The sequence below is a fragment of the Mastacembelus armatus genome, unplaced genomic scaffold (genome assembly GCF_900324485.2).
Source record: "Mastacembelus armatus unplaced genomic scaffold, fMasArm1.2, whole genome shotgun sequence".
Classification (NCBI taxonomy): Eukaryota; Metazoa; Chordata; class Actinopteri; order Synbranchiformes; family Mastacembelidae; genus Mastacembelus; species Mastacembelus armatus.
The window spans coordinates 335,548-407,636 of record NW_022872938.1 but is presented as its reverse complement, the minus strand read 5'-3'; the positions used below and the strand labels follow the sequence as shown (position 1 = coordinate 407,636).

General features: G+C 43.1%; 1 protein-coding gene across 2 annotated transcripts; it reads right to left on the bottom strand.

The window, feature by feature from the left end:
• Positions 1–27,301: 27,301 nt before the first annotated feature.
• On the bottom strand, positions 27,302–38,254 carry rnpc3 (RNA-binding region (RNP1, RRM) containing 3). Of its 2 annotated transcripts, none has more exons than XM_026305736.1 (16): positions 38,116–38,254; positions 37,646–37,802; positions 37,503–37,550; positions 37,293–37,402; positions 37,032–37,118; positions 35,520–35,631; positions 34,907–34,975; positions 33,478–33,623; positions 33,181–33,306; positions 32,726–32,874; positions 32,089–32,268; positions 31,222–31,316; positions 31,000–31,058; positions 28,981–29,113; positions 28,005–28,082; positions 27,302–27,624 (listed from the first exon to the last, which is right to left on the bottom strand). In XM_026305736.1, exons 2-15 carry the CDS (start codon positions 37,796–37,798, stop codon positions 28,014–28,016), a joined length of 1,536 nt encoding a protein of 511 aa, XP_026161521.1. In that variant the 5' UTR covers positions 37,799–37,802; positions 38,116–38,254; the 3' UTR covers positions 27,302–27,624; positions 28,005–28,013. The 2 variants fall into 2 exon arrangements, with proteins under 2 accessions (XP_026161521.1, XP_026161522.1); XM_026305737.2 differs by having other exon boundaries at positions 27,305–27,624; positions 33,478–33,614.
• Positions 38,255–72,089: the final 33,835 nt, after the last annotated feature.

The following is a 72,089-nucleotide window of genomic DNA, read 5'->3' as shown; positions in this document are numbered from 1 at the left end:
AGAAGTGATAATATTTTAAACCACCACTAGGTTCACTGTGGAAAATTTGTATAAAGGTATCCCCTTCCCTGCAACTTGGTGTGTTCTTGTGTTCAGTGGCGGACCGACAAACTACACGCATCACAATGTTAATAAATGAACAGAAAATTGAAAGAAAATTAAACATTAACTTACTGCAAATTAATCATCAGAGTTGACAGATTGAGGATCCAGACATTCTTGGACTTCAGTGTAAAGCTGTCAACCAATTTCAAGCAATTATAGATTGCTGGGTAAGCAATAAGTCCTTTGAGAAATCCGAGTGAAGTTAAACTTGAGTGAGTGCCGGCCCAAGGTACATTCTGATATGCAAAGCCCCCATGGTGATTGCACTCTCTGCACCTTGTCTCCATACCACTTTTTCTGTGCGTCATTCAAAAGAAAACATCAATCAAGAATCTAATCATCTAATAAAAAGGAAAATCTATTGTACAATACATAGATATATTGCTCTAATAGGTGAATACTGTTTAGTCTAGTTGCAATCAGGTAGTGTCATTTTGACCTCACTTCGCACCTGAACCTAGTGTTTCTTTGAAAAAAAATCTATCTTTATGTAAACAGAAAACTGATTTCTTTATCTGTTAATGACAAATGATATTCCAATCCCTCCGGTATGTTATCTCACACAACCAAAATAATAAGGTGCATATAGTCTAAATTTGGTCCCTACAGCAATCGCTAGCTCTCTCGCTCTCGGGCAGGAAGCAAGTGCTGCAAGCTAGCGCTGGCAATACGGGATGAGATTAAAGGAAATATAACGTTTCTTAATCGCCTAATGAAAATTCACAATACGCCAGTCAATGTGCTCCGATGTTCACGTCAAGTATCTGTGAACACACACACACACACACACACACACACACACACACACAATGTCTCACGAACCAGACAGCTGCTACGGAGCTTTGTTTTGAGCCGTTACTATGGTGATCAAAGCCCAGAGTGGGAGGGGGACTGACGCAGCTGTTAGCACACGCTGAGTGAAGGAAAAGCTAACAAAACTTCACCTCACAAAACGGAGGACTACAGAAAAACTATAAGACCTATCGAAATAATTCTTTCACTAACAGAACCAGGAGGCTTCAACGAAGAGACTGGTCCGCTTTTTGTGAAGATATTCCAAAAAATGAAGGATTCGTAGCGAGTTAGAAACAGCCTTCATTTGCGTTTTCCCCCAAAACTCTAGACATGATTTACAATGGGAGTGAATGAGACATTGAGCCGTCACTCTCTGCCTGTTTGGCCACGTTGCGGAAAAACCGTAGGTCCTATGAAAAAAAGAAAAGCATTGCCTGAAAGAGGACAAAAATCTCTACTACTTTTGAGAAAATGGTGTATGAAGAGTCAAAATTGTGGCCGTGACGGCGAGTTAGAGAGAAAAATTTTCAATAAACTTAACAGCTTCTCCCGCTCTAGCGTGACGTCACGCGCTCTAGCTCTCTCCCATACACACCAATGTAAAATTCAGAAATTTCCTAAAAAAACCATAAAACTTAAACTGCCATTAAATAAAAACCATAACAGATATCAAAAAGCTGAATAGAAGACTAATAGATTAATGCCTTCTGACCCGTTTAAAAGTCGAATGGTGTTTCTAGCTGAAAGTATGCTGAAGTAGTTAAAGCTGAAAGAGGACAAAGTTTTAGAGGATTTGAACATTCTCTCCATTCATTTCTATGGGACAAAAAATTTGAAAAAAGCTGAATATCTTTAAAAATATGAAAGATATCAAAAAGCTGAATACAAGCTGGAATGTCCTTAAAAAGCTGAACATTTTGATACCTGAACGGTCTTTCTAGCACAAAGTATGCTGAAGAAGATAGCGACCGAAAAACATACGGAATAATAATAATAATAATAATAATAATAAAGACACAGGATAACATAAGTGTGAATGCTGAATCAGCATTCACACTAACTAGACGATGCAATTTCTGAAGAAATTGCGTTGGGATTGCCGATCGCCGCGAAAAGCTCGAGGCAGACCGCGTCGCCGAAGCACGTTTTGAATCGACCGATTGCGATAATCGAGAAATACCGACTGTAGTGAGGGTGATTTTATTTTGAGAAAATGCTATAAAAAGGCTTTTATTTTGAAAGGACAAAGAGCTGCAGGAGACTCTTGGGAACTCACAAAAGAATCTGGACTTTATTTTTTAATATTGCTCATACTTTACAAACATGTGATATCTTCCTATAAATAATTGTAGACTTTTATTGTGAAAGTCTGACCATGTCAAAAACCATGGCTGACAAAGAAAATGGCCTCACCGGGTGCCCGAAGCTGTATGCCAATAACCAACGTCCGTTTTAATATTTAGTTGCTGTTTCAGGGCTGTTTTATTGAGAAAATGCTATTTCGGGGCTTTTATTTTGAAAGGGCAAAGTGCTGCAGGACACTCTTGGGACCTTATACAAGAATCTGGACTTTATTTTGAATATTCCTTACAATTTACAAAAATGTAATATCTTCCTATAAATAACTGTAGACTTTTATTGTGAAAGTCTCATCATGTCAGAAACCATGGCTGACGTGGAAAATGGCCTCACTTGGTACTTGAAGCTGTATGCCAATAGGTAACGTCCGTTTTAATAGTCAGTCGCTGTTTCAGGGCTTTTTTATTGAGAAAATGCTATTTCGGGGCTTTTATTTTGAAAGGACATAGTGCTGCAGGAGACTCTTTGGACCTTGTTCAAGAATCTGGACTTTATTTTGAATATTCCTTACTATTTACGAAATTGTAATATCTTACTATAAATAACTGTAGACTTTTATTGTGAAAGTCTCACCATGTCAGAAACCATGGCTGACATGGAAAATGGCCTCACTTGGTACCTGAAGCTGTGTGCCAATAGGTAACGTCCATTTTAATATTGAGTTGCTGTTTCAGGGCTTTTCTATTGAGAAAATGCTATTTCGGGGCTTTTATTTTGAAAGGACAAGGTGCTGGAGGAGACTCTTGGGACCTTGTACAAGAATCTGGACTTTATTTTGGATATTCCTTACAATTCACAAAATTGTAATGTCTTACTATATATGACTAGACTTTTCTTCTGAAAGTCCAAACATGGCCTGCTGGGTAATAACACCATGGCTGACATGTAAAACAGCCACAGAGTAAAATGCTCTAAATAACTGAGAATGGTGCCCTTGTGTAACAGCATTACGCAGCCAGTCATTCTTAATTACCAACCACAGACAGCTGCTATTGTTTTGTGTTGAGCTGTGGCTATGGTGACCTATGCCCAGAGTGGGGGTGAGGGTGGGGGGTGGGGAGGGTGGTACAGAGTGGTCACCATGTGAAACAGCAGTGGACATTTGGCAGCCAGTCATTCTTAATTACCAACCACAGACAGCTGCTATTGTTTTGTGTTGAGCTGTTACTATGGTGACCTATGCCCAGAGTGGGGGTGATGGTGGGGGGTGGGGAGGGTGGTACAGAGTGGTCACCATGTGAAACAGCAGTGGACATTAGGCATTCTTAATTACCAACCACAGACAGCTGATATGTTGCTATTGCTTTGTCAGCTGTGGCTATGGTCACCTATGCCTAGAGTGGGGGTGAGGGTGGGGAGTTGGGGGGGTGGTACTGAGTGGTCACCAAGTGAAACAGCAGTTGACATTTGGCAGCCAGTCATTCTTAATTACTAACCACAGACAGATGCTATGCTGCTAATGCATTGTATGTATTTGCTATGGTCAACTATGCCCAGAGTGGGGGTGAGGGTGAGGGTGGGGGGGGGGGGGGTGGTATTGAGTTATCCCCATGTGTAAAAGCAGTGGACATTATACAGCCAGTCATTCTTAATTACCAACCACAGACAGATGCTATGCTGCTATTGCTTTGTTTTGAGCTGTTGCTCTGGTGATCTATGCCCAGAGTGGGGGTGAGGGTGGGGGGGGTGGTACTGAGTGGTCACCAAGTGTAACAGCAGTAGACATTTGGCAGCCAGTCATTCTTAATTACCAAACATAGACAGCTGCTATGCTGCTATTGCCTTGTATGCTGTTGCTATGGTGACCTATGCCCAGAGTGGGGGTGAGGGTGAGGGTGGGGGGGGGGGGGGGGTGGTACTCAGTGGTCACCATGTGTAACAGCATGTGACATTTGGCAGCCAGTCATTCTTAATTACCAAACATAGACAGCTGCTATGCTGCTATTGCGCAATAGCTGCTTTGTGTTGAGTAGTTGCTATGGTGATCAAAGGCCAGAGTGAGAGGGGGAGTGACAGCACTTTACACACGCTGAGTGGAGAAACTGAGAAAACTTCACCTTACAAAATGGAGGATTACAGAAAAACTATAAGTGCTATCAATATAATTCTTTCACTAACAGTGCCAGGAGGCTTCAACAAAGAGACCGATCCACTTTTTGTGAAGATATTCCAAAAAATGAAGGATTGGTGGCGAGTTAGAAACAGCCTTCATTTGTGTTTCTCTCCAAAAATTGTAGAGATCTTTAGAATGGGAGTGAATGAGAGATTGAGCAGTCACTCTCTGTCTGTTAGGCCACCTTGTGGAAAAACCGTAGGTCCTATAAAAATATGAACAGCATTGCCTGAAAGAAGACAAAAATCTCTACTACTTTTGAGAAAATGGTGTATGAAGAGTCAAAATTGTGGCCGTGACGGCGAGTTAGAGAGAAAAATTTTCCCTAATCTTAACAGCTTCTCCCACTCTAGCGATGACATCACGCACTCTAGCTCTCTCCCATACACACCAATGTAAAATTCAGAAATTTCCTAAAAAAAACATAAAACTTAAACTGCGATTAAAGAAAAACCATAATAGATATCAAAAAGCTGTATACAAGACTTATAGATTAATGCCTTCTGACCCGTTTAAAGGTCGAATGGTGTTTCTAGCTGAAAGTATGCTGACACAGTTAAAGCTCAAAGAGGACAAAGTTGAAAGGAGATTTTAACGTACTCTCCATTCATTCCTATGAGAAAAAATTCCGACAAAACCTGGAATATTTCGGAAATTATGAAAGATATCGCTGAAAAAAGTAGAAGCACCCATCTCCTCATCGAGCTGAACGCGACGGTGTTTGAATGATGTTTCTACGTCGAACGGTGTAGGACTAGATAGCGACCGAAAAAACGGCGGAATAAAAAGAAAAAAAAAAATAATAAAGAGAAAAAACGAAGAACATATCTTGGGATTGCTGCTTTGCACAGCAATCCCAACAATAATAAAGAGAAAAAACGAAGAACATATCTTGGGATTGCTGCTTTGCACAGCAATCCCAACAATAATAAAGAGAAAAAACGAAGAACATATCTTGGGATTGCTGCTTTGCACAGCAATCCCAACAATAAAGAGAAAAAACGAAGAACATATCTTGGGATTGCTGCTTTGCACAGCAATCCCAACAATAAAGAGAAAAAACGAAGAACATATCTTGGGATTGCTGCTTTACACAGCAATCCCAACAATAATAAAGATTAGGATAACAATAGTGTGAATGCTGAAGCAGCATTCACACTAATAAAGAGAAAAAACGAAGAACATATCTTGGGATTGCTGCTTTGCACAGCAATCCCAACAATAATAAAGAGAAAAAACGAAGAACATATCTTGGGATTGCTGCTTTGCACAGCAATCCCAACAATTACCACTGCTTTGCAGATGACACTCGGTTGTATCTATCTATTAAACCTGTTGACACAAACCAGTCAGTGTGTCTAACTGACATAAAGGCCTGGATGACCAGTAACTTTCTACTTTGAAATTCAGAGAAAACGGAAGTTATTGTATTTGGGCCTAAAAACATCAGAAATAACTTTTCTAAAATTATAGCTACTTTAGATGGCATAGCCTTGGCCTCCAGCACTACTGTGAAAAACCTTGGCATTATTTTTGACCAGGACATGTCCATTAACTGACACATAAAACAAATCTCTAAAACTGCCTTCTTTCACCTGTGCAACATTGCAAAAATTAGGAACATCCTGTCTCAAAATGATGCAGAAAAACTAGTCCATGCGTTTGTTACCTCAAGGCTGTCCCAGTATCTCCATAAAAAGCCTCCAGTTAATCCAGAATGCTGCAGCCAGAGTCCTGACAGGAACTAGCAAGAGAGATCACTATATTAGCTTCTCTTCATTGGCTCCCTGTAAAATCCAGAATAGAATTTAAAATCCTTCTCCTCACATACAAATCCCTTCATGATCAAGCTCCTTCATACCTTAAAGACCTCATAGTACCATATTATCCCAATAGACCACTTCGCTCTCAGAGTGCAGGTCTATTTGTGGTTCCTAGAATTTCTAAAAGCAGAATGGGAGGCAGAGCCTTTAGCTATCAAGCTCCTCTCCTGTGGAACCAGCTCCCAGACTGGATTCAGGAGGCAGACACTCTCTCTATACTTTTAAGGCTAGACTTAAAACCTTCCTTTTTGACAAAGCTTATAGTTAGGGCTGGCTTCAGAAAACCCTGAACCATCCCTTAGTTATGCTGCTATAGGCCTAGACCATCGGTGCACTGATCCTAAAGGAAGCATGTACAGGGTGAACAGAATCGGTCCTAGCACAGAGCCTTGTGGAACTCCATAACTAACTTTTGTTCATGTGGACGGTTCATCATGGACATGAACAAACTGGAATCTGTCCAATAAATAGGATTGGAACCATTTTAACGCTGTTCCTCTGATACCAGTCACATGCTCCAGTCTCTGTAATAAGATGTTGTGGTCAATGGTGTCGAATGCTGCACTAAGGTCTAGGAGGACAAGTATAGAAACAAGTGCATTATCTGAGGCTAAGAGAAGATCATTGGTAACTTTTAACAGTGCTGTTTCTGTACTATGATGTGCTCTAAATCCTGATTGAAAATATTCAAATAGTTCATTCCTGTGTAAGTGGTCTGATAGCTGCTTAGCAACAGCTTTTTCTAGGATTTTAGAAATAAATGGCAGGTTGGATATTGGTCTATAATTAGCCAAGACTCCTGGATCAAGACTAGGCTTTTTGAGTAAAGGTTTGATTACTGCAGTCTTAAAGGCCTGTGGTACGTAGCCTGATACTAGAGATAAATTTACCAAGTCTAATAAAGATGAGTTGATTAATGGCAGGGTGTCTTTAAGCAGTCTAGTCGGGATGGGGTCTAAGAGACACGTTGATGATTTCGATGAAGCAACTACTGATGTAAATTCAGAGAGATCTATGGGAGAGAAGCAGTCTAAACATAACTGAGGTCCTACAGATGATTCAAGAGCTACTGTAGTAGAAGATTCATTTATTGCAGGTATAGGAAGCATCTGCTGAATTTTATCTCTAATAGTTGTGATTTTATTTGTAAAGAAACTCATAAATTCATCACTGCTGAGAGCTAAGGGAACACTGGGCTCAACAGAGCTGTGACTTTTTGTCAGCCTGGCTACAGTGCTGAAAAGAAACCTGGGATTGTTCTTATTTTCCTCTATTAGTGATGAATAGTATGCAGTTCTGGCTTTATGGAGAGCTTTTTTATATGTTAGTAGACTGTTTTTCCAGGCTAGAAAAATTTCCTCTAAGTTTGTGGAACGCCACTTCCTTTCCAGCCTTCGCGATGCTTGCTTTAAGGTACGAATATGTAAATTATACCATGGGGCTAGTCTTCTCTGATTCACTAACTTCTTTTTCAGAGCGGCCACAGAATCAAGCGTTTCACGCAGTGAGGTTACAGCACTGTCAACAATATGATCAATTTGGTAGGGAGTGGGATTGAAGCAGCTGCCCTCCACTATGTTTATACTTGGCATAGATGTAAATAAAGATGGAATCATTTTCTTAAATTTATTAACAGCGTTGTCGGATAAACATCTGCTGTAGTGGAATTTTCTTCCAAACGCTGCATGATCCATCATTTTAAATTCAAAAGTTATTAAAGAATGATCTGACAAAACAGGATTTGGGGGAAAACTATTAGATGTTCAATTTCGACACCATAGGTCAGAACAAGATCAAGGGTGTGATTGAAACAGTGGGTGGGTTTATTAACATTTTGAATGAAACCAATTGAATCTAATATAGAATTAAATGCAATGCTGAGGCTGTTATTTTCAACATCTACATGAATGTTAAAATCTCCCACTATAATGACTTTATCTGATCTAAGCACTAAATCAGACAGGAAGTCAGGGAATTCAGTTAAAAACTCTGAGTAAGGGACAGGCGGACGGTACACAATGACAAGTAGAACTGGTTTTTGTGTTTTCCAGTTTGGATGCGAGAGACTAAGAGTGAGGCTCTCAAATGAGTTATAACTGTTCTGAGGATGAAAGTTTAATAATAAGTTTGAGTGGAAGAGTGCAGCTACCCCTCCACCTCGACCTGTGCTTCGAGGAACATGATAATTTTTGTGACTGAGGGGGGTTGATTTATTCAGACTGACATATTCATCCTGCTGTAACCAGGTTTCAGTAAGATAAAGTAGGTCAATTTGGTGATCAGTTATCAAATCATTTACTAACAGAGATTTAGATGAAAGAGACCTGATATTTAATAATCCACATTTGACAGTTCTGTTTTTCTGTTCAATAAGAGGAGTGGTCTTAATTTTTATTAAGTTTTTATGAATAACTCCTCTTCTGTTAACTTCTGATTTATTTGATTTATATGTTCGAGGGGCAGACACAGTCTCTATGTGGTTTGAAGGTGGCGGCGGCTCTAAGGAAACTGCAGAGAGGCGTTTTAGACTGAGTCTCTGCATCCCGGTCCCCACCCTGGATTGTCAGGCTTTAGGTCGGCTAATAAACTCGGCCAAATTTCTAGACATGAGAGCTGCACCATTCAAAGCGGGATGGATGCCGTCTCTCGCTACCAGACCGGGTTTTCCCAAGAAAGTGGCCCAATTGTCTACGAAGCCCACATCGTTTGCTGGACACCACCTACACAGCCAGCGATGGAACGACGACATGCGGCTAAACATGTCATCGCTGGTCATATTGGGGAGGGGTCCAGAGAAAACTACGGAGTTCGACATTAATTTAGCAAAGTTACACACAGACTCAACATTAATTTTAGTGACCTCCAATTGGCGTAATCGGGTGTCATTGCTGCCGACGTGAAACACTTTTCCCATATTTACGATTAGCCTTAGCCAGCAGCTTCAGATTTGACTCGATGTCACCTGCTCTGGCCCCAGGAATACATTTGACTATGGTCGCTGGCGTCTCTAATTTCACGTTCCTGACTATGGAATCGCCAATTATCAGAGTTGGTTTCTCAGCGGGTGTGTCGCTGAGCAGGGAAAATCTATTAGAAACGTGAACAGGCTAAGCCGTGGGCTTCTGATTAGGAGTACGTTTCCGTCAGACTGTCGCCCAGGCTAATTCTCCGGGCTGCTCCGGAGCTGCCCTTGGACCGCTAACAGACCCTGAGTTCGGTGGCTCCACACCAGCTAACGGGGCTAGGCTAGCTGGCTTTTGTTCGAAGGTGCGGAGCCGCGCTTCCAAATCAGTGATCCTCGCCTCCAAGGCTAACAGAACCTTACACTTATTACAGGTATCATTATCACTAAAGGAGGCAGAGGAATAACTGCTGGCACACCGAGCAAGAAAGAGAGAGAGAGGGAGAGGCCATGTTAGCTAAGCTAACTAGCTAGTTAAGCTAACCGGTAGGCTAACGAGCGCTAAGTCAGGAAATAGCAATAAATACCGGTCAAAATAGAAAGGTACTTGTCTTGTACCGGAATGTAGCAGTTGTTGAAAAGTCAGACCTTGTGACTTTCACCCTAGTCCATTGATGGAGGGTTAAAAGAAGACGGAGCAAACTAGAGGGAGCCAAATAGTGGGAGGAGCAGCCTCTGAATTACTTTACCTCTACTTCCTTCTTGTCTGCTCAGTCTATCAGGGTCCCTCTCAGAGACACTTCCCTTTCGTACTTACCTCTTCTTTCTCCACGTGCCTCTCATAAATATCTTTACTTACCTCTTCACATATTCCTATGTTATAACAAATATTATACTTATGCACCGTATGACAATTTATACACCTTAGACCTTTTGTCTAATAACAATAACTACATCGAAAAATGCAATATTAATTGCCAGTCACACAATCTCACATGCATACGAGTATCTGCCACGGCTCAGATATACACTCACACTGCGTCTGCCGATCGAACACGGCTCAGACACACATTCACAGTTTACCTGCCGATCGCACACGGCTCAGGTATTATTCAACTGTGGCCTGCCGATCGCACACGGCTCAGGTCTTCACTTACACTGTGTCTGCCGATCCCACACGGCTCAGGTATTATTCAACTGTGGCCTGCCGATAGCACACGGCTCAGATCTTTTTATTAATCAATCCGCCGATCGCACACGGCACGGATAGTTTCTTTCTCTTTAATTGTATTTTCTTTGTATATACTTTACTTCCGTTTTATAACTTTCAATCCGTCACAATTTGTAACCAATCCGAAATACACATCGACAGTATCAATTTTAGTGGTAGTCAATTCAGCAGAATTTAATATAATAGGTTTCTGCCCTACCTTTTATTTGACACCTCAGAGACTGTCAATGTGGTCTTTCGGACGGTTCTTCAGTCCAATTCCCCCTCCAAGACCGGACGAGCTCCCAAATTGTTGAAAAGTCAGACCTTGTGACTTTCACCCGAGTCCATTGATGGAGGGTTAAAAGAAGATATGGAGCGAAAGTTAGGAATCGGCACACCGGTTTATTGTAAAAATACAGAGACGTCTCCGGAGATCAACTCACACACGCAGGCAGAGAGATCTGAACTATAGGTGGAAACTATACCATGTATATAGCTGGTGACCACCATACCAGTACTTTTCCACCAAAAGGAATTTAGTCTATTACCATATATGGAGTTGTTATTCCCTTGTTGTCTTTTATGTGTTCTGGGCTGTGGTCGCTGAGCAAGCTAAGGCCAGTTACTTCCTTTATCTTATATGAAGTCCCCATAGGTGCGTCTGCATTTCCACACAGTTAATGACTTGTTTATAGTTTAGCTAGTTGGTTTTTAGGTGTGTTAAACTATAGCTAGTCTGTTGCTAGTCTGTAGACGAACTATACAACACACAACACGACACGCTTGCAAGACAAAAGTGATTCGCTTACCCGGAGAGCAACACCAACAGGGGGCACCACCTATTCCACCATTAAATGTCACTAACCTTGTGCTCTCTTTCTCCCCTAGTTTGTTCCCTCTCTCTCTGTACCTTCTGCAGGTGTCCCTGGTCCTGGAGCCGTATATTGCTGATTGTGCAGTTACTGGCCCCACCAACCTGCAGTGTCTATTTCTTGTTTATTGTTGCTGTTCTTTTCTCTCTCCTCTATCCACTCATACCAACCGTTGAGGCAGATGGCCGCTGTGGGATTTCACAACAGAGCAATAGGTCACTGACTTAAACCAATGTGGGGGTTGAATGTTTGCTTGACCCTTTCATGGTATGTGGTTCTGTCTGTTTATTGGTTTAATGTTTTAGGGTAGAGGGTTGTAAATAACTGTCAACAATTTGTTTTCTTTGATGGTAAGAAGACTGAAGAAAATACCGGAACAAACAATGTGGGGGTCTGTTCAGGATTAGTCCAAAGTACGGTATATAACCTGGTCTTGTAACACAGACGGCAGTGGACATATGGTGGTGGTAGTGTGATGGTCTGGGGTTGTTATGCTGCTTCAGGACCTGGAAGACTTGCTGTGATAAATGGAACCATGAATTCTGCTGTCTACCAAAAAATCCTGAAGGAGAATGTCCGGCCATCTGTTCGTGACCTCAAGCTGAATGACTGAAGAAAAACAAAATGACGATGTTGGAGTTGCCTAGTCAAAGTCCTGACCTGAATCCGATTGAGAGGCTGTGGCATGACCTAAAAAAGGTGGTTCATGCTCGAAATCCCTCCAATGTGGCTGAATAACAACAATTCTGCAAAGACGAGTGGGCCAAAATTCCTCCACAGCGCCATAACAGGCTCATTGCAACACTTGATTGCAGTTGTTGCTGCTAAGGGTGGCCCAACCAGTTATTAGGTTTAGGGGGCAAACACTTTTTCACACAGGGCCATGTAGTTTTGGATTTTGTTTTCCCTTAATAATAAAAACCTTCATTTAAAAACTGCATGATGTATTTACTTGTGTTATCTCTGATTAATGTTTAAATTTGTTTGATGATCTGAAACATTACAGTGTGACAAACATAAAGAAACAAAAAATAAGAAATTTGGATGGGGGCCAACACTGTTTCACACCACTATATATATAAATGTATATGTATATATATGTGCTGTGAGTATGTGTGTGGTTTGTCTAGTTTACAGTAGGTATCCTGCAGTGAGTCCCTCTTATCTTGTTTAGTTCTGATCCTAGTAAAGAGTCCTATATCACTTAAACGTTGTATTAGAGCAGAGTTACAGTCGTTTTTATATTTGTCTTAATTAATTAATGTAGCATTTTGTGAACTCAATCTAAATGTCTTGCTTTTAATGTGCTGGTCTACATTTACTACTAATATTTATTATTCATCTTTCTGTCTAAACCATGTTACTCACCTTCTTTTACCATCTTACTTTTCTTTTTAAGTAAAGAGTTTCTCGCATTCTGGTTTCTGCACGATTATAAATCTTCACTGAAGTCTGAAGATTTGGCAAGATTCTCTTGCAGCTTTGGGATGTTCAACTGAAAAATTGGTGCATTGCACAAAATGCAGTCAAGCAAAAGGTAGTTTAGCCCATCAGTTCTTTCTTTCTGGATCAAAGCCCATTGTCTCAGATAAATTAAACAATATAAAAAATAAAATATAGAATTTTGTCATTTTAAAAAAATGCATCTTAACATTCAGTAATCTGTTTTTCATGGTGCAGCCTGATGTGTGTTTTCAGCATCAGCTCTTTGAGACGTCTTCAGACGTAAACAGCCCAGAATGAAAAATATTAGGTATGCAGAAAAATAGTTTGCTCTACAAAGGAAGCTCACATTTGGCAAAAACTGTTTATTTGAATATATAACATCCTTCCTTCAGGTAAGGCACTGATTAGAACGACTACGGCCTCATTGACACACATTGCAATCACCAATCATGGAAGTATTTTCTTTGGAAAATATGAACAGTTGCAGAGGAATAGATCGCAGCACAGTAAAGAGACCGAAACAAAACTCTGATGTGAACTATGGTGATGTGAAAAATGAAAAAACACTGGTGGAAAATCAATCACAGCCACTTCCACTCCAAAATGTCCTGCTGCTTGAATGCCAGGGACTATTGTGTCTTTTCTTCCCATGAGCATGCCCCCTCTCACACGGTAGAATAACCTGTCTGCATGGTAGAGGTCACTACCTACTAACATTTATTAGTGTCATGACTCGACTGGTCTCAGAAAACACTCTGTTCATCAGACAGAAACCAGTCGACACACACATAACAGGTTCCTGCTGATGCATTGTGCCCAGGGAAAATCTTTGGATCAGCTCAGAACCCAGCTGGTCTCATTCCCAGGGCATCAAATATTCATACTGGTGAAGTACCTTTGGCAGCATCTCTTTTGAGGTGATGTCAAATGGAGCCGTGCTGAGGTTCACTTGCCAAAAAGAAAAAAAACAAACAAAAAAAAAAAAAATTCAATGAACCAAACTGTTCCCAGTGGTTTCAAAAAGGTGCTTTTAATGGAGGCACTTAGATCGTTAACTTTGGAGTGTTAAACTTTAAGCAGCATATTAAAAGGGACATTTATATTTGACAAACAAAAACAAAATGCTCAAAATACAGTAATGAATGTAACATAACAGAAGAAGTACTTTATTAATTCCCAAAGGGAAATTAAATTGTTACAGCAGTTATTCTCATTTAAAGTTATTAAATTTAATATTATTTTAATTATATAAATTAATAGTAATTCATAAAGTAATGAATAAAGTAACAAACGTAACTGGAAATGACAAAGGTTCCTCAACGGTTACCTAGACTATGTGAGTTACTTAACACAAAATGTTACACAAAATAAAAGGAAAGTGACATTCACAATACAAATATGCACCGTGAATCATGCAGAATGTCTTTCATAATATGGTTACACTGATTACATTTTTCACTTGCTAAAATTTATAGCTCAGGTTTTGTACAAGGAAATACCAAAAAGCCCGAAAGATTGTGTTGATCTAATTTAGCCTTGTAATCTTGTAAATTTGTTATACTGTATATGATCTAAGGATTATTTTATTGCAATTTTATTTATATATAGCTGTTGCAATTCAAAACATCATACTTCTCCGACTGCAGTATGTGGTGGTGGTGCTGTTTCAGGAATCCAGTGGTTTTAACCCTGTTTAAGGCTAAACAAATCCAACATGCAGTCCTTCTTTCAGCCTGTTTGTGGATGCAGAAATATACAGGCAGTGTGCACAATGATTCTAATGTGTGAACCCAGGTTTGATGTGCCTAGTCAAAGATCTATGAACCACCATAAGTTAGTAAACAGGAAACACCATGTAGAGTTTGCTAGAATGAAAACATCTGTGTGAATATTTCAGATCTGATCTATCACACAGCTGCTGTCACAACCACATGTTGTCTTTCATTTAGCAGCAGCAATTCTGTCAGCTGGCATATTGCATATACAACAGACAATGTATCTGCTGTCTCTGAACAAAGACTGATGTACCTGAATCCCTAGCTCTTCGACTGCAGGTCCCATTAGCGGAGGGTAAATGTGCCTGGCCCAGAAACTGCCTTCACAATGAAAGCTTCATCTCTTTGGACATGTAGGATGACTGTTCGCCTCGTGCTCCATGTGATGAAGTCTGAATGAGTTGTTTTGCATACAAACATCTGCAGCTGTACCTGTGAACTAAAATCTCAGGAAATGGCCTTTTATTGTGGCCAGCCTAAGGCACACCTGAGCAATAATCATGCTGTCTAATCAGCATCTTGATATGCCACACCTGTGAGGTGGATGGATTATCTCGGCAAAGGACAAGTGCTCACTAACACAGATTTAGACAGCTTTGTGAACAATATTTGAGAGAAACAGGCCTTTTGTGTACACAGAAAAGGTCTAAGATCTTTAAGTTCAGCTCATGAAAAATGGGGGCAAAAACAAAAGTGTTGCATTTATAATTTTGGTCAGTGTATTTATATTTATAAAAAAAAAAAATTCCCATCTCACCCCTATGGGTGGTGTGTGTGCCTTCCTCAATCTCGGGTCCTCTACCAGAGGCCTGGGAGTTTGAGGGTTCTTCGCAGTATCTTAGCTAGCACTGCGCTCTTCTGGACTGAGATCTCTGATGTTGTTCCTGGGATCTGTTGGAGCCACTCTCCCAGTTTGGGGGTCACAGTCCCGAGGGTGCCGATTACCACGGGGACCACTGTTGCCTTCACCTTCCACATCTTTACTAGCTCTTCTTTCAGCCCTTGGTATTTCTCCAGCTTCTCATGTTCCTTCTTTCTGATGTTGCTGTCACTTGGGATCGCTACATCTACCACTACGGCCTTCTTCTGCTGTTTGTCCACCACTACTATGTCCGGTTGGTTAGCCATCACCTGTTTGTCGGTCTGTATCTGGAAGTCCCACAGGATCTTAGCTCGGTCATTCTCCCTCACCTTTGGAGGTGTGTCCCATTTTGACCTTGGGACCTCCAGCTCATACTCGGCACAGATGTTCCTGTACACTATGCTGGCCACTTGGTTATAGCGTTCCATGTACGCTCTGCCTGCTAGCACCTTACAACCTGCTGTTATGTGCTGGATTGTCTCAGGGGCATCTTTGCGCAGCCTGCACCTGGGGTCCTGCCTGGTGTGGTAGACCCCGGCCTCTATCGAGCTTGTGTTCAGGGCCTGTTCTTGTGCTGCTACGATTAGTGCCTCTGTGCTGTCTTTCAGTCCAGCTTTTCCCAGCCACCGGTAGGACTTTTCGATATCAGCCACTTCTTGTATCTGTCGGTGGTACATGCCGTGCAGGGGTTTGTCCTGCCATGATGGTTCTCGCTCCTCTTCCTCTGCATCGGGCTTCTGTTGCCTGACATATTCACTAAGTATTCCATCGCTTGGGGCCATCATCCTGATGTACTCATGGATCTTGGCTGTTTCATCTTGGATGGTGGCTCTGATGCTCACCAGTCCCCGGCCTCCTTCCTTCCTCTTAGAGTACAGTCTCAGGATGCTGGATTTGGGGTGAAGTCCCTCCATGCATTGTGAAGAGCTTCCTTGTCTTGACATCAGTGGCTTCTATGTCCTCTTTTGGCCAGCTTATTATGCCAGCGGGGTATCTGATGACCGGCAGGGCGTAGGTGTTGATGGCTTGGACCTTGTTCTTCCCATTTAGCTGAATTCTTAGGACTTGCCTTACTCTCTGTAGGTATTGTAGGTCCTGACAACCTTCCCTCTCTTTGTTATCATTCTACCACACTTGTCCAGTCCGAATGACATTCCAATGTCGTTGCTGTATATCCTGGTGGTGTGGACCAGTGAGTCGATGTCTCGCTCAGTCCTGGCATACAGCTTGATGTCATCCATGTACAGGAGGTGGCTGATGGTTGCCCCATTTCGCAGTCGGTATCCGAAGCCCGTCTTAGCGATGATCTGGCTGAGGGGGTTCAGGCCTATGCAGAACAGCAGCAGGGATAGAGCATCTCCTTGGTAGATGCCGCACTTGATGGAGACTTGTGCTATTGGCTTGAGGCTGGCTACTAGGGTTGTTTTCCACAGTCCCATTGAGTTCCTTATGAAGGTTCTTACGGTCCTATTGATGTTGTACAGCTCCAGGCATTCCAGGATCCATGTGTGAGGCATTGAGTCATAAGCTTTCTTGTAGTCAATCCAGGCGGTGCACAGATTGGTCTGCCTGGTCTTACAGTCTCGAGCGACCGCTTTATCCACCAGTGTTATGACCCTAGGGGTCATTGTGTGTGTGGTTGTGTGTTGTTGGCTCTCCCCTCCCCATTTCGAGTGTGTATGTTTGTGTGTGTGTGTGACGGATGCTGGAGTGGGCGTGGACTCGAGGACCGTGGATTGGACTTCCGGGATTGGTCCAACACTTCCGGAAGGACTATAAGAAGCCCACGGTCTGCTGCTCAGGAGAGCTATTCTCCCACCTTTGCCATTCCCAGCTATTTTGATAGAGATTTCGACTTCGAGTTAGTTAGTTAGTTAGAGATTAGGTTTTTGTTTCGATTAAAGGATTTAGTATTGCTAGGATTTTCGTTATTTAGTTTAGAAATACTTAGAGATTTAGGCTACGTTTGTGTTTTGTTTTCTCCTGTTTGTTTTAGGAGTTTCCAGGCTAGTGACCTGTGATTTTGTGTTATTTCTTTTGATTAGCTATTATAGGGCTGTTTAGCGTTTTTGTTATTTGATCTTTTGTTTGTTTGAGATCGTAGGGCTATTGTAGCGTTTCTGTTATTGATTTTCGTTTGTTTGATATCGTAGGGCTCAAGGAGCGTTTTGTTTTGAGTAGGGCTAAATTAGCGTTTTGTTTGTGTTGTACATTCTGTATTGTATTCTGTGTTTAAACAGAATAAATATTCGTGTTAATTGTAATTCGATTATTCGTTCGTGTTTGTTGAGAGTGGAAGAGGTTTGGAGGAAAACTCCACAATCGTGTTACGCTCCGGCAACCCCTAGGCTGGGGTGTAACATAGATTTGGGGGCTCATCCGTCATGTTTTGCGTACCGTCGTCTTTTTTTTGGTCATGCTTTTCCTAGCGTGTTCGGTAAGTGTAAACTCTTTTGTCTGTTTCGCAGTTTTTTCTTTTTGTGGTGGTGGCAGCATGAGTAAGGAGTTTAAATTGGAGGATTTCACTTTGAGTCCAACTGTAGATAAGTTGGATAGGTGCCGCAAGGCTGATTTGGTGTTAATCGCCAATTTTTTTGACGTGCATGTGCCGACAAATGCAAAGAAGGAGGAGATTAAACAACTCCTCATAGCAAAGCTGACGGAAAGAGGGTTGTTTGGTGGGCCAACTCCTACAAATGGAGTCGGGCTGGGTGATCTGGCTGGTATTCCTACCCCACCTAAAGACCTCCCAGTCCAAGCTGGACGTACAACAGAGGAGCTAGAACTCACTCTGAGGATTCGGGAGGTCAAACTGCAGAACAAAAGGTTGGAGGTGGAAGCCATGCACCTTAAGGTAAGGGTTCTGGAGTTGGAGCAGGGAGCTGCTTTAGCTGCCAGTCCCTCCTTTCAGTCACCTATTTCCAGACCCCACGAAGGCTTTGATGTTAGTAGGCACATTGCATTAGTACCACCTTTTAGAGAGTCTGAAGTAGACTCGTATTTCAGTGCATTCGAACGTATAGCTGCCACCTTAAATTGGCCACGGAATGTGTGGTCTCTATTGCTTCAGTGCAAATTTGTTGGGAAAGCCCAAGAAGTGTGTGCGTCACTGTCTATTGAAGACAGTTTAGATTATGATACAGTTAAAACCACAGTCCTCCGTGCGTATGAGTTAGTGCCAGAGGCTTACAGACAGAAATTTAGGAATTGTGAAAAAACTGCTACACAGACATATGTAGAGTTTGCACGAGAGAAAGGCATTCTTTTTGACAAATGGTGTCAGGCTAGTAAAATTACAACCTTAGACAATTTGCGTGAGTTAATTCTATTGGAAGAATTCAAAAATCGGTTGCCAGAGAAAATAGTACTTTATTTGAACGAACAGAAAGTTACATCTCTGGACAATGCTGCTGTTATGGCTGACGAGTTTGCGCTAACGCATAAAACCGTCTTCGTTCCACCCGTCAGGCATGACTTGAGTTTCGTTGAGAGGAAAAATCCCTCTCCAAAAAGCTTCCGACGTACAATCCCAGTCACCGCTGAAAAACGCGAGTGCTTCTACTGCCATGAGCAGGGTCACCTCATTGCTGTGTGTCCCATTCTGAAGAAAAAAGAGCAGAACAGAAATGTTAAATCTGCTAAGTCATCATCTCCAGTGGCTCTTATACAAACCCCGCCACCTACCCTGCCACCTGTGGGCATGGTTGGAAATAACAAAGTGGACAAGGCATTTAAGCCATTTGTTACAAAAGGGTTTGTTTCCTTAGAAAATGAGTCAATCCAAATTCCAATTACGATCCTGAGAGATACTGGTGCAAAGCAGTCTGTGTTACGTAAAGACGTACTACCTCTCTCGGCCCAGTCTTACTGCGGGTCCGACATTTTGATGTGGGGAGTTGAAATGAATGTTGTACGTGCCCCATTACACTTTGTGCAACTATCATCCCAATTTCTGTCAGGCAAATGTAAAGTTGCCATTCGAGAAAAACTGCCAATAGAAGGGATAGATCTTATTCTTGGGAATGAGTTAGCTGGCGGACAAGTGTTCCCGTCACCGGAAGTGATCGAATGTCCGATCGCTTCCGCATGTGTGTCAGATGACTCTGTGTTAAACTCACCTGTAATATTTCCCATGTGTGCTGTAACCCGTGCTCAAGCACGAAAGTTTGGAAACTTGGTGGATCTCAGTGATTCTTTTATGAGCACTTCTGATCCGCCAAGTCTACCTGCAAAATGTGAAGAAGAAAAATCTGTGTGTGTTGAACTACGACCTGATGACAAAACACTGTCTCTGTCGGTGGACAGAGAACAGCTAATTAAGGCACAACAAGCTGATGATACTTTGTCTTCCTGTATGTCATTGTTACAAAGTCAACAATGTAATCGAGGTGTGTCGTACCTTGTGAATGATGGTGTGTTGATGCGACGTTGGACTCCGAGCTCTGGTAATGTACATGACTCTGTTTGTCAGGTAGTAATACCCCAACACCTTCGTTTCCAAATTTTGACCCTAGCACATGATCACAGTATGGCAGGACATTTGGGAATACGAAAGACATACAATCGTATTCTTCGTTACTTCTTCTGGCCAGGACTCAAGTCCGATGTGGTAAAATTCTGTCGTTCCTGTCATACGTGTCAAGTCTCCGGTAAGCCCAACCAGGTAATTCCTGTTGCCCCATTGAAACCAATTCCTGTAACTGGGGAACCGTTTGAGCACGTCATTATTGACTGTGTTGGTCCGTTGCCAAAAACTAAATCCGGAAATCAATACATCCTCACGATAATGTGTGCTGCCACTCGTTACCCCGAGGCAGTGCCACTTCGATCCTTAAAAGCTCGTGCCATATTCAAGGCACTTGTGAAATTTTTTTCCACATTTGGCTTGCCCAAGAATATTCAGAGTGATCAAGGATCAAATTTCATGTCGAAAGTTTTCGCTCAGGTCATGGCAGAGCTCAAAGTCACACACCGCACGTCTAGTGCATATCACCCCGAGAGTCAGGGTGCACTGGAAAGGTTTCATCAAACTCTGAAAAGCATGTTACGAAAGTTTTGCTCCGAGTCAAGTCGAGATTGGGACGAAGGCTTACCATTGTTATTGTTCGCCGTGAGAGAAACTTGCCAGGAGTCGCTAGGATTTAGTCCAGCTGACTTAGTTTTTGGCCACACTGTGCGTGGACCGTTACGTTTGCTCCGTGAAACATGGCTCTCAGAGAAGCCAAGCCCTGAACAGAATATTTTGGACTATGTTAGTTCATTTAAAGAAAGACTACATCACGCATGTGATGTAGCGCGTGAGTCCTTAGTCAAGGCACAGTCCAAAATGAAGGACCGTTATGACAAAAAGTCGGTTACACGGACTTTTCAGCCAGGTGACCGTGTGTTAGTTCTGTTACCCGTTGTTGGTTCCGGCCTACAAACCAAATTTTCTGGCCCTTACGTAGTTGACCGAAAGCTTAGCGAGACTGACTACGTAATTCAGACTCCAGACCGAAAGAAAACCTCTCGTGTCTGTCACATCAACATGCTCAAACAGTATGTTGGTCGAAAGGAAGAACTTTCGTCTCCTAAACCAGTTCCTGTTACCCCCGTGTCTGTCACCCGCCCATCATACAAACCCAGTGATGACGGGTTAAGCGACAAACATGATTCTGTCCCCTGTGTATGTTTTCAGAACTCGGAAATTTTGAACCATTTAGACAGTCACATAGCGTATTTGCCAGAACCCGCCCGAGCTGACATTCATAACCTCATTAACAATAACCTAGCACTTTTCAATGACATTCCCACCCAAACTAATGTGTTAAGTCACGATATTGATGTTGAAACCCATAAGCCCATTAAGCAACATGCTTACCGTACTCACCCAGAAAAGCGTGCAATAATGCGTCAAGAAGTAAACTATCTTCTAGACCATGGTTTCGCTATTCCAAGCATTAGCCCTTGGAGTTCGCCATCTCTGTTAGTTCCCAAACCTGATCAGACTTTCAGGTTTTGTAACGACTACCGAAAGGTAAACGCCGTTACAAAACCAGACTCGTTCCCGTTGCCACGTATGGATGACTGTATCGACCGTGTGGGTGCCGCTAAATATGTCACAAAATTGGACCTGCTAAAAGGTTATTGGCAAGTTCCTTTGACACCTCGTGCTTCAGAGATTTCAGCGTTTGTGACTCCGGACCACTTTCTGCAATACACAGTCATGCCGTTTGGATTAAGAAATGCACCAGCCACTTTTCAGCGGCTAATGAGCATCGTACTGTCAGGTGTGGACAATTGTGAAGTGTACTTAGATGACATCGTGGCATATTCTGACACCTGGTCCACACATTTAGACACGCTGACAAAGATTTTTGACAGGTTAAAACAGGCTTCCCTTACACTCAACTTAGCTAAATGTGAGTTCGGCAAAGCAACAGTTTCCTACCTTGGAAAACAGGTTGGCCAAGGTCACGTTTCTCCTATTGCTACTAAAGTGCAAGCAATCCTTGATTTCCCAGCCCCTCTGACACGCCGTGAGCTCCGCCGATTCTTAGGAATGGCCGGATATTATCGAGCATTTTGTAGAAACTTTTCTGAAGTAGTAGCTCCTCTCACGAGCTTAGTAAGTCCAAAAACTCCGTTCCAGTGGTCAGAGAAATGTCAGTCTGTTTTTGAGGCCGCCAAGGCTTTACTTTGTAGTGCTCCTGTTCTTGCTGCCCCAAACTTCACCCGTCCATTTAAACTGGAGGTGGACGCTAGTGCTCTCGGAGCAGGTGCAGTACTCCTACAGGAGGATGATGCGGGCATAGACCATCCAATCAGTTATTTTTCGAGGAAATTCAAGAAACATCAGCTGCATTATAGCACCATTGAGAAGGAGGCATTAGCCTTACTGTTAGCGTTACAACACTTTGAAGTGTATGTTGGTTCAAATACACAGCAGACCCTCGTCTTCTCTGACCACAACCCTCTCATCTTTTTGACTCGAATGCAAAACAACAATCATCGTCTTATGCGCTGGTCCTTATTGTTGCAGGACTACAATATGGAGATCCACTATAAAAAAGGATTAGAAAATGTGATGGCTGATGCTCTATCCCGATGTTAAAAAAAAAAAAAAAAAAAAAAGAGAGACAAACATTTTCTTGGGAAAATGTTTGGTCTTGGGGGGGAGGTGTTATGACCCTAGGGGTCATTGTGTGTGTGGTTGTGTGTTGTTGGCTCTCCCCTCCCCATTTCGAGTGTGTATGTTTGTGTGTGTGTGTGACGGATGCTGGAGTGGGCGTGGACTCGAGGACCGTGGATTGGACTTCCGGGATTGGTCCAACACTTCCGGAAGGACTATAAGAAGCCCACGGTCTGCTGCTCAGGAGAGCTATTCTCCCACCTTTGCCATTCCCAGCTATTTTGATAGAGATTTCGACTTCGAGTTAGTTAGTTAGTTAGAGATTAGGTTTTTGTTTCGATTAAAGGATTTAGTATTGCTAGGATTTTCGTTATTTAGTTTAGAAATACTTAGAGATTTAGGCTACGTTTGTGTTTTGTTTTCTCCTGTTTGTTTTAGGAGTTTCCAGGCTAGTGACCTGTGATTTTGTGTTATTTCTTTTGATTAGCTATTATAGGGCTGTTTAGCGTTTTTGTTATTTGATCTTTTGTTTGTTTGAGATCGTAGGGCTATTGTAGCGTTTCTGTTATTGATTTTCGTTTGTTTGATATCGTAGGGCTCAAGGAGCGTTTTGTTTTGAGTAGGGCTAAATTAGCGTTTTGTTTGTGTTGTACATTCTGTATTGTATTCTGTGTTTAAACAGAATAAATATTCGTGTTAATTGTAATTCGATTATTCGTTCGTGTTTGTTGAGAGTGGAAGAGGTTTGGAGGAAAACTCCACAATCGTGTTACGCTCCGGCAACCCCTAGGCTGGGGCGTAACAACCAGTAGTTGATGTTTTGCCCCCCTGGTGTCCTTACCCATTCCTTTCTGGGTCCCACTCATGTATTGAGCCATGTGCCTACTCATCTTAGCCGGTGTGATGCCCGACAGGAGCTTCCATGTTGTGCAGAGGCAGGTTATCGGACGGTAGTTGGATGGGACTGCTCCCTTTTGGGGGTCCTTCAGGATCAGGACTGTCCTGCCCTCAGTTAGCTACTCTGGGTGAGTCCCATTCATTAGCAGCTGGTTCATTTGAGCTGCCAGGCGCTCATGGAGGGTAGTTAGCTTCTTTAGCCAGTAGGTGTGGATCATGTCAGGCCCCGGTGCTGTCCAGTTCTTCATGTTTGAGACCCTTTCTCGGATATCTGCCGTTGCGATGGTTACTGGTTCCTGTTCAGGGAGGTTGCTGTGGTCTGCTCTGTTGAGCCCAGTGTTCCCTTAGCTCTCAGCAGTGATGAATTCATGAGTTTCTTTACAAATAAAATCACAACTATTAGAGATAAAATTCAGCAGATGCTTCCTATACCTGCAATAAATGAATCTTCTACTACAGTAGCTCTTGAATCATCTGTAGGACCTCAGTTATGTTTAGACTGCTTCTCTCCCATAGATCTCTCTGAATTTACATCAGTAGTTGCTTCATCGAAATCATCAACGTGTCTCTTAGACCCCATCCCGACTAGACTGCTTAAAGACACCCTGCCATTAATGAACTCATCTTTATTAGACTTAGTAAATTTATCTCTAGTATCAGGCTACGTACCACAGGCCTTTAAGACTGCAGTAATCAAACCTTTACTCAAAAAGCCTAGTCTTGATCCAGGAGTCTTGGCTAATTATAGACCAATATCCAACCTGCCATTTATTTCTAAAATCCTAGAAAAAGCTGTTGCTAAGCAGCTATCAGACCACTTACACAGGAATGAACTATTTGAAGATTTCCAATCAGGATTTAGAGCACATCATAGTACAGAAACAGCACTGTTGAAAGTTACCAACGATCTTCTCTTAGCCTCAGATAATGGACTTGTTTCAATACTTGTCCTCCTAGACCTTAGTGCAGCATTCGACACCATTGACCACAACATCTTATTACAGAGACTGGAGCATGTGATTGGTATCAGAGGAACAGCATTAAAGTGGTTCCAATCCTATTTATCGGACTGACTCCAGTTTGTTCATGTCCATGATGAACCTTCCACACGAATAAAAGTTAGTTATGGAGTTCCACAAGGCTCTGTGCTAGGACCGATTCTGTTCACCCTGTACATGCTTCCTTTAGGGCAGTGATTCTCAAACTGTGGGGTGGGGCGTGACGCCGTGACAGGTGGGGCGCAGCGAACGGGAGTAGCCAGAGTCCTGACAGGAAGTAGCAAGAGAGATCATATTGGCTTCTCTTCATTGGCTCCCTGTAAAATATAGAATAGAATTTAAAATCCTTCTTCTCACATACAAATCCCTTCATAATCAAGCTCCTTCTTACCTCAAAGACCTCATAGAACCATATTATCCCAATAGACCACTTCGCTCTCAGAGTGCAGGTCTACTTGTGGTTCCCAGAGTTTCCAAAAGCACAATGGGAGGCAGAGCCTTTAGTTATCAAGCTCCTCTCCTATGGAACCAGCTCCCAGCCTGGGTTCAGGAGGCAGACACTCTCTATACTTTTAAGGCTAGACTTAAAGCCTTCCTTTTTGACAAAGCATATAGTTTGGGCTGGCTTCAGGCAACCCTGAACCATCCCTTAGTTATGCTGCTATAAGGCCTAGACTGCCCGAGGACCATTGGTGCACTGAGCCCCCCCCCCCCCCCCCTTCCCCTCCCCCCCTTCCCCTCCCCTCTCTTCTCTCCTCCCACCTCATGTATATTCCACCATTGAATGTTACTAACCTTGTGCTCTCTCTCTCCCCTAGTTTGTGCTCTCTCCCTCTCTCTCTGTTCTCTCTGTACCTTCTGCAGGTGTCCCAACCTGCAGTGTCTATTTGTTGTTTATTGTTGCTGTTCTTTTCTCTCTGCTCTATCCACTCACCCCAACCGGTCGAGGCAGATGGCCGCCCAAACTGAGCCCGGTTCTGCTGGAGGTTTTTTCTTCCGTTAAAGGGAGTTTTTCCTCTCCACTGTCGCCAAGTGCTTGCTCATAAGGGAATTGTTGGGTTTTTAGTTTTACTTTTTGTAAAGTGCCTTGAGATGATTTGTATTGTGATTTGGCGCTATACAAATAAAATTGAATTGAATTGAATTGAATTGCTCTCAGGTCTGCCAGCCACTGGGCATTGGTGTTATGTGATGCCTCCTTCTCCCATATGTTTTTCCAGTATTGTTCAGTCTCCAGCCTTGGTGGGTCTGCTCTCGTGTTACTGCCCCCCCACTGAGAGTACACTTTGGATGGTTCGGTGGAGAACACCCTGTTTATTCTCCGTGCTTCTATTTTTCTGGTGTACCTCTTCAGGCGTGTGGCCAAGGCTGTGAGTCCAAGGCTGTGAGTCATTGTTTGGCAGTCTCCAGGGCCTCTGGTATGGACAGCCTGCTGTATTTCTTACCCAACTTCATCCCCCTTCTCTGCAGTTCTGATAGTTGGCTAACTTCTCTCCGTGTTGCCCTTATTTTTGCCTCTAACCTCCTTCTCCATGCAGGGTACTGCTACTTGGTGGTGGAATGTATTTTGTGGCCAAGCATCTCAAGGATCACTGTTGCCGTGGTGTATATCAGCTTGTTGGTCTCGGTGATGGTCACAGTGGGGATTGTTTGTAATGCTGCATTCACATCTTCTAGTAGACTTTCAGAGAGTACTTCACTTAGTCTTGGTAACCGGCTGCAGAGGTTCCAGGTGTCCATCTTGCCTACGATCTTCATTCTCAGGTCAGCTGCTCTTGTGTTGAGCGTGTTAGGGCTTGTCATTGGGGCTTGGTACCCAATCTCGGGTGGGGGTGGTGTTGTTTCCCCCCCGACTTGGCGTCCTGGCTCCCCCTTGCCATAGCATTTGTGTTGTATTTCTTCAATCTCTAGTTGTGATAGCAGCTGCCGTTTGCGGAACACTGAGCTACTAGATGCTTTGGCCCTAGTGTGGATGGTGGGTTTCGAAGTTTCCATAGGTCCCTCATCCTCTTCATGTAACCCCTATCACTGGGGTTACTCATGTAGTAGGACTCCAACAGTTCTCTGTTATCAGCCCTCGTCCACGAGTGTATTGTTCCAGTAGCCCATTTCTCATCAGGTTGCCCTGGTCCCCTGGCACCGGACGCGGACCTTGTTGACCCAGGCAACGTCCAAGCCGGTATGACTCCAGTATTTCTATCGCTCATTGTAATGAGGTAGGCTAGTAGCATTAAGGACCTTGCCTAAGGGCCCACACTGGTGATGCCCTGGTTGGGATTCAAACCCCCCGACCATTTGGTCTACCCACACCGAAGTCAGTGGCCTTAACCACTGAGCTATCCAGTTGCTGTGTGTGTGTGTGTGTGTGTGTGTGTGTGTGTGTGTGTGTGTGTGTGTGTGTATAAAAATATAAAATAAATAAATAAATAAATATAATATATAAAACTACCTCACTTAATCTCCAGGTAAACTTCATGAGATGAATCTAACTATTGTATTGGAGTGTGGCTGGCTTGTGGATCACCTCACCAACCAGCCACAGTACATGAGGGCACAGGACTACGTGTCTGCCAAGGTAGCCTGCAGCACAGGGCCCCCCAGAGAACAGTTTGGGCACCTTTTCTCTTTTCTCACCCTTTAGAATGCAGACGTCAGGTACAGCTCACTGAACTGTTTCCTGCAAAAGTTCTCTGCAATTGTTGGTCTCATCTCACACGAGGATAGAAGGGAGCACAGAGGACTGATCCCTGATTTTGTGGAGTGGTGCCTGCAGAATCACCTCTAGATAAAAACAAGGAAAGACTAAGACCTGCTGAGGAGACTGAGGTCGTTTTGGAGCACAAGGGGACACTCCTGAACACCTTCTGTGACACTGTGGTGGTACCAGCCATTCCCTATGGAGGGCTCTGCTGGGGCAGGAGCATCTGGATTGCAAACAGGAATCAAAAGGGCTAGCTCTATACTGGGATGTCCCCCAAATTAACATCCGTGCAGGAGAATGACTCTCACCCTGTGTGTGTATAATTTATTATTATAAAAAAATTAGGATTTGCTTTTTACATCTTTCATCAAAAGGTTTCTCTTTTGTAGAAGGAAAAAAAAAAAAAAAAAAAATCACATCAGAAACTTAGTTGTGGTTGACATGCACCCAAGAGACATTCAACATCACACTTTAGACCCAAAAAGAACAAAAAGACTATTTACAAATCTCAGATGTGATGGCTGCTAAGGGGAAACTGACTCTGTGATCACACAGATGGGACCAGCCAGGGATATTTTCCAGTGGTTTCTTTGCTCTATTCTCTCTTCTGCCATCTGGTAGTGGAGCCACAAATGATGACATATGTTACAAGCTGTGACAGAGTGAAAAGCTTTAATTATTAATCAAATATTTTGTTTAATAATACTAGAAGCAGACATCTAATGATGGCACAGATGACTTGACACTAAACACAATGAACCTCTGAACAGACGTATGTGACCCATTGATTTTGATTTAAACACAAATACAGGCGGTGAAGTTGATTCACATTTACAAGTCAGACTAAATCCATAGAAATGGATCTACTGGGCCACAACACAAAGCCTCAGTATCTTTCATAAAATCTAAACAACATTATTACAATGACATCTTAGCATATTCTTTACATACAGTACATTATAAACATATAATGAATAACATTGAAAAAATTAATATTACAGAATATTCTCTTTAGGCTGATGTGTCACTCACCTCTTACGATCATCGCTGATCTGAACTTTTCTTGGTATTGGTGTCATCTTGTTTTGGTCTTGCAGATCTGGCAAATTGCTGTAAATTTGAAGTTAAGCTTGGTAGACTGCAAATATAATCATTCACCAGGTAAAGAGTTACGATTACTTTCCAAGTAAGGATTGACTATGAAAAACATGCACTGCTCAAACACCAATGCCCCTGAAGCACATTGCAGTTCCCTCCTCAGTGAACAAACTTTACATCATCATCATCAGTCCCTTGTTAGTCTCTGAGCTGATATGGGCATGTCCGGAACTTCATCATATGCTGCAGGTTTATGCTGCTCACCACCTCATGAATGTAATGTTTGCTCATAAATACCAGAGGACAACCAGCAAAAACTGGATGTTAGAGCAGCTCCTGTCATTCATACAAACTAATAAACTGGTCAGTCATGTAACAGACTGAAGAGCCTCTGTCACTATAGTATGAAATTAATCTGAATCAATTCAAGACAGTCAAACTTCCACTTTAAACTTTCTTATAGGTTTTTACTTCTTATTTCTGGATTCACTGATGAATCATAGTTTCAAGCTAGAACTTAAAAAATAAATTCAGGATAAATTGGGATTCAATGTCTGCATTTCCTAAAAACATTGTCTAAGTCTACTTTATCTGTGCTCTGGCCAGCTCTGGGCTTTAATCTAAAGCATTTTAAATGACCGTTGTCACTTTTACGCTCATTTTTCATACACAGATATTTAAGTTCTAAAAGCTTGGTGGGCATAGGACATAAATTCAGTGTTTCAAACCAATTACTATAACTACTATTACCATTACAGGTTACATTACTCCTGGTTAATTAAAATACTGCTGGAATAAATCTATGTTCCTAGCTTGCAGCACCAAGAAACCAAACATATAACTTGGATTTCCACAATTTTTCATGAAATCCTTGTCTTGTTTCATCTTCTGAGAGTGAATTAAAGGATACAACCACAAGAGGCTTGTCATAAACAACAAAGCCATTGGTTTCCCACAGGGCTTTCTCTGCAGCCTGCTCGTTGGGGAGTCCTATGAAGGCCTGTCCTTTCATTCTCCCCTCCTTCATTAATACAATGTCAAACCTGAAAACCAAACAAAACTAAAGCACTTCAGTCTACTGGCTGTTTTCTCATCATACAATCATAAAACATGAAAATGTTACCTATGTCTACAGTGGGTACGGAAAGTATTCAGACCCCTTTAAATTTTGCACTCTTTGTGTCATTGCAGCCATTTGCCAAAATCAAAAAAGTTCATTTTATTTCTCATGAATGTACACTCAGCACCCCATCTTGACAGAAAAAAACTGAAATGTAGAAATTTTTGCAAATTTATTAAAAAAGAAAAACTGAAATATCACATGGTCATAAGTATTCAGACCCTTTGCAGTGACACTCATATTTAACTCATGCTGTCCATTTCTTCTGATCCTCCTTGAGATGGTTCTGCTCCTTCATTGGAGTCCAGCTGTGTTTAATTAAACTGATTGGACTTGATTAGGAAAGGCACACACCTGTCTATATAAGACCTTACAGCTCACAGTGCATGTCAGAGCAAATGAGAATCATGAGGTCGAAGGAACTGCCCAAGGAGCTCAGAGACAGAATTGTGGCAAGGCACAGATCTGGCCAAGATTACAAAAGAATTTCTGCAGGACTCAATGTTCCTAAGAGCACAGTGGCCTCCATAATCCTCAAATGGAAAAAGTTTGGGACGACCAGAACTCTTCCTAGACCTGGCCGTCCAGCCAAACTGAGCAATCGTGGGAGAAGAGCCTTGGTGAGAGAGGTAAAGAAGAACTCAAAGATCACTGTGGCTGAGCTCCAGAGATGCAGTAGGGAGATGGGAGAAAGTTCCACAAAGTCAACTATCACTGCAGCCCTCCACCAGTCGGGGCTTTATGGCAGAGTGGCCTGACGGAAGCCTCTCCTCAGTGCAAGACACATGAAAGCCTGCATAGAGTTTGCCAAAAAACACATGAAGGACTCGCAGACTATGAGAAATAAGATTCTCAGGTCTGATGAGACCAAGATTGAACTTTTTGGCGTTAATTCTAAGCGGTATGTGTGGAGAAAACCAGGCACTGCTCATCACCTGCCCAATACAATCCCTACAGTGAAACATGGTGGTGGGAACATCATGTTGTGGGGGTGTTTTTCAGCTGCAGGGACAGGACGACTGGTTGCAATTGAAGGAAAGATGAATGCGGCCAAGTACAGAGATATCCTGGAAGGAAAACCTCTTCCAGAGTGCTCAGGACCTCAGACTGGGCCGAAGGTTCACCTTTCAACAGGACAATGACCCTAAGCACACAGCTAAAATAACAAAGGAGTGGCTTCGGAACAACTCTGTGACCGTTCTTGACTGGCCCAGCCAGAGCCCTGACCTAAACCCAATTGAGCATCTCTGGAGAGACCTGAAAATGGCTGTCCACCAATGTTCACCATCCAACCTGACAGAACTGGAGAGGATCTGCAAGGAAGAATGGCAGAGGATCCCCAAATCCAGGTGTGAAAAACTTGTTGCATCATTCCCAAGAAGACTCATGGCTGTACTAGCTCAAAAGGGTGCTTCTACTCAATACTGAGCACAGGGTCTGAATACTTATGACCATGTGATATTTCAGTTTTTCTTTTTTAATAAATTTGCAAAAATTTCTACATTTCTGTTTTTTTCTGTCAAGAGGGGGTGCTGAGTGTACATTAATGAGAAATAAAATGAACTTTTTTGATTTTGGCAAACGGCTGCAATGACACAAAGACTGAAAAATTTAAAGGGGTCTGAATACTTTCCGTACCCACTGTATAACAAACAAAAGAGAGACGAATAAAAATAGGTTTGTTTGTCGTCATTCTGACCTTGTACATTCAGCATGAATTACTAAAAACTCAAAAGAAGAGCAAAGGGGAAAGGAACAGGCAGTACATGACAACAGTCAAAGTAAAAACCATCTGAACTGATTCCATACATGTTTTTCTCTGCCTCTGACAAAAGGTTGATGTATCTCCCATAGATGTACTTCAGGTCCTGTCAACAGTTGGTATAAGAACATAAATGCATTGTTGATTAAACAGGAAAAAAGTCTCATTGGAAAACATTTAATGACATATAGTCCTGATCACATAACAACAATAGACTTTTTAAGAGTAAGAGTCACTTATCCCATAGGTGGAGCTAGAAATGCACCTACTTTCTCTTCCACTTGTTTTGCAATGTTCTTCACATACAGCCTGCAGGTCGGTGTGCCAGGTTTATAGTTTTTAAACACAGCCATCCGTTCCATCTCTGTTTCAGGGAGAGAACAGCAGAATCACAGAGTTGCCTATAAATACATAAGCAACATTTCTTTAAGTGGGCTGAAGACTAAGAAATGCACCACATCATTAAAACACGGATCACTGAACTCTGCACCTACTGATGATATTTCAACCGTCATGTACTGTACATGCCTAAAAATCAAACGTGTACTTCTTCTATAACAATTGAATAGATTACTGCTTAACATAATAACAGTGTTTGGAAACTTTGGGCCAAAATTCAGCGAGAATGAAAGGAGACTTTTGACATATACAGTCCGATAATGTGTCACTTCTCCCTGGAAAACTGTTGCAATCACAAATTCATCAATATTTCTGGACGTTTTTTAAAATGTTGAAAACAGACTTCTTTATATTCTTTTGTAAAAATAGGATTCATAATTAATGGAAAACATAATTATTAATAACTAATTATTAATAACTAATTATTAATAACTAATTATTAAAACAGTTGTTTGCTGCAGCCCTTCTGTAAATGTAGCAACCTGCACCTGTTGCACCATTTAAAATCAAGTGAAACAACATATAGATAATATAGAGATAGTGCTGGGAGAAGAGGGTGAAATTTTCCACCTGGCTCAGGATGGTGAGGTATGGACAGATTATTGAACAGGCCCCATGGGTCCCAGGTGCCTAAGCTGGTGGATGCCACATACATGCAACTTAATCCTTTTTCGACAAATTCTAAATTCACAGACATTATGGTGAGTAAATGTAAGTTACACAACCATTTAAGTTACCATCTCTTGACAGCCGTCCTTTGTCCAGCTCCTTTTTGGAAATGATGCCTGCAGCGAGATTGTGCTCGTCACTACTGTGCTCCTCTGGCTGGGGGGAAACATGGACGCTGGGGTAGAGCTTTCCAAAACCTTCAGTGACTTCAGTCTCATTTCTGACAGAGGGTGCAACCACCTTCTCATCTGCAGGGCGTCAGAGGATGTTAAATTAGAATCTCATCAAAAACCCAGCAGCTAAAATACATTTAAAATGGCAATGTGCTTAATTCAGTGGGAAATCAGCTGGACTGCTGTAAGACACAAAACAAGGCATTCTTCCATCAGCACAAATACAAATGAAATAGGTTGCAAATTTAAATATAAATAGTAATTTAAATCACTTGCAGTATAAATCACCTGAATGTCTGATTATACGGCAAATAACATTCTAGTGCCATCAGGTCTCGTCAACAAAGGAAAAAAGGAAACATATATTTTACCACAGTTTTTATCGTCAGGTATTAGTTTTAGCTTGTCAGTGTCTAGTCCTAATCATTGAAATAAAGGTTGTTAGCGAACATTTTTCATTATCATCTTCATCTGTGAAATTAACACTGCTCCTGGGTACTGTGTCAAACCATTAGGAAATGAGAGCTCTTACCCCTGCCGCCTTCAGACGGTGCCTCTTGCTCAGGCCCCCTTTTGTCCACAGTGGTCCTTCCCTCTGGGACCAAAATCTGAAATTCAATTTTCCTGGGTCCAGTTGGATGGGGCTGTTCAAACACATCACAGGGCAGCAGCACTGCAGTACTGAGGAGAGCAGAGACAACCTCTTAAAAAGAGATAAGCCAAACATAGCTTGCTGCTGAGCAGCTTAACCCTCTGGGGGTGTTTTGGGGCCCTGGACAAGTTTTGACATGCCCTGATATTTGTGCTTTTTTCAGTTGCTTTTAAACCGAAAGGACAAGATCTCGGATATAAGCAGCTGAAATGAGCTTCCTTGTTGGACACTGAGCCACACAATGCTGTTTTTAATGGGGAACGTTATGCGTACAAATAGTTTGTCCAGGTAGTAATGCGTGAGGACTGTGACATGCATGGGTGTCTTTGGTGTACCTCTGAGAGTCTGCTTTGGGAGCATAGAGCAGATCCTTGATCTTTGGCTTCTTTCTCTTTGAAACTGTTTTTGGTCTCATGGGTCTCTTGCATGCCTGGTTGACCAGGCCCATCAGACGAACAATCCTGAAATAAAGCAAGCATAGGCCATGAATGGGTGGGTGGACACTGGACATTTTAGCGACATGGTTTCAAGAAACCACATAACTCTACTGTTAGTGACACTATGATAAACAACATTATGGAAGTAAATCCTTTTGCCTCAACCCTTCCTGTTTCATGTAAACAGCTCCTTACCTCTCCTTATCTTCATCATCTCCACTCTCATACTCTGACTCTTCTTCACTGGACAGCTCCATCTCCTCCTCCGGTAACGGGGGATAGTCAGGAGGGAAAGGAGGGGGCATGGGGATGTGTGGTGCAGGAGGCAGGACCTCATACGTATATATATAAAAAAAAAAAAAAAATACAAGGAAAAACCACAAAGCTTTCCCTTAACAGAGCTGTAACAAGCAACATTTAAGCATTTGGCTTGAATAATTCCACTTTTAACATGGAACAAGCACCCCAACGCAGTTCGAACCCAGAGCCCTATTGACCCAAGGCAATCCAGAAGCCCAAAGCACTGATCGCTTATGAGCCAAGTCTACCATTGCACTTTGATAATTTAACCATGGGCATGAACTAGTAGTTGCCACATTTATCTGAACCTCTTAGGGAACACTTTGCCAGTATTCTTCGACCATATACGTTGTAAAAACCCTAAACTGCCCAAAAACATGTGTGTTCTGAGAAATAACAAATCACAGCATTCCTCATCAAAGATTTACAGCAGCATACACAATTCTTCTGTGTATATCATCAACTTCGCTCTAATGCAAAGGGTCGTCCCATAGCCTAACCTATTTGTAGTTCTCAGGAATAAACATACAATGTCAGAGTGCCCTCTAGTGAGGAAAGTGTAGAAGAGCTTTTTAATTTGCCCAAGTCTGCCAGTATGACACAAGGGAGTAACTTCTACATACAATAAACAGGGCAAGTGACATAAGTGCAAACTGTAATATGTTGTATAACTTAGAGGGACTGGTACTTCCTAGATGTGTTGTTTGCACCCCACCATTTTATAGTCTAGTCTATAGTCACTGTAAAGTAGAAGCAAAACAAGTCCCCCAAAAACAGCATTCTAAGAACTACTATAGTTCGTAGTTCCTGTGATACCCTGACCCAAAAAGTGAAGCTTCCTCCAAACATTCCTCTGGTCTAGAAGCTTCTATATTATCAATACTCAAGCATGCCTCACAACAAACCCCCAGGTGTCCCCACTTTGGGAACCACGGTACTATGTTACATCCGGCATAGGACCCATGAATCTTGGAGCCAGTTGGAGGAAGTATTTAAATATACTGAAAAAATTATTATACTTGTTAATATCACACAGCTACCATTTGACTGACATGCAGAGCCTGGATCATAAACACACAGTATGGTGAGTTATAATTAGAATTTAAATAGAGGCCATTACTGGGCAAACTAGGTGCTGGTTTCTGCTAAAAAAAAAAAAAAAAAAAAAAAGAACATTCAAAGTTCACTGTGAACATTCAAAGTTCACTGTGAACATTCAAAGTTCAAGTACAAAGCAAAATAGTTGACAATGATGTTCCAGACATTGTTTTGACACCAAGCTTGCCACGACACATCTAAAGTTATATATGTTATAGAAGCTTACCAATAGGGGCCGTGAAGTGACTGGGCCAAACGGGCATGGTAAATTCATCTTGTTCATTAGATGAAGCACCTGTATAATCAGAGATATATTTACTGGATTTATTGGAACTAAAGATTTATCAGAAGAACTGGGTGGGAACTTGTAATGAATATACACTGTTACTCTCAAACATTTGAAGCCTGGGTTTACAAGGCCTCTGCATTTTTATTGAAAACAACATCAAGGTGGAAGCTAAACATGAAAACAGCTTCTCTATTTCTTCATTACCAGGATATTAACAATGGAGAAACAGCTGTCAAAATGTAGGCAGTGCAGCTCCAAGGGTAATGGTAATCCATAACTCATGCCTCCCACTTATGGGCTCCACAAATTGACATTTAAAAAGCAGATGTTTGCTGTTTGTAAAAAAGTAAAAGTCTACTTATTTTAATGTGACTCTGAAGATGCTGTCCTATTTGCATTTTTGTACAAATTCCCATGTTCAATTAAAGTATGAACATAGGGACACTATGAAAAGTTACAAAAATAAAAATACCATGACACTGACAGCCAATATCTGCATATAAAAGGTGTGCCATTGAAAAAATTAAATATAAAAGCTGTAGTTACTCACCTGCACGTAAAACTTTGGCACACTGATGAGAGTATGTGCTATATTTGTGAGGATGCTATTGGAGGGTGGTGGGTACAAATATTTCAAAGTTGGATTCAATTCAAATTTGAGCCTGTGGTAGAGAACAAAAGGAAAAGGCAATTATTTAAAACAAAACTATGTGGCTAAGACATCAATTAAGACGACCATGAACTATTTCCAAAACAAAATAAACACATGAACATATAAGCCCAACCACTGAACTTTCATTTTTTTCAATATGCTTCAGAGAGATGAATGGATGGATGGAAAGTTCAGAGGAAACTTCATTGTTTTTGTTTCTTCTGTCAACTTCCAGCTTCCACAAACAAACAAAATATACATAAAAATGTGGAGACTTGTCCTCTTTTAGGAAATGTTATGATAGATAGGGCTTACAGTTCTCGAGTCAGGGGCCAAAACCAGTGTCCTCTAATGAGCTTATAATAAGAGATCCAGAAGAGCCAGAACACTGGCTTCAGCAGGCAGACACACTCTATTCTTTTAAGGCTTGAGTGAAAACCTTCATTTCTGACAAAGCTTATAGTTAGGGCTACTGGAGGTTTTGTCTGTTAAAGAATTTTTCCTCTCCATTCCTGCCAAGTGTTTTCTCAAAAGGGATTTATGTAAAGAAGCCTTGAGATGATTTCATGTGATTTGGTGCTATACAAATAAGCTAAATTGAAAAACTGAATAGACATTTTGAGGAGGACATCATATTCACTGGGAACTCTTGGTTTTTGAACACTATCATCCAACAATGACAGAAAAGGTTCACTGATACGTCTCCTCCTCCTCTCTCAGGTTGTCTGAGAGTCAACACTCAGTCCAAACTGTGTTTCAGCTGGAGACTTTATTACCTTTGAAGTCTGCAGTATAGCTCTTTGTTTGGGGCGGCATTTTCGCTTCTGTTACACTATGAGTTACGAGTTTAGCCTGAACATAAATGTTTTTACTTCTTAAAAATAATATTATCTTCAGCTGAGCCAAGAGTTCATTCCAGAGTTAGTGACTACTCATTCAAGGTCTGAATGAGTTTCACAGTACATGTGTCACATCAATGGACCTTTTCTGTCATAGTCAGACCAAAATTGTTAAAAAAAGGTTTAAGAGTGGATCAGGCAGTGAGCCATATAAGTACTTTAAACAGTCAAATTAATCATGATGAAGAGCAAAAAAGAATGGTCCAGCTTGGTAACACAAACCAAATAAGCCTGCTGACTCTACCCTACTGGGCTGCCCTGGGGCTTGATAAAAGGTTTTCTCATCATGATTCAGTCCTGTTAGTTTGGGGTTTATCTCCCTTTCTTGTTTTTATTACCAGTATTATTCTGCTATAATAAGAGTTTTATACTACTTAAGTTGAAAAAACAAAAACTGAAATCTCATGTAAAAAGTACTCACACCCTATGCACTGGCACTCCAACTGGTCAGAAGGACCATGAGCCAGGCCTTTATGGTAGAATGACTGGACAGAAGAGGAACAACACTCACCCCAGGCCAGGAGCAATGCCGCTCTCAACGGGGGGAATATTTGCTTGTTTGATCTGTGGTTTCCTCTGCTCTTCTTTACATTTACCACTGAAAAAACAAAGACGTGTCTTGTGCTGTGCTGACAACATGTGGAAATTTACAACATGACATTCAGACCATTACCATCCTGGTCAACGTCTGACTCTTAATCCCAGCACATATTTTTAGGTGAAGTACACCTACACGGTTTGGCCACGACAGTAGTGTTTCCAAGCACCGTACCTGCTGGACACCGGAGGATCCTTCAACACTCCAACATGATTGTGACCTCTGGAAAACTCCACAACAAGTGTACGATCAAGAACTGGTAACTGATGGAGCCTACTGAGAGCCTGAAACAGGTTTGGAGGGAGGGAGAAAATCAAATGGTGTGTTTCTGATAACTCATGCCTCATGTTAAGTCTTTATATGACTGAAAAACATCCAACCTACTCTTGCTGCTGACTTCTCACTTGCAAAGGTTGCAAAGGCTGCATGTTTCTGTGAAAGTTGAAAGACTTATGTCTTAGAACCACAGAACACCCAACATTTGGCACTTCATGAAAACCTTAAGGACTCAGTGAGGTGCAACCTACCAGGTGACCCGGGTTCAAGAAGACCCGGACTGACTCAGCTCCAAAGTACTTCAGGAGGTCCTCTTTTTCCTGCGGGCTAAGCTCAGCGGGTAAATGGCGGATTAGCAGGGTTGTAGTGCCGTTTGCTTGGACCACGTCCTCGTGTTTGTCCATGTCCCTGTCACACAGTAGGTACAGTCAACATTTACACAGACACACGTCTTCTCCAGAGCTGGAACACAGCCAGGTCACATCATTCCCTCACAGTCCTTTCCTTTAAACCCTCATAGCATCGGCCTTGTACGAACTAATGGACACATTAAAGTCTGTAACGTCACTACTCCGGCTCAGGACAGCGGACATAAAGTCCATGAAAGAGCTTTAGTGCTCTGCTGTAAGCTCCTTTAAGCAAAGCGTCCGCAGCACTTATCCATATTCAACTAACGTGTTTAATAAGACGCCATGCTCCAGCAACACACACATTTACGCACCTTTCTTCTTCTTCCTTTATCCGTCATCGTCTTTTTCTTCTTCTGGCTAACAGCCTGTTTGAAGGTGCAGCACCGCCACCTAGTCGCCTGGAGTCAAGTCTGCCATATGCAGAGCACAGAGAACTGAAACTGCCTTACTCTCGACATGTAAAAATACCAATAAAAAGCTAGTTAATAAAGTAAAATAGCATAAGACATATAGCAACTTAGCATACAAAACCAGTGCACTATATGAACAGTACAGATCTAATGGATGGTAGTGCAATTAAATGAGCTCATCAGTCTGGTTAAAGTGACAGAAGGGGGGCAGAGCAGGGAGAGAGTTCAGCTTCCTGACAGCCTGGTGGATGAAGCTGTCCTTCAGTCTGCTGGTCCTGGTCCAGAGACTCTTCAGTCTCCTCCCTGATTGCAGCAGACTGAAGAAGCTGTGTGACGGGTGGGTGGTATCGCCTGGAAACCTGCCAGCAGACTGCAGTCGTACCAGCCCACAGACGAATGGACTGAGCCTCAGTAAACCAGAGGTCAAGCAAGTAACCTGTGGCTGTGCTGGTTGTCTCACACTAATGTCAGTTGGTCGCCATAATTACTAGAGCTTCCTCATAAACTGTGTTAGCCTCAAACACAGACCATAAATTAATTTCAAGGTTTTTTTTTCACCACTGCAAACAACCTGCTGTTAGACTGTTATAATGGGGGGCATAGGGGCAGTCGTGGCCTAATGGATAGAGAATCGACTGTAACCCGAAAGTTGCGGGTTTGAGTCCAAGGACCAGCAGGAATTGTCGGTGGGGCGGAGTGAATAGTAGAATAGAGAATAGAGAGAATAGAGAAATCTCCACCTTCAATACTTGAGCAAGGCACCGGACCCCCAACTGCTCCCCGGGTGCCGCAACAATGGCTGCCCACTGCTCCGGGTGTGTGTTGACGGTGTGTGTGTTTACTGCTGTGTGTGTGCTCTTTGGGTGGTAATGCAATTTCCCCATTGTGGGACTAATAAGGGGAATAACTTAACTTAATAAATCATAAAAAGACATCATTAATTGACTGGTTGATCCAGTAAAAAAGGATCTGCTGCCCCAAAATTATGAAGATGGTTTATGATATTCATAAATCATAAACTAGACATAATAAACCTTCATGTTCAATACATGCAATACATGTGTATATTTAAAATCGCTACACAGTTCACCCTAATGGTAAAACTGACAGGGCCTACTCTTACTACAGTAATGTTAGTTAACGTTATCTACCGAGTTAGTGTTGGCACAGTGCTAATATTAGCTAAATTAGTAAGAATAATAATAGCTAAGAAGAATACAGACCTAAGCATCCCAACACAAACATGACACTAACCTAATGTTGCTCTATGTTTAACTGTTGCCTGTACTAATGAACTAACAACACAAGAAGACATCTTGTTTGCTGTCAGACAAACAGGAGGCGACCTGTGCTTTGGCTCGTACTAGGTTTGATGATTTAGCATAATTTAACAAACAGCTTGAATGTCCTCATATCTTTGTTTAGAGAAGTGCCACTCACACGTCTTTTACACCAGATGATGCTATATTTCATATACAGCACGCAATTTATTTTCTGGATGTCAAACTGATGATTAGCATTTAAAACACATCGAAAAGTCTGACTAAAGTTGATCTTTTCTGAAACATTCTGAAAAGTCATTATTCTGGAAGTAAACAATAATAAAGACATTTGAATGAGAATCAGAATCAGAATGAGCTTTAAATTCAGTTCAATTCAATTTTATTTGTATAGCGCCAAAGGGTAGGGGAGCTCAGTGCACCGATGGTCCTCGGGCAGTCTAGGCCTATAGCAGCATAACTAAGGGATGGTTCAGGGTTGCCTGAAGCCAGCCCTAACTATATGCTTTGTCAATGAGGAAGGTTTTAAGTCTAGCCTTAAAAGTACAGAGAGTGTCTGCCTCCTGAACCCAGGCTGCGAGCTGGTTCCACAGGAGAGGAGCTTGATAACTAAAGGCTCTGCCTCCCAGTCTGCTTTTGGAAACTCTGGGAACCACAAGTAGACCTGCACTCTGAGAGCGAAGTGCCATTGGGATAATATGGTACTATGAGGTCTTTAAGGTATGAAGGAGCTTGATTATGAAGGGATTTGTATGCGAGAAGAAGGATTTTAAATTCTATTCTATATTTTACAGGGAGCCAATGAAGAGAAGCCAATATAGGAGAAATATGATCTCTCTTGCTAGTTCCTGTCAGGACTCTGGCTGCGGCATTCTGGATTAACTGGAGGCTTTTTATGGAGATATTGGGACATCCAGATAGTAATGAATTACAGTAATCTAGCCTTGAGGTAACAAATGCATGCCAAGTGTGTGCACACACACACAAGGAATTTGTTTAGGTGCAGCGGGGTACTCCAGTGCAAACAGACATAAATACAAATGCTACAAAGGATCAAACAACATAGATGCTACAGAAACAAATGCTACAAAAAACTAAAAGAAAAATGCACAGACAACCTGAAGACAGAATGTAAGGGGAACTATTTGGTGTGCAAAGAGCAAAAAGGTGCCAGTGACATAGTGCAGGCGGTAGAAGCGAATGATGGAGAGCTACGAGTTTAAGAGTTGGATGGCCTGACGGAAGAAGTACAACCACTGCTGCCTTTTTCACTTTGGAGTCGATGTGCAAGCTATACTTCAGGTCCTGAGAGATGGTGGTGCAGAGGAACCTGAATGACTCTACTGATGCTACAGTGCTGTTCATGATGGTGAGAGGGGTGTGGGTGGGGGCATTTCTCCTGAAGTCCACAACCATCTCCACTGTTCTGAGCGTGTTTAGCTCCAGGTTGTTGTGACTGCACCAGCAAGCCAGCTGCTCCACCTCCTGTCTGTATGCAGATTCTTCACCGTCCTGGATGAGACCAATGACAGTGGTGTCATCTGCAAACTTCAGGAGTTTCACAGAGGAGTCACGGGAGGTGCAGTTGAGGTGCAGTTGAGGTGCATCACCAGCACCGGTGATGAAATTGCGGGAGCCAGAAGTAAATTTCCCCATCCTCACTAGCTGTTGCCTATCCGTCAGGAAGCTTGTAATCCACTGACAGGTAGAGTCAGGAACGGAGAGCTGGGAGAGTTTATTCTGGAGGAGTGATGGGATGATGGTGTTGAACGCCAAGCTGAAGTCCACAAACAGAATCCTCACATAAGTCCGTGGTTTGTCCAGATGTTGCAGGATATAGTGCAGCCCCATATTGACTGCGTCATCCACGGAGCGATAGGATCGGTAGGCAAACGGCAGGGGGTCCAGGAAGGGTCCAGTGATGTTCTTCAGGTGGGCCAACACCAGTCTTTCAAAGAACTTCATGACCACAGATGTTAGAGCCACCGGTGTGTAGTCATTGAGTCCGGTGATTTTTGGCTTCTTAGGGATGGGAATGATGGTGGAGTGTTTGAAGCATGCAGGGACTTCACACAGCTCCAGTGATCTGTTGAAGATCAGAGAGAACATGGGAGCCAGCTGGTCAGCACAGGTTCTGAGGCATGTTGGTGAAACCCCATCTGGTCCTGGTGCTTTCCTTCTCTTCTGCTTCCCGAAGAGCCGACACACATCATCCACACTGGTCTGAAGTATAGGAGCGGGGGAGAGGGGGTTAATGGTTAAAGGTGTTAAAGGTGTTAAATGAAGTGTCACATCAGGATTGATAATAAACTAAAATCACGCAACATGTGAAATATTTAGGATTGAAATGTGCTGTGAGGTGCTGATTTTGTGAAATGACAATAAATTTCTCTCTCCCTCTTCTCACTATCCCCACTCCTCTTCATGGTGTCTCCTCTGGGCTGTGACAAGTGGTGACTTTCTCTGACTGTAAGTTCACATTTAAGATGATTTTGTTCTCTAGCCATCCAGAGTACCTGGAGAACACCCACACAAGAACAGGGACAACATGCAAACGCCGCACAGAAAGGTCCTTGATGGGTCGTGAACCCCGGGACCTTCTTGTGAGGCAACAGGCAACTACTTATCCAGCGTGCTGCCTAAATTAAAATGTTTAAGGCACACTAAGGCACCTGGCTTTGTTCTCATTAAAATAATTTATTTAGTTGACACTTTAGAGTAACCTCACCCAGTCTGTCTCAAAATGAATTACTTTAATTAAATACAATACATTTTGTACCCTGAAACACAGTAAAGATTGAAATATACTTTCAGGCACTGTTGTTTCTGAAACTGATGAACCACTATGTTTTGGGGCTATTAAGGGGGGTCACATTTTATGACTGTTATAAATCAAGCTATAAAGCAATAAAATCGACGTCACGCTCTCCTCCCACCGGGCGGCGCTATTTTCCTATTGGTCATGATGTTGTTTGTGGGATGCGGCGCGCTGACGTGATGCAGTTACGTCTGTGTGTACCACGTGTCACGGGCGTTTAAATACCTACAGCAGGCGCGTGGGTGCCTTTTCTACCGCTTGTTTATGAGTAAAAACTGTGGGGAACAACCATGATGATCTTTCCATCAGGTACGTGTGTCCTTTGTTCCTCGATTTAATAGCGGGTATATCAGATCGTCTGCATTGAATACGTTGTATTTCAAAATAGCGTGACTCCATCAGGTGCCGCAACCATTTCGTTGGTGGATAAGGACTCTTCACGTCCACCAGCTGTTGGAGGTATGTATTCTTCTTTTATAATTTTTTATAATATATTTTATTTCGGTCTGTGCTTGTTACTGGTGTGGTTGTAACGGCAATATGGTCCGCTCAACAGGCTACAGCGCTGAGCCGGATAAACGTAACAGCGCATACCTGCGTGATAAAGGTAAGAGTTATTCTGATATGTATTCGTGTTTAAAGTAGGATCATGGCTTAACAGAAATTCCTGATTTTACAATTTGTTGGTGTGCTTTACAGAAAATCCTGGAGGGCCGCAAAAAGGCCGTCTGTCTTTAAAGAGACGCAGAGAGCTCACTATTTTAACCGAAATAAACAGTCAGGGTGAGTATGCATATGATGGTAGGTTTATATTAAAAAATAGATGAAGTATTGGTTTATCGGTGGGGTGTAGTTGATTATCTTTTATACAATCTGGTAATGTAGCGGGTGTCGAGAGCTCAACGAGCGGACGGGCGGGAGGAAGCCCCAGCGGGCCGGTGCTTGCCGGCCGCTCAACGCCCCCCAGAGTCACGGTGCGTCCGGCGACACCGGGCGGACTGCTGAGGAAGGTCGAGCTCCCGTGGAATCACCGTTGTGAGCGTGTGATAACACCGCGCAAACAACTCTGTGATTACGATAGTGGGGGTACGAGATTGATAAAAATAGCATTTCAACACATTTAAATAAACTGATTGTTTATAACCGTGTTTTTAAATACTTATTTAACCGGTTTTGTCTGTGTTTATATCTAGATGATTTTCATCCGGCCAAGAGACTGAGAGCCGCCCCTGCAAGAGCTGCAAGGAAGAAGAAGAAGGAGGAGGAGGATCCCGCTATTGGCACTGCTGGTCGATAAGGAGATCGAGCTGTGGGCATCAGAGTGGGCAGCGGAGACTGCAGCCGCTACACACTTTCTGGAACAGCAGGGGGAGTTACAGTTTCCGTGTGATCAGGTGGAGGACACCCCAATATGGACACCGCATGCTGAGGAGGAGGGGGATTCCGCTGCAGCTGATTCAACTCGAGGCGAACAGGAGGATGCGGCTGTTTCATCTCAAGGTGATGTGGCTGTATGTCTTCCTACCATAAACTTTGACGATTTGTTATACAGTCAGGGCACCACACCGCCGGCTGAGGTGGTGTGCGAGAGGTCGCTTTTGCATACGCCCAATGTCACTCCTCCTCCTGTTCATCTGGTCCGGAAGGGTGGCAAACAGTTGTCTATGCTTAAGTTACTAGCTAGTGCTGCATACACGAGTGACTCTGAGTCTTGTTCCTCATCAGGGGGAGATAGTGAGTCAGGCGGTGATGCCTGTTATTCTGTGGCTTCAGTGATTAGTGGTGCCTCAGCTCTAGATATTGATTCTGTTGATGTGGTGCCTGCTGGTGCATCAGACCAGTGTTGATAACACATGCCTTGTAAATCAGAACGTAGCAGAACTATTGTCATACCTCTGTGCTGCAGTGAAGCAGCTTGACACAAAACACACACCCTGATACCTTCTGATGATCATGGTATGCTATGTAATGTTGAAGTTGTTGCTGGCGTTGCTGATGGTGATGCTGATTCAGAGCACACCTGTCTGATGCAGGGCGGCCCTGTGGCTGGTCCTGTGATTTCAGACCCTCCTCTGACTGACCGGTCTACAGATAACACTCCCCCTTGTCCTAGCGGTCTTCAGCATGGGGCAGGTTTAATTACTGTCAGGGATATTCCGGCATTTGATGCTTTAGAGTTGAGACAACCTATTCATTTCAGAGATATTAACATTGATACTGACCCTGAACAGATTCCCACACTTGTTAGGGAACGTCTAACCACTGTTATAAATAGGGCTATTGACGTGTCATGGCCGGGTAGTGTGCTGAATGTGGTATTGAGGGGGCCCTCTTTGGTTTGTGACGTGCAGATGGTTTTGAGGTCCAATAATGGCTATGACGTCATTACTCTGGATCACTTGATACCTTCATTGATGAAGTTTCTCAAGTGATCCAGAGTAATGACGACTCAGATGGAGTTGTCAGATGGGGACCTTGAGTTTGTGGTGAGTGTGGCACAAGAGGGCACGGGTGGCGGCACACGGCTCAAGCTTGGGAGTGCCTTATAGTGAAATTTTGTCTAGAAAGGTGGTAGAAAACGGCCGATCTGCTTACAAACACACGGATCCCCGCACCACCGCACCATCTGGCTCTATCTACATGCTGAGCACTATTACCTGATAACCAACCCTAAAGGTTTTTTTGGTGGCTCATATGTCTGTGAATTTTGTTACAACACCTACGAGACACCCTTGCTGCATAATTGCATACACAGGTGTAATGTTTGCTTCACCATGTGTGAGCAGCAGCATCCTGGCCCCACAGTCAAATGTGACGTATGCAAGCGCATTTGTAAATCAATGCAGTGTTTCCAGAACCACAAATTGCCTGACCTAAACACAATATGATTCCCTGTGCTCCTGTTAAATATTGTGAGGAGTGTGGAAAAATTTACAGGACTTGTAAACAGAGCCCTAAACACAGATGTTCAGCCCCACGGTGCAGACACTGCGGTGCACTTAGAGGAGGTATAGTGCATCAGTGCTACATCCAGCCGCCACCGCCTAAAGAGGTAGAGGAGGAATCCCCTGATAATTACATTCTGTATGACTTTGAAACCAGATACCGTGATGGGAGACATGAAGCGAATTATGTTTGTGCTATGGAGATGAGTGAAAAGGCTGACCCCTACCCGTCTTGTTACACTGGTGTTGATTGTGTGGCCGCATTTATCAGACGTTTTAGACGCAAGAAGTACAGGGGCTACACATTCATAGCTCATAATGCAACAGGGTTTGACAGTTATGTCGTCCTCGAGTATCTTGTGAGACAGTGTATCACACCCCTCGTCATCATGAAAGGTAGTCGTGTAATCATGATGTACGATGACGACTACAGCCAGCGGTGGATCGATTCATACAGCTTTCTGCCTATGAGTCTGGCTAAAACACCAGCCGCCTTAGGGTTCGACAGTATGTCAAAAGGGTACTTTCCTCATAAATTCCAGAGTGAGCAGCATGCAGTGGTATAATGAAGTTAAAGATAAGCCATTTACCGCTCAGCGTTCATGCAGTGTTCAGAGACTGACCCTTTTGCGTTCACGACTCTGGCATCAAGTTGTATGGGCGTTTTTAAGAAGCTCTTCCTGCCTCAGAACACTCTGGCTCTCAAATATGATGGGATGTACCTGGAATGTAATAAAGCGTTCTCAGATGTGTCTGTGCAATGGCTCGAATACGTGGCCTATTCTGAAAAGAGGGTGATCAGACATGCTCTGAGAGGCGGTGAACACAAGATTGGGTCCTACTGTGTTGATGGATTTGATGCCGCCTCAAACACATGTTTTGAATTTGCAGGCTGCTATTATCACCGCTGTATAAAATGCTTCCCAGAATCCACTACCAAGAATAATGTAGGGCTCTACGCACAGTTTAACAACAAAGTTGAAGCTCTACGGCTCCGTCACGGTGTCAGTGTGGTTGTGATGTGGGAGTGTGAGTGGAATCTGATAAAATCCTAGGGATGCACTATTCGGCGGTAGGACAAATGTAATGAAGCTCTTGCATGTGACAGAGTGTGCAGAGGGAGAAAAAGTGCATTACTTCGATTTCACAAGCCTGTATCCTACTGTGCAGGCTAAGAAAGATTATCCAATTGGCCACCCTGAAATAATTGTAGGCAATTTTGACAGCATTGAAAATTATTTTGGCCTTGTCAAATGCACTGTTTTGCCCCCTAGAGGCCTGTACCATCCTGTTTTGCCATACAGGTGTCACCATAAGCTCATGTTCCCCCTCTGCCGCACATGTTGTGAGGAGCTGAATCAGGTCAGTGCCTGCAGTCACATCGACTGTGAGAGACAGCTGATGGGGACGTGGGTTTCCTTTGAGCTTGAAAATGCTATTGAGAAGGGCTACTGGCTTGTGAGCATTGATGAAGTGTGGCATTTTCCGAAAAAGACTAACACGTTATTTCGGGAATATGTTAAAACATTTTTGAAATGTAAGCAGGCGGCCTCAGGGTACCCCAAAAATGTCAAGACAGAAGAGGAAAAGCAGAAGTATGTCCAGGACTATGAAGCCCATGAAGGTATAAGGCTAAACCCTAACAAGATTGCTGTCAATAAAGCTGTCAGGAGCTGCAACAAGCTTCTGTTAAACTCATTGTGGTGGCGCTTTAGCATGAGGACTAATATGGACACATGTGAGTTGATCACTGAGGCTGAGCGATTCACAGAGCTCATGTTTAGTGACCATTTTGACATCAGACAGTTTTGCTTCATATCTGATGAAATAGCTATGGTTCAGTGGCATCATAGTGATGACCGAGACGGCAGGGCCAGTGATGTGAATGTGTTTATTGGTGCAGTGACAACAGCTCATGCCAGGCTCATGTTGTATGAGTTATTGGACAAGCTGCAGGAACGAGTATTGTACTATGATACTGATTCTGTCATTTATCTAGACCTGGTGAGTGGAGTCTAGGCCCCTACCTAGGTGACTTGACAGACGAGCTGTGTGATGAGGGTGGGAAGGATGATTTTATCACAGAGTTTGTCTCAGGTGGCCCCATATGCTATGCTTACCACACTCAGAGAGGGAAGAGACATGTTAAATGTAAAGGGGTAACTTTGAATTCAGCTAATGCATCGGTTGTGACTCGGTTGTCTCTAGCAGGGCTTGTTAAATCATTTGTGGCTGATCAGCAATCAGACAAGCACATCATCACAGAGACTGACACCATCAGACGTGATAAAAGAAAGTTTCATTAAAAGAATGTCAGTGTTGTGAAGAAGGTTCGTGTTGTCTACAACAAATGTAGGGTCCTGCCTGACTACAGAACATTGCCTTATGGATACTAAGTTGGAATTTGACGGGCGTCTAATGCACCCTTTTAGCATGATTGTAATTGGGCCCTCTAATAGCGGGAAGACTGTCTTTGTCAAAACACTTATTGAAGTCTTTATTATAGTAAAATTTATTATAGTCTTTTTTCACACAGAACTGATAATATTGTCTACAGCTACTTGTGCTGGCAGGCAGTGTACGACCAGCTCCTGATTGCACGTCAGATGTACCCTGGTAATACCAAATACTTTTTAGAGGCATTCAATGACGCCACAAGTGGCTTGACCATCTGAGACTTAGAACTAATCTGCTTTCTAGCCGCCAAGTTATGTACATCCCCAGGCAGGGGAAGTGACCATGTCTCACCATATGTGCAGAAATCTGCCATTGCTGGAGCTCCTGCATAAATCAGCACCGAGGCAAAGACGGGCCATCATAACCAGCTGTGACAACGACTTTATTACCGCTCTGTGAGATTGCCCTCAATGTGTTAAAGGGGAATATACCTCTGAGTGATCAGCAGTATACACAGCTGAAAAAGCGTAAATCTGTAATCAGACTTGTAGCTGACAGGAAACTATCCAGCATCAGGAAAAGGAAGCTTATCAATCAGTCAGGAGGCTTCCTGCTCCCCCTGCTAGGTGCTGCCATACCTATGATAATTAGTCTTATTAACAATAGTAGGTAGATATGGAGCATGTGCAGAAAATGTGTCTGATTCCGCATCACCAGCTGGAAATGTTAAAGCAAAACCAGGACAGTGGTAACATAAGACAGACTGTACAGAATGATCTTGACTGGGAGATGACTGCTGTTTTATATGCACAAGGCCTTGATGTTCATGAGAAGGATAAAAAGTATGCAGGGATTCTGGTGGTTGATGAGGTGTTGAGACATGTTCCCAAGAGACAGAGAAAAAATACAGAGCACATCATGTCTGTATTGTCTAGATCACCAGATGTGTTTTCATGGTCAGCCCAGGGTGAAGTCAGAATCAACAACCAGACGATCAGAGGCACACACCTATACGATTTAATTAAAAGAGTCACTGCACCTCACCGTGTCTCAGGGTCTTTGACTCCTCATGGGTGGGATCAGTTTCTAAAAACACTTGCAGATCTGAATGTGCCATTAACAGCAGTTTCAAACACTCGGGTCATACAAGAGTATAAGACAGGTAAAGATGAGGTAGAATCTAGCTCCTCAAACACCAGTCAAAACAAAAGCAGATCTGTCACAGCTCGAGCAAGACCCGTAAGGGCTGCATGTTACAAACAGTCCTCTGTGCCCTGGGCTCAATACTGACTCATTTTAAGACGATTCTGACCTGTTAATTGTATCTGTAAAGCTGCTACTGACATATTGAATGTATTTTTTTTTTCATATGTGATTGTGTTTGTAATAAATTCCTGACATACTGAATGTATTTGTCATATGTGATTGTATTTGTGGTGCTACGGACATGTTGGATGTGTTTGTGATGTCACTGACATATTGAATGTATACATTTTAAATAATTGTGGTCCTGATGAAAGTATTTTTGACAATAATTGTTGTCCTGCTGAATGTATTTTTGAAATAATTGTTGTTCTGCTGAATGTATTTTGAAATAATTGTTGTTCTGCTGAATGTATTTTTGAAATATTGTTGTCCTGCTGAATGTATTTTTGAAATAATTGTTCTGCTGAATGTATTTTTGAAATATTGTTGTCCTGTTGAATGTATTTTTGAAATAATTGTTGTTCTGCTGAATGTATTTTTGAAATATTGTTGTCCTGCTTATTGTGAACTGCAATAAATTTTCTAACATTTTGAATGTATTTCTGTGTACAAGGTCTTTATTTTATCTCATTGTAAATAAAAACACACCATGGATCAATATATACACACACAGCATATCTTTATTATCATTTTATCATCTCAGAAATAGACATTGAACACATTTAAACATGCTGTGTACTGGCTCATTACACACACACAATATCTTTAATATAATTTTATCATCTCATGAATACACATTGAACACATGTAAACTTGTGTACAGATGCGGGTCTAATTCTAGCCACAAAGCTTGAGACCATCTCGTCATTGCGAGTGAGGTTGGTACCATATTTTTTAATAAACTTGCTGTAACTCATGCCTTTCTGGATATGCCACAGGAAAAATAGACAGTGCTCGCCACAGGTCACTGAGAAGGGCGCCTGAACCTGACTACTTGAATAAAGCACTCTGGTAGCATTTTTTAGGAGAAACCTGCCAATATGGGGATTGAATCTGGTGGGGGCGTGTCCGAAGCTGTCAAAAAAATATGCTCGCCGGTCACTTATCCAAATCTGCAGTCAGAGCCACATTTTTGAATGACTTTTGCTGTGCATCTGAATTTCTGCTACTTTTTTGTAGTTCAGGTTGCCTGATTGGATCAGGCAGTTAAGCGCTGATATATTTGGACACAAAATCACACACCTTATGATCAAAGCCTTCTTCAAACACAGGGGCACCTTCCACCCATAAGAAACCATGTATGTGTGGGCTTTTTCTGTGCTGAAATTCCAACTGGTAACAGAAGTCAATGACTTTGCCGACTGGCTGTGCAGGGGACAAGGTCAGCTCTCTGAACAGAGCCTCAGCACATTTGTTAAACATGCGCTGTATAGTTTACAAGTCAAACACTGTAATTGATGAATCTCATAAAGTAATGAATACATTTGTTTGATATCAAAGGTTGTATAGGTGTATCAAGGTTTGCCTCGGTAGTATCAACAAGCAAGTATATTGAGGACCCGGGAAATCAATGTAGGGCGAGAGAGAGAAGGCAGAGACAACAGATGGAGCGGGATGGAGGACAGAGGGGGCTGGGGGAGAACCAGGAAAAGCTTCTTTTCCCAAACACCATTTTCTCAAACATTACTCTGAACTCATTGAGGAACTTGGTCCTCTGGCAGCCTTGTGGACCATGAGATTTGAAGCAAAACATGTCTTTTTCAAAAAAGCTGTCAGACAAACAGGCTGTTTCAGCAAAAAAACAGCAGCTCATGATTGCATTGCATCTCCATGAATCAATAAGTCATCACTTTCAGTCACAACTTCACAAGTCTCTGTGGACGTCCTCAAGGATGACATCAAAGATTTGGTGCAGCATACTAATCCACATGTCAAAATGGCATATGTTGCAAATGATGTGTGCTTATTAGGCACCAACTACAAACCCAGAATGTTGTCCTGCCATGGTTTCACTGCAGACTTTCCAGACCTTTGTGAGTTGTTACAGTCTATCTTGGTTTGTAATGACCTGGTCTTTGTTGTGAGACAGCACTTTGGGAGCTATGAGCTGTAACACACAACTGACATTCAGTTACTTGAGCAAAGAGAGATGGTTGACTAATGTCCCCTGGCTACTTACCCTGCGAATTGTTTTTGAAGAGAATTACATCCGCAAATTGGTTCTGCCCTCAGGCATCCCTGGCACTCTTCAATTCAATCCAATTTTCACCTCAGTTCAATTTTATTTGTATAGCGCCAAATCACAGTGCAAATCATCTCAAGGCACTTTACAAAAACTAAAAACCCAACAAATCCCTTATGAGCAGTACTTGGCGACAGTGGAGAGGAAAAACTCCCTTTAATGGAAGAAAAAACCTCCAGCAGAACCGGGCTCAGTTTGGGCGGCCATCTGCCTCGACCGGTTGGGGTGAGTGGATAGAGCGGAGAGAAAAGAACAGCAACAATAAACAACAAATAGACACTGCAAGTTGGTGGGGCCAGTAACTGCACATCAGCGATATACAGCTCCAGGACCAGGGACACCTGCAGAAGGTACAGAGAGAGAGGGAACAAACTAGGGGAGAGAGAGAGCACAAGGTTAGTGACATTCATGTGAGGGGGGAGGAGAGGAAGAGAAGGGAGTGTTAGGGTAGGGGAGCTCAGTGCAGATGGTCCTCGGGCAGTCTAGGCCTATAGCAGCATAACTAAGGGATGGTTCAGGGTTACCTGAAGCCAGCCCTAACTATACGCTTTGTCAAAAAGGAAGGTTTTAAGTCTAGCCTTAAAAGTACAGAGAGTGTCTGCCTCCTGAACCCAGACTGGGAGCTGGTTCCACAGGAGAGGAGCTTGATCGCTAAAGGCTCTGCCTCCCATTTTGCTTGTGGAAACTCTTAGTCTTTGTTGCTTAGCTAGAACACACCAGATCTACGTGAAAACTATGAAAACGTGAAATAAGGGGACAGGACATGGGGATCTGGGTCACTTAAACTAGACTCACCAGATCTTCATGGGAAAACAGGGAAACATGAAACAAGGGTACATAGTTTGACGTGGTGATCTGGGTCTCTGAACCTAGACTCTCTATGAAACAAAACAGGGTTACATAACATGACATGGGAATCTGGGTCGCTTAGCTAGGAACACCAGACCTTCATGCAAAACATGAAACACAGGTACATGACAGGATGTGGGGATCTTGGTCTCACAATTCGGACTCACCAGATCTTCGTGAAAACTATGAAAACATGAAATAAGGGAAAATGACATGGGGATCTGGGTCACTTAAATTAGACTCACCAGATCTTCATGGGAAAACAGAGAAACAAGAAATACAAGATTTGACGTGGTAATCAAATAGGTAAACTTAAATAGTCTGTCGTGTATTGACAGCCTTGATGCTTTCTGTGAAAATTCCAATCTGACTACACTGTGAGTCAATTTTCCTAAGTATAGCTGGCAATCGTCTTCAATAGGATCACAAACAGTACAGACACAACTGGATCCAAGTTCACAGGTGTTTATTCACAAACCATAGTACAGACAATGAGCTACCCCTGGGTATACTGCCCGTGTTCTCCTAAACTTTCTACCGTTATAATTTTAGTCAGAGGGCTGGATTCCACCCCCTTAGACCATCTTCCTTCATTTTAAGGTCACACAGGTTTTTCCATTATTAGTTTCCCTTTTTTTAGACATGTCTGTCTACTATTTTCTCCTCATTCCTTTTTTAAGATGCTAGGGGACCATGCCGCACCCATGTCTCTCTCCTATAGAATGATAGGTTTCCCCTGCTCTCTATCCTGTATTTAGTTTTAGTTTTGGTACACATTTACTTTTCTCTAAGACTTATTTTAGCCAAGCCTCCATCCTGTCCATACTTAGTTTCTTGTGCATGCCATTGATCCCGTACATACATGCCATTACATGCCATTGATCCCACCTGTTCCCGTATTTTGGGACTTATGTAACGCGTTGTTGTTGCGTCGTCGTTCCGTGGATTCTCGGCGTCGTTGCCGGGAGGAAGAACAGCAACTCAGTACTGGTCTCAACACTTGTTTATTAGACTCGAACGGGGGTAATCCACCACGATTACAATGTATGCCCTTTTCTCTCACAGTTCTCTCTCTCTTCCCCCTCTCCTCACTCTAAATTCTGCGCTCCCGCTTCCCTTGAATTCTCTTCTCGCGATACAATATTCCTCTCACTTCTTAAAGGACCAGAACCTAATTTCACTCTAACATTCATCCTTACATAATACTCCCTTACCCAACAAGAAATGTCCTCATTTCTACACATAAGGCAGTATAAACAAATGAAAATATGCAGAACATACAAAACCACGTCACCAAAATCAGAAGCATGGTACAATAAAACAAGGACCAGTAAAGGAGTCAGTAAACGAAACTGAACACATTAATACATAATATTTAATATAACCAATTAAAGAACAAAATCCTCCAATCGATGGGGTAGGCGACGTGTCCTGGGAGGTACACGTCGTGTAGACACTGGAGTAATAGGAGAGTCCGAAACACCAGGCGACAGCCCAGTGTCAGATGAGTCCAGTGGTGGAAGCAACAATCCAGAGTTCGAGCCCAGCCCGTACTCCACAGGACAGGATGGAAGCAGGGGTCCTGGTGATTGTAGTCAGGGCTGATTTTGTAACTGAGGTATTGGTGGCGGTCCCAACGGAACCGGAGGTGCGGGGAATACTGGTGGAACAGGTGGAGCAATGGGTGGCAGGAGTCCGGACAAGGTGTTCAGGGTGTTTGACCGAGCAGGGGAAGAAGGGGAGGCAAAGGTGTGAGTGTGCTGCGGGTCAGTAATGTACGGTTTCATACGAATGTAGTGAATGATTTTCGGTTTTGCATGAGGTTGAGTTATGTCCCGAACTTCAAAATTAACCGGGGTAGAACTACCCCTGGGGCATAATGACCGCAAAACCACATATGGGCCAACCCAACGAGGGTAAAGTTTGTTGTGGCGGTGAGCGGGGTCATCCACCAAAACCAAATCACCGCTGCTGTAAGGTGTATATTTCAGATGGCAATCATAGTTCAGGCGTTGTTCATCCTGAGCCTTGTCTCTAAAAGCAATAGCAGAACGGTAGGCACAGGCCAGCCTCCTGCGCAAATCGTAGGCATACGTTGCAGGTGTGCCGGCTGTTGCCGAACAGGAAGCATGACTGTCCTGCAGCAGTGTGTCCAAGGGGACACGGGCTTCCCTGCCATGGGCCAAAAAGAAGGGTGTGTGTCCTGTGCTAGTGTGTTTCGTAGTATTATAAGCCAATGCCACTGGTGAGAGATATTCGTCCCACTCCGAACCTGACTCAAAAAGACGCTTGGAAAGTTCATCTTTTAGCGTCCTGTTAAAGCGTTCAACAGCACCATCGCACTGGGCATGGTAAGGGGATGTACGGAGTTTCTTGATTGACAGCAAGTTACAAAGGTGTTTTATGAGGTCAGATTCAAACTGCCTGCCCTGATCTGAGTGGAGGGCCTCCGGAATGACATGCTGTGGAATGTAGTGGCTAAATATGCACCCTGCCACTGAAACAGCAGTCTGATCTCGTAATGGGTAGAGATTGACAAACTTCGTGAACAGGTCCATCATGACCAGAACATAGCGATTCCCCTTGGTCGAAGTGGGTAACTCTGTTATGTCAGCTGCCACAATTTGAAATGGACGGTCAGGAGAAATAGGAATGAGTGGGGCCTGTGGTCTGGGCACCGGGGAGCGACGTGATTGGCAAGCTGTACATTGAGCGCAATGTTTGGCAATGTCGGAAGACATACGAGGCCAGTAAAAGAACTGCGTAGCCCTGTTCAATGTCTTAGCCTGACCATAATGACCCACTGATGGGTGTCCATGGACATGACTAAGTATTTCAGGGACCAATGATGTGGGAATGATCACCTGCAAGACAACACCATCACCTGACTTCCGCACGTGTCTGCATAACATCCCGTTATGAATGCTAAGTCGACTAAACTGTGTCCACAGTTTCCTAAGGTATGGGGAAGAATGACGTAACCTCCATAAAGGTGGTCTATGCCCCGTTTCTAACCATGAGAAAACAAGAGCTAAGTCAGGATCAGACTTTTGTTTTTCCACCACATTCCAATTGCTCTGAATCACAACGAGATTTGATGTTGTGTGACCCGGGACGGTTGTGGTCAAAAGAACATTCTCACACATCGGCAATGTCTGGCTGTGTGTCGAAACCGGTTCTGGTTATACCGGTATTTGTGGGGTTTGAGTTGCCACCGAAGAAGTGGACACAATGTCCAGTGTGTGACCCTCAAATGCCATAGGAGTAGCATCCGGGTGCCTAGACATGGCGTCGGCATTGAGGTGTTTTGCTCCGTCGCGATGAACGACATGCCAATCGTAAAGGTCCAATTCTAAGGCCCAACGAGCCCGTCTACCAGTAGGATCATGGTCCAGTGGGAGTTTCCTCAAACCAACCAGGGGTTTGTGATCTGTGACGATAGTGAATGGGTGGCAAGCAAGATAGTGACGAAAGTGACGAACTGACCACACAATGGCGTATAATTCCCGGTCAAAAGTGGACCATTTCCTTTCCGAAGTTGACAAGACATGGCTGGCGTATGCAATGACATGCTCCTTCCCTTCCACCTGTTGTGAGAGAACAGAGCCTACAGAATGCAGGGAAGCATCTGTGTGAAGTAGGAAAGGAGCTGAAAGGTTTGGAAAAGCCATAATCGGTGATGAAGTCAGTGCATGTCTCAAAGCATTGAAAGCTGCATTAGCCTCAGCTGACCAAGAGAAAGATACACCCTTATGTGTGAGATGGTATAAAGGCTCAGCTGTCCATGCAAAGTGTTTAATGAATCGACGGTAATAAGAACACAGACCTAGGAAAGCCCTGACCTGAGTGGGTGATGTGGGAATTGACCATGTCTTCACTTTGTCTATGTTCGATGGGTCTGGTTCTACACCAGCACTGGAAACACGGTGGCCCAGAAAGGTGACAGAGGGGCGTGCAAACTGGCACTTGGATGGTTTAAGTTTTAGACCAGCTGTACGAAACCTCTGGAAAACCTCTCGTAAGTGTTGTAAGTGTTTTATGAAATCCGTACTGTAGATGATAATATCATCCAGGTAGATCAAACAAATGTTCCAATGCAGGCCCCGAAGCACGAGTTCCATTAACCGCTGAAAGCTGGGAGGTGCATTGGAGATACCCATTGGCATCATGCGAAATTGATACAGCCCAGTACCAGTGGAAAAAGCTGTCTTTTCTTTATCACTCGGATTGAGTGGAATTTGCCAGTAACCAGCAGTCAAGTCAATAGTGGTGAACACTTTAGCACCAGAAAGCCTGTCAAGAGTATCGTCTACCCGAGGAAGAGGATGTGAATCCTTAATCGTAACCTCATTGAGGCGTCGATAATCGACACAGAAACGGTGTGTACCATCCTTTTTCCGGACAAGAACAACCGGGGCCGACCAAGGACTCTGAGACTCCTCGATAATATCATGGTCTAAGAGTTTCGCCACCTCTTGCTGTAATATAGCCTGAGTAGCAGGCGATGTCCTATACGGGTGGAGTTTTATCGGGGCGGCGTCCCCAGTGTTAATGCTGTGTGTGGTCAAATTAGTTTTGCCATAGTCATGCGAATGAGAACTGAAAATATCAGCATACTCTGTCAGCAGACTCTTAAGTTGCATCTGCTCATCAGCGTTTAACTGCGTGTCCGCCAAATGCACATCAGACAGCGGATAGGAAGCTTCACCAGGGGTCACAGTTGAGACTAATGTATACTCATCAAGCGGATTGCCTGAAACAGAGAAAAGTTGACCTAATGGGCATCCAGCCTCAAGAGAGACCTGTTCAGTAGTTGGGTTAACAACTCGAACCATGCCCCTGCCGTGATTAACGGAAGTCAATGTTCGGGCAACACCAAGCATTACAACAGGAGGAGGGAGTGGTTCCAGTATGCCTACGTAAGTGTCAGTTAAAGGAGTTGGTACACCATTATCCCTGACAGAGATTGGAATTACCATCTCTGCCATAGGCGGGACAGTCACCTGAGCAACACTGACCGCCAAACTTTGAGTTGGAATCAGTGATTGGGGAGGCGAAAGGGGTACTGAAGTATGATATAGTTCCAAACATGCATGAGGTATGTCAACAGTAACATTATGTTCAATCAAGAAGTCCCATCCGATGAGAACAGAGTGAGTGGCGGTGCGCACTACATGAAAAACATGAGAGAATGTGACATCTCCAATATGTATAGGAGCTGTCACAGAGCCAAGTATGTCCAATGTTTGACCAGTAACTGAATAAGCCAAAACGAACGATCTACTGATAGACTGAGTGGACAAAGCCGGTATGGATTTACGGCAGTCGTCCGTAATGAGAGAAAGACCTGACCCCGTATCAACCAACGCATGAAGTTCAGTACCAGCCAAAGTGATCCGCACACAAGGTGTGGGCGGAGCCGAGTTAGCAGTAACAATGTCAGAATGGACCAATATGGGGGGTGAAGCTGGCATTTGGTCCCCAATGACAGCTTCTACTCGTTTCCCTGGTGTGGCAAGGAACAGGTTTTCTCACTGAGAGGCTGAGAAAAGTGTACATGTCGTGTGGGTGAGGTGTGATACCGTGATGGACTATGGGAACGGAGGGGTGGCGATGGAGAGTTATGTCTGCGATAACTCGAATGTCTATACTGTGGACTGTGTGAGGGTGAAGAAGACATAACGTGCATTATGTCTATTGTCATAATCATGCCGCCGTTCCCTTGAAAGTGGACGGCCAGGTCTGGGGCTGCCATAATGTTTGGGAGGGTCGTGTCTGTCAAATTGTGTGGCGTGATGAATGTGTGACTCACGACTACGGGAACAGCTACAGTGTCTGTGGCAGAAGTCCATGACTGGGGATGGCTGTTCGCATTCAGAGTAGCTATGGCGATGGTGTGGAGGATAGCAGTCGTCTCGGGTGTTTCGTCTGTCTCTTCGTGGGTGTTGTGTGGTACAGTAGCAGCTGCCATGGCGACAAGGGTCATCCAAGCCAGGTTGGCGATGATGTGTAGAGATGTCGTAATCCACAGATGCACAGGTCTGATGTGTAGAGTGTGAGGAAGGTGTCATCTCGTCCTGAAGACGGGGAATCCGCTGGGAAAGCTGGTCGATGCGTTCATCCATCTGTCGAAGGTGTGACTGGCGCAAGGCATGCAAATCCATCCGAAGTTCAGATATAGCTGATGCCAGTTCAGAGATGTGACCAGCTGTCGAAGAGGTAGCTGATGGTTGGTGACCCATCGTCACAGGCATAACAGTTGTAGGGTTAGCAACACTGATGGCTAGTTGAGCACGTTCACACTGAGCTGCCACTTTCAGAGCATTGTCCAAGGTCACAGCGCCATGTTCATGGATTTTCAGTTGAAGTAGCGGGTCTAACCCGGTCACAAATCTACGGAAAATCTCGCAATTCCGTGCTGTTGCATCATATAGAGGAAATGTTTCAGTAACTAAATTTGTGAGCTCAGCAGCATAGACTTCCTGGTTCCTGTGGTTTACGTGGACGAACATTCAAAAATGTCTGAAAAGTAGCCAAAAACGTTGTGCGGCCAAAAACAGCAGACAGACTGGCTTTAGCCAAAGTATAGTCAGTTTTCACCTCAGGTGTTAGAGACTGCCAATAAGCAAAAGCCGGGCCAGTAAGCTTAGCAGGAAGAAGTTAGGCTTTATCCAGTGACACAGGTGCGACATCAAGTGCAACTTCAAACCTCTGTATCCATGCGGTAAAAGGCTCCGTACCATCTCCAGAAAAAGGGTGAGGAAGATCAATCTTAAATGGCAGGTGTGAGTTTGCTGCATCCGCAACATGTCCGTCTCCCTGTGCAGCAGCTGCGCCATGCTCGTCGTCCGCCATTCTGTGTGAGAGCGAATGCACGTAACCCCAACTTGCAAAAGAGCACGAAAAAAAATACACGAAAAAAAATGTGTTGACGGCTCTGCAGGTCAAAGTAGCGAAATCCACGTCGTCTAATATGATAACAAGCGTCCCAGCGAACCAAGCCGACCACCGCTGCTACCAGTGTAACGCGTTGTTGTTGCGTCGTCGTTCCGTGGATTCTTGGCGTCGTTGCCGGGAGGAAGAACAGCAACTCAGTACTGGTCTCAACACTTGTTTATTAGACTCGAACGGGGGTAATCCACCACGATTACAATGTATGCCCTTTTCTCTCACAGTTCTCTCTCTCTTCCCCCTCTCCTCACTCTAAATTCTGCGCTCCCGCTTCCCTTGAATTCTCTTCTCGCGATACAATATTCCTCTCACTTCTTAAAGGACCAGAACCTAATTTCACTCTTACATTCATCCTTACACTTACATGAACATGTCTTCAATCACATACACACAGAATCCAGTCTACCCATGGCCTTAGATTTCTGGGATAATACACAACAAGTCCAACTTAAAGTCTCTTCAAAGACAAGCTTCCGAGTGAGAGCAGGAGTCTGCGTGAACGGAACAATCCTTTTCTTTAAGACGTGAAAACTCAAAAAAAAGGCTTACTTGAAACAGCATGATATTCCTGAATCAACATTGAATGAAAATAGTCTCTTAGACCTGGGCATATAGAGGTCTTGAATGAACAGACAATCCAGCAACCTGTCTATGGCTCATGGGTGGTATAAGAACCATGAACGCAATGGTGAACTCAATTATGCAATCAGTCAATGGGAAAAACAAAATAGAAAACCAGATCCTGCATGATCCTTCAAAACAAAAGCATATAACAGGAAGTCAAGCTGTGGATCATGACAGTCCAGAACTGGAGGTTAATTCTTTGAAAAGAAAGAAGACAAATGAAAAGTCTTGTCCTAAAGACATGAAAAGACCCAGGCAGGCTGAAATAAACTACTTGCCCTCATTTCCATTTGGGGAAACTGAGGATACTTCAGAGAAGGAGAGAGTTGGTCTTCTTAAAGAAATTCAGAAGAAAAACAACCAAAAGTTCATTGGTGAGAAAATGGAGAAGACTTTCTCCTATCGAAGATTGGAAATCATTAATCACTGCTCTCCTGTCAATGATTTCATGGAAAGATGGCCAGCTCTTTTTTGTGAATCTGAGGTAAACCTTAGGTTTTCTTTTTGCTGGCTTTATGGTAATAAATACTTAGAACTTTTGGAACTCATATTTCATTCATTAAAAGCAATATTGTAATTTCATTAGTATAGCATGGTGTGTGCATGATTGGCAAAAAAAGTGTGTATTTGACTACTAAATTTTAAATGTTACATTTTATTTTCTTTGTCTTAGATCAAGAATGAGTTCAGAAGGATAACCACAATTCCCTTGGAGCCAACCTTTCTGCAAAAAATGGACCTCTACACTCCAAAGCTCCTGGATTTGTTAAAATGAAGGATGGGGATGCAGGCATAAAAATTATTAGTGTGCTAGATTCAGTGACAGGTGAATGTATATTTTACACATCTGATATCCTGCTGCTTCCTGACTTCCTGCTGCCTGGTTTTTATTTCCTTTTCCTGACTTTTCATACAGTTGTATGTAGATGGAAGTGTATATTGTTAATGTTTGCTGCAATTTATTTTTCTTTTTAACAGTAAGTTAAAGATAAGTGAGATGCTGTGATTCACTGCCTGCTTTCCTACCTGGGAGAATCATCTGAGGAGCTCATTGATGCCTACCAGGTACATCAATACATAAATTACATTTTAAAAAACATTTTTTAATATGTACTGCACTGCAAAAGGCACATTAGTATTTTCATCCCCAAAAAATGTTTTTTACTTTTTACCTCTTTGTGTGAGATTTTTGTATGCACAGGGAGTCTGACAACAGTTGGTGCTCCACGGAAGATTTGGTCTCACCATTACTGGGTCTGTCTATTATAACATGAAGAAAAAGATAAACCTGAGAAAGCCTTTAAAAAACTGTGGCAAAATTCTTAAAAAACGTACATGCAAAACTACCTGAAAAACTATTGTTATGTAGTGCGATGTGATGAAGAGGCAAAGGACCCAAATGCAGGACGAAGCCAATATTTTATTTATTCTTGGATCACCAGGGCTCAGGAAAATCACAAATAATAGTACACTCTTGCATCAACTCACATCAGCTAACAAGTGATACTTTCAGATAATGCTCCCACAAACACAAGAGAAAGAAGGATGCATATATAGGGAGCGAGTTGAAAGTAATTAAGGTTAATGAACATAAAGCTGCCGGGGACCAGTGAAAACAGGAATTCAACAAAAAATAAAGGTCCCCGGCAGGAAGTCCCAAAAGGGAAACATAACAACTATATCAAGTGTTCCTAGGACAAAAACTGCTCTAAGTCCAATGGGTGATCACACCAAATATTAATTCAGTCAATAGAAGGTAAATGAAAATCGATTTATGAAAGCATTTTAAAGGCATCCCCACTTTACAGAATTTTTATACAATTGCCTAAAACCTTTTTACAGTCCTGTAGCTTTGCGGGTAGTTAATTTCTTCTGGTTTTCGTCTGTATTCATTTTTTCTCTCTTTCTTCATGTAGTAACAGATTTAATGATGGTGATGGTTATTCCCTGAACTTAAGCTATTCTGTGGATTCTAGCTATTCTACATCTGTGGATACCGCAACATCAGCTTCCACAGCTACAGCTGTGGATGCTGCAACATCAGCTTCCACAGCTACAGCTGTGGATGCCACAACATTAGCCTCAGCATCAGCATCATCAGCTAGTGAACAGAGTGTGGATGCGCTTGATCGCTTGATCAGAGCAGCAGCTCTGAGGTGGTGGTGGTTTGGTCGGTACAGCAAGCTCACAGCTCCCTTCATGTAGTTGTTGTTGTGTTGGGTCAGCAGTCGATAGTTTACTGCAGGACATTTTCATCGCCCCCTGTTGGTGTTGCTCTCCGGGTAAGCAAATCACTTTGTCTTGCAAGCGTATCGTGTTGTGTGTGTTGCATAGTTCGTCTACAGACTAGCAACAGACTAGCTATAGTTTAACACACCTAAAAACTAACTAAACTCTAAACAATTCATTAACTGCTACATTCCGGTACTAGTCAAGTACCTTTCTATTTTGACCGGTATTTAGTGCTATTTCCTGACTTAGCGTTCGTTAGCCTACCGGTTAGCTTAGCTAGCTAGTTAGCTTAGCTAACATGGCCTCTCCCTCTCTCTCTCTTTCTTGCTCAGTGTGCCACATGTTTAGTTATTCCTCTGCCTCCTTTAGCGATAATGATACCTGTATTAAGTGTAAGGTTCTGTTAGCCTTGGAGGCGAGGATCACTGATTTGGAAGCGCGGCTCCGCACCTTCGAACAAAAGCCAGCTAGCCTAGCCCCGTTAGCTGGTGTGGAGCCACCGAACTCAGGGTCTGTTAGCGGTCCAAGGGCAGCTCCGGAGCAGCCCGGAGAATTAGCCTGGGCGACGGTCCGACGGAAACGTACTCCTAAGCAGAAGCCCACGGCTCATCACCTGCCTGTTCACGTTTCTAATAGATTTTCCCCGCTCAGCGACACACCCGCTGAGAAACCGACTCTGATAATTGGCGATTCCATAGTCAGGAACGTGAAAATAGAGACACCAGCGACCATAGTCAAATGTATTCCTGGGGCCAGAGCGGGCGACATCGAGTCAAATCTGAAGCTGCTGGCTAAGGCTAATCGTAAATATGGGAAAATTATTATTCACGTCGGCAGCAATGACACCCGATTACGCCAATCGGAGGTCACTAAAATTAATGTTGAGTCTGTGTGTAACTTTGCTAAATTATGTCGGACTCCGTAGTTTTCTCTGGACCCCTCCCCAATATGACCAGCGATGACATGTTTAGCCGCATGTCGTCGTTCCGTCGCTGGCTGTCTAGGTGGTGTCCAGCAAACGATGTGGGCTTCATAGACAATTGGGCCACTTTCTGGGGAAAACTGGGCATCCATCCCACTTTGAATGGTGCAGCTCTCATCTCTAGAAATTTGGCCGAGTTTATTAGCCGACCTAAAGCCTGACAATCCAGGGTGGGGACCGGGATGCAGAGACTCAGTCTAAAATGCCTCTCTGCAATTTCCTTAGAGCCGCCGCCCCCCTCAAACCACATAGAGACTGTGTCTGCCCCTCGAACATATAAATCAAATAAATCAGAAGTTAACAGAAGAGGAGTTATTCATAAAAACTTAATAAAAATTAAGACCACTCCTCTTATTGAACAGAAAAACAGAACTGTCAAATGTGGACTATTAAATATTAGGTCCCTTTCATCTAAATCTTTGTTAGTAAATGATTTGATAACTGATCACCAAATTGACCTACTTTATCTTACTGAAACCTGGTTACAGCAGGATGAATATGTCAGTCTGAATGAATCAACCCCCCTCAGTCATAAAAATTATCATGTTCCTCGAAGCACAGGTCAAGGTGGAGGAGTAGCTGCAATCTTCCACTTTTCACCCTGTACATGCTTCCTTTAGGATATGTCATTAGGAAGCACTCTATTAATTACCACTGCTATGCAGATGACACTCAGTTATATCTATCTATTAAACCTGTTAACACAAACCAGTTAACCAGACTTCAAGCCTGTCTAACTGACATAAAGGCCTGGATGACCAGTAACTTTTTACTTTTAAACTCGGAGAAAACAGAAGTCATTATATTTGGGCCAAAAAATCTCAGAAATAACTTTTCTCAAATAATAGCTACTCTAGATGGCATAACCCTGGCCTCTAGCACTACTGTAAAAAACCTTGAGTTATTTTTGACCAGGACATGTCCTTTAACTCACACATAAAACAAATCTCTAGAACTGCATTCTTTCACCTGCGCAACATTTCCAAAATTAGGAACATCCTGTCTCAAAATGATGGAGAAAAACTAGTCCATGCATTTGTTACCTCAAGGCTAGATTACTGTAACTCATTACTATCTGGATGTCCCAATATCTCCATAAAAAGCCTCCAATTAATCCAGAATGCCACAGCCAGAGTCCTGACAGGAACTAGCAAGAGAGATCATATTTCTCCTATATTGGCTTCTCTTCATTGGCTCCCTGTAAAATATAGAATAGAATTTAAAATCCTTCTTCTCACATACAAATCCCTTCATAATCAAGCTCCTTCATACCTTAAAGACCTCATAGTACCATATTATCCCAATCGACCACTTCGCTCTCAGAGTGCAGGTCTACTTGTGGTTCCCAGAGTTTCCAAAAGCAGAATGGGAGGCAGAGCCTTTAGTTATCAAGCTCCTCTCCTATGGAACCAGCTCCCAGCCTGGGTTCAGGAGGCAGACACTCTCTATACTTTTAAGGCTAGACTTAAAACCTTCCTCTTTGACAAAGCGTATAGTTAGGGCTGGCTTCAGGCAACCCTGAACCATCCCTTAGTTATGCTGCTATAGGCCTAGACTGCCCGAGGACCATCGGTGCACTGAGCTCCCCTACCCTAACCCCCCCCCTTTCCCTTCCCCTCCCCTCTCTTCTCTCCTCCATATTCCACCATTGAATCTTACTAACCTTGTGCTCTCTCTCTCCCCTAGTTTGTGCTCTCTCCCTCTCTCTCTATTCTCTCTGTACCTTCTGCAGGTGTCCCTGGTCCTGGAGCTGTATATCCCTGATGTGCAGTTACTGGTCCCACCAACCTGCAGTGTCTATTTGTTGTTTATTGTTGCTGTTCTTTTCTCTCTGCTCTATCCACTCACCCCAACCGGTCGAGGCAGATGGCCGCCCAAACTGAGCCCGGTTCTGCTGGAGGTTTTTTCTTCCGTTAAAGGGAGTTTTTTCCTCTCCACTGTCGCCAAGTGCTTGCTCATAAGGGAATTGTTGGGTTTTTAGTTTTAGTTTTTGTAAAGTGCCTTGAGATGATTTGTACTGTGATTTGGCGCTATACAAATAAATTGAATTGAATAGTTCACAGTGTGGAGCAGGAGCTATCAGTGTTAGGAACATTCCTATCTATGATGCCTTGGAGCTAAGACAGCCGATTAATTTCAGCGATATAGACATAAACGACAATCCACAGGGTGTGCCAGCGTTAATCAGGGAGAGGTTGGTTGAAGTGATAAATAGAGCTATTGATGTATCGCGAGAGGGCAGTGTCTTAAACATTGTATTGAGGGGTCCATCACTGGTTAGCGATGTGCAAGTTATTTTGAGGTCAGAAAATGGTTATGACATTGATCATTTGACAGACGAGGTATGCCAGGTGATACAGAGTAATGACGAGTCGCTGACTGATGATGGTCTCGAGTTTGTTGTGAGTGTGGCGCAGCAACGTAGCGGTGGCGGCACTAGGTTGAAGCTTGGTCGCGTTCCCTATGATGAAATTTTGGCAAGAAAGGCTAGGCATTTGTACACACCAAATAATGACGGCGCAGACAATAATTTATGTTTCAGCATGTGTGTCATTCGTTCAAAAAATCCCTCTATGGTCGATGCTGAAATCTTACACAATGCTAAAGAACTACACGAATCAGCAGGGCTTCACCATACACAGCCGGTATTGTTTAGCCATGTTGCTAGATTTGAGAGAGAATTAGGGGTGAAAATTATAATTTTCGATGTGATCACTGTAGAGCTCGCATAGGAGACGGGGTACACATGTGTTTCATACAACCTACACCTGCTTATGAGTCTGTCTAAAACACCTGCAGCTCTTGGTTTTGAGAATGAAATAGGGAAGGGCTATTTCCCGCACAAATTCAACACTGTTGAGAATGAGTTTTATGTAGGATCTTACCCGGAGCCCAAATTCTATGGTTATGAGCAAATGTCCCAGAGTGAACAGGTGAAATTCATGAGCTGGTGCGATATTGTTAAAGACACATGCTTTGACATGCAGGCTGAGATGGCTCGTTACTGTCACAACGACGTTAATGTGCTGCGTAAGGCATGCGTGATCTATCGCGATGCATTCATGCAGTGTACCCAGGTAGACCCTTTTGCTTTCACCACACTGGCATCAAGCTGTATGGGTGTGTTTAAGATGCTGTTCCTGTCTTACAATACTCTTGCTCTCACGTACGATGGAATGTATCTGGAGTGCAATAAAGCATTTTCAGACGCATCTATCCAGTGGCTGTGGAATTTGTGGCTTATTCTGAAAAGCGAGTCATTAGACACGTGCTCAGAGGCGGTGAGCATAAGGTAGGAAGTTACTGTGTGGATGGGTTTGATGAGGCTTCAAACATGTGTTTGAAATTAATGTAAATTAGTAGGAGAAATTATTTTAATGGTTTATAATTCCAACGGCAAGGTCACTCCCCTTTCGGCTTATACGTTACACACACCCACAGCAAAATGAACTTTTTCTTATCTTTAAAAAACACCCCCATTACTATTGCTGCTGCTGCACGTTATAGGAAACACCCTTCAGCCCTCCCTCATCTTTTTTATTTTAAAATAAAACATTTTAAACTACACCCTCCTAGCTTTCCAGTTTACTATCGGCATGCTGTAAAATGTTAAATATGACTCCCCTCCCCCCTCTTGCTTTGAGCGCTGCTTGCCCAATGTTATCAAGGCAACATTTACAGTAGCGGTGGGGGCCATTTAAAGGCCACTGATGCGTCATCAAACATAACGAGTCCTATACCGTTGAAAAGGCCTCATCATTGGCTACAAGAGGCGACAGTCAGACAAAAAATGCGATGGGCTGATTCTACTGTCATTAGAATTTAGTCTATGCCCCCTGACTGGGATTTGCTCTGAGGGTGTGAATTCTATTGGTTTTGGGGTTAGCTACGCTGTGAATCGTAAAAAATTTCATTGAGGCCTCAGGTGATTCACAGAAACTTGCTATGTCAAACTTTATTGAATAAACGGCGAAATCAACTGTAAAACGAACCGGATTACAGCTTTTCATGAGGAGGACGATGGTTTTATGGATTTACTGTCATGAATCGCGTACAGACACTGGGTGGAAGGAAGAGGAGCAGGACCCAAATGCAGAACACAGAACTCTTTATTTTCCCCTGGGAAATTCCAGGGCGAACATAAACTCGAAAGGACCGAGTGAAACGGTCACAACACAAACACACTTACTACTAGGGGCATCCACAGTAGCGAGACATTAACCACTTCCACTGAATTCAACTAATGCTTCGGCGCTAAACAAAGGAACAAGGGAGGAATATATAGGGGGAACACAAGAGGAAATCTAACACAGGTGAAACTAATAAACACAGATAACAATGAACATAAAGCTGCCAGAGACCAAAACAGGGGAAACAGGAAGGCCTCACAAAATAAGAGTCCTCTGGCAGGAAGTCCCCAGAGGGACTCATGACAGCACCCCCCCCCCTCAAGGCCGGATTCCAGACGGCCCACGAGTTCCATCAAAAGTCCAGGGTGGGAGGGTGGGAACACAGTTTATGACCCCTAACAGGGCAGAGTTCTGGGTCGATCCGCTGATCGACTCCTGGGGCACACAAAGTCTGAGGCCGTTCCGGCGGACGGCCTCTCTGACAGGCGAAGGTCCGGGGTTGTTCGGGAGGACGGCCTCTGAGACGGGCAAGGATCAAAAGCCGTTCCGGGGGACGGTCTCTCAGGCTGACGTGGATCCTGGGTTGCCATGAAGACTCTGGTCAACAAGGCAGTGCTGGGGTCCCGGGAGACGCTGGTGACGCTGGGAAGCTGCTGCTGCTGAGGCGGCTGAGATGGCCGGGGAAGCGGCTGCTGAGGCGGCTGAGACTCCCAGGTAACGGTGGCTGTCGTGGTGGCGGCTCTGGAAAGTCTGGCGGCTGCCGCTCTTGAAGGTCTGGTGGCTGCCGCGGCGGCAGCGGCTCTGGCTTTGGCTCTGGCTTGGGCTGCTGAGGAAGCTCTGGCTTTGGCTCTGGCTCGGGCTGCTGAGGAAGCTCTGGCTCGGGCTTTGGCAGCAGCCGCAGCCGTTCCAAAACAAGGAACTAAGGAACTAAGGGAAACCAAAAACAAGGAAACTGTGGAAACAGGATACAAGGTCTAAGGGGAACAGGGCAAGAGGGTCTGGGTCACACACGCTAAGGGAGACTCACCAGACTAACAGGGAAACAAGAGCATGAAGGGGAACAAGGCATAAGGGTCTGGGTCACACACACGCTAAGGAGGAACTCATCAGACCAGAAAGGGAACAAAGCATGAGACACAAGACAGGACATGAACAAGGGAACTTACACAAGAACGAGGCAAACAAGAACACTAGGGAGACAAGGCATAAACAAAAGGGGACCAAGCATGAACACGGGACTAAACGTGAACACAAGACATGGTGAGGGGAAGAGGAATGAAGCTAACACAAAAACCCTCCAGGCAAAGAAAAGTGTTCAAAACAGAAAACACAAAAGAAAAGCGCTACTTAGCCTTGCCTGGGAATCAACAGCAGTCCATGATCAAAAGTCCAAAGCAAAAAAGCACGGCTGAACAAAGCACGTCAGGCAGGTATGGGTAGAGAAGGGTAGCACACATATGAGTGTGAATGTGAGACGACCTGGCAGAGAAACTGAATGAACTGAGGTATATAAACTGAGGGAACGAAACAAGGTACAGGTGAGTCAAATCAAAATAATCAGGTCAAGGTGAAGTGAAACAAAATCAAACGAAACTTGATCCGGTGATGACCGGCAAAAATGACCGACAGGAAGTCCAATGCGGATCATGACAAAAACATGGGTGCACTTTGTTCTATGGATTCTAACGAACAAAACGATATGCAACATTCCGTGTTTGAGTACACGTATGAAGTAACACGACATAAAGGTAAGAACCAGCGTACTGTACTGTATTTGTACTGTAAATATTAAGAAACTGTAGTGCTGTGATTATTCAATCCTAAATTGCTTTATACAGTTTGAATTGTGAGATTTTAAGCTTTTATTAGATATAAAATTTGTTAGACTGTATTCAAATTTGTGTGACGGCCTTTGGTGAAATATCTGGACATACAACTTTCGGCTCCGGGGTAAAGCTAAGAGGTTAATTGTAAATAACTACTTATTTAAAATAAAATTTTCAAAAACAAAAGAATAATAATATTACTTAGATGTTACTGTATATCATCATATTTTTTCACCTCTATGGTTTTGGCAGTGTGGCTGTCTGGCAACCATGTTGGATTCAGAGAAAATTCACTTGCAGTTACAACAACTGACCGACTGACTGAAAAAAATTCAATGGAGTAGTGCAGCAGAAAGCACACTAGAGGGTGATATACAGTTTCACTTTAGAAACCACTGCATTTAGGAGAAAATGAGTTTTAAATAGCTGTCCACTGCAGTTTTTAGTGTTTTTAGTTTTAGTTTTTGTAAAGTGCCTTGAGATGATTTCTATTGTGATTTGGCGCTATACAAATAAAATTCATTGAATTGCAGTGACCACTATGCGCCAGAGGGTTAATTAAAAGAAGAAAAAAATAGCACATAATAGATAACATAGTAGTCAATAGCACATCTCACATTAGTGTATATGACATTAGATTGTAATTATTGATGCATTGTTGCTTATTACTTTAATATTAGAGCTAGTAAAGTTGGAGCTAATGTTAACTACCTTACATACTTAGAAATGGAGGAAACCACGTTACACAATGCTTTGTAGCTTATGAAATTTAAAAGTCAAAAGTTATAGATGTTGTGGAGTAAAAGTACAATATTTTGGCCCATAAAATTATGCTATGTACTTAGTTACTTTATAACTACCGCTATGAAAGTTCCATTGAGAGGCTGTTTCCGGGTAAGTGAATCACTTCCTATTGCAAGCGTCTCGTGCTGTGTGTGTGTATAGTTCGTCTACAGATTAGCAACAGACTAGCTATAGTCTAACACACCTAAAAACCAACTAAACTCTCTAAACAATTCATTAACTGCTACATTCCGGTACTAGTCAAGTACCTTTCTATTTTGACCAGTATTTATTGCTATTCCCAGACTTATCGCTCGTTAGCCTACCAGTTAGCTTAGCTAGCTAGTAACATGGATTCTCCCTCTCTCTCTCTTTCCTGCTCAGTGTGCCACATGTTTAGTTATTCCTCTGCCTCCTTTGGCGATAATGATACCTGTAATAAGTGCAAGGAAGCGCGTCTCCGCACCTTTGAACAAAAGCCAGCTAGCCTAGCCCCGTTAGCAGGTGTGGAGCCACCGAGCTCAGGGTCTGTTAGCGGTCCAAGGGCAGCTCCGGAGCAGCCCGGAGAATTAGCCTGGGCGACGGTCCTACGGAAACATATTCCTAAGCAGAAGCCCACGGCTCATCACCTGCCTGTTCACGTTTCTAATAGATTTTCCCCGCTCAGCAACACACCCGCTGAGAAATCGACTCTGATAATTGGCGATTCCATAGTGTGAAACGTGAAGCTAGAGACACCAGCGACTATAGCCAAATGTATTCCTGGGGCCAGAGCAGGCAACATCGAGTCAAATCTGAAGCTGCTGGCTAAGGCTAATATGGAAAATATGGAAAAATTGTTATTCACGGCGGCAGCAATGACACCTGATTATGCCAATCGGAGGTCACTAATTATTTTGAGTCGGTGTGTAACTTTGCCTTAATGTTTTCTCTGTACCCCTCCCCAATCTGACAAGTGATGACATGTTTAGCCGCATGTCGTCATTCCGTCACTGGCTGTGTAGGTGGTGTCCAGCAAATGATGTGGGCTTCATAGACAATTAGGCCACTTTCTGGGGAAAACCTGGTCTGGTACCAAGAGATGGCATCCATCCCACTTTGAATGGTGCAGCTCTCATCTCTAGAAATCTGGCCGAGTTTATTAGCCAGCCTAAAGCCTGACAATCCAGAGTGGGGACCGGGACGCAGAGACTCAGTCTAAAACACCTCTCTGCAGTTTCCTTAGAGCCGTCACCCCCCTCAAACCACACAGAGACTGTGTCTGCCCCTCGAACATATAAATCAAATAAATCAGATGTTAACAGAAGAGGAGCTATTCATAAAAACCTAATAAAAATTAAGACCACTCCTCTTATTGAACAGAAAAACAACAGTCAGATGTGGATTATTAAATATTAGGTCTCTTTCATCTAAATCTCTGTTAGTAAATGATTTGATAACTGATCACCAAATTGACTTACTCTGTCTTACTGAAACCTGGCTACAGCAGGATGAATATGTCAGTCTGAATGAATCAACCCCCCTCAGTCATAAAAATTATCATGGTCCTCGAAGCACAGGTCGAGGTGGAGGAGTAGCTGCAATCTTCCACTCAAACTTATTATTAAACTTTCATTCTCAGAACAGTTATAACTCATTTGCAGCCTCACTGCAGAAAAACAAACACACAAGCCTCACTCTGAGCCTCTCACATCCAAACTAGAAAACACAAAAAGCAGTTCTACTTGTCATTGTGTACCGTCCACCTGTCCCTTACTCAGAGTTTTTAATTGAATTTCCAGATTTCCTGTCTGATTTAGTGCTCAGTTCAGATAAAGTTATTATAGTGGGAGATTTTAACATTCATGTAGATGTTGAAAATAATAGTCTCAGCACTGCATTTAATTCTATATTAGATTCAATTGCTTTCACTCAAAATGTTAATAAACCCACCCACTGTTTCAATCACACCCTTGATCTTGTTCTGACCTATGGCATCGAAATTGAACATTTAGTAGTTTCTCCCCAAAATCCTATTTTGTCAGATCATTCTTTAATAACTTTTGAATTTAAGATGATGGATCATGCAGCATTTGGAATAAAATTCCACTACAGCAGATGTTTATCTGACTACGCTGTTAATACATTTAAAATTTCTCAAATAATGTTTATGGCAGCTAAACTCCCACCAAATCACTTGTGGACTCCAAGGTATTTGTAGGAGTCCAAAATCTCTACTTCGTCTCCAAGGATGGAGACAGGGACTGGGTCTTCCTGTTCCTCCTAAAGTCCACCACATGTTCTCTGGTTTTCTTGATCTTGAGCTTTAGACAGTTGTTGTTACACCAATCAACAAAGCTTTTTATCAAGTGTCTGTATTCCTCATCGTTATTATTGTTGATGCAGCCAATGATTGAAGAGTCATCAGAGAACTTTTGGAGGTGACAGGTTCCTGAGCTGTAACGGAAGTCTGAGGTGTAGAGTGTAAACAGGAATGGTGCTAGTACAGTTCCTTGAGGTGCACCGGTGCTGCTCATCACCACATCAGATATGCAGCCATCTAAGAGAACAAACTGTGGCCGCCCAGTGAGGTAGTCTTTGATCCACTCCACCATATCTGCGGGAACTTCC

Excerpts from the sequence above, each read along its gene's own strand:
- rnpc3 (XM_026305736.1), bottom strand. The coding sequence starts at position 37,798 with ATGGACAAACACGAGGACGTGGTCCAAGCAAACGGCACTACAACCCTG. Across the intron at positions 32,875-33,180 it reads CCCAAAGCAGACTCTCAGAG|TACTGCAGTGCTGCTGCCCT; the intron begins GTACACCAAAGA and ends TGCTCTCCTCAG. Across the intron at positions 31,317-32,088 it reads AGGACGGCTGTCAAGAGATG|AGATGGAACGGATGGCTGTG; the intron begins GTAACTTAAATG and ends TCCCTGAAACAG.